Below are 72,089 nucleotides of genomic sequence, written 5' to 3'. Positions count from 1 at the left end.
TGCTTTCAAACTGCTAGGTTGGCAGAAGCTGGGATGAGTAACAGGCGCTCACTCTGTTACACGGCACTCGGGATTCGACCTGCCAAACTGCCGACCATCTGATCGACAAGGTCAGCATCCTAACCCACGGAACCACCGCGTCCCTTAAGGAAGAGTTAGGTCCAGACAAAAAACTGTCTCCTTCTTCCATGGTTATATGGGGACACTGCTCCACCCCAACTGTCATAGTTATTAAAGTGAGATTCCTCCCCCACCCCAGGATCATAACTGTGAAAGAAATTATAAACCTCCAACTTCTGCACTGTAGTCCAAGCAGAGACAGTCTCGCTAACCTCCTCTCCATTTCCATAATGAATGAATAAAAAATAAATCTAAAATGTGAGCTCCACGCTACTTATTCAGTTCAGTATATAATTCGAGGCCACAAAACATGCATGCCCTCAACATGAGGAAACACCTGCTTTGGCTGATCACCTTAAAACTGAAGAGGATTGTGTATCTGGCTCATATTTTAATGAAATTGCCAAAAAGCTTTTGTAAGCTAGATGGGGAAGTAAAATCTACTGTATTTCTCTCTCTGTCCTCCACATCTGTCCATTCCAGAAGAGAGAATTGTTGTGTGAATTTATATCCAATGCAACAATTGTCCAGTTCAGCAAACCTTGCTGTAAATATACGTGACTTGTTAAAGGTTTCTGAGATGACACATGAAATGACTGATTGGACACAGCTGAGTAGACTTACCCTTGCTACTTCTCCTTCCTGTATAAATGTGGATTCACTTGTCAATTTTCAGCACAAGAAGTGCTAAAAGGTAATTGAGCTCTGCCTATGCTCTCTTCAGCTTCAATTACAGGTTATGAAAGCCAAGGGCAGTGATAAGCCACGATATATAATAGAAATAATAGTACCCCAGAGCACTATAGTTTATCATAGGTGTCCAATTTCTATCTGCTTTGTATGCTACAGAATTTTATTTCAGCTGGGGGAGGATTTTTTTTCCCTCCCATCTTTTCTGCTAAATGAACATGTACTTTAATATGTTTGGTCTGGATATTATTTATACAGCAATAAAATAAAAACACCAGGTCCTAGGGATCATTCCCAAAGAAGCAAAACTTATTAAATCAAAGGATGAAAGTTGGCAGACCAGACTCTTGCCAGGAAGTGCAACTAACCCAGGCTCAGATTGTTCATAGATTTTACTATTTAAACTCTGGGCTGACCTCTGTACAAACAGTTCATTGCTTATGACCTGTCTTCTAATGGAATTGACAAATAATTGAGACAGGCAACAGCATCCCTAAAAGAATAGTGGAAACATGGTCCAAATAGTTGACTCCACTACACCAAGGTACCACTGTTATTCCCACGCTGATTATGGCACTTTTTTCCATCTAAATACAAGAAATCAGCTGGCCTATTGGATGGCCATAAAATGGTATGTGAAGGAGAACAAAAAATGGCAGACTATTGAAGATCAAAATAATGAAATGTGGAATAGGCAAAGAAGAAGCTTCCAGGATGTGTGAAAGGGAAAAGGAATAGGCCTGTAAGTGAAGGATTGAAACAGGGTGCCCATAACTATTGCTCAAAGATTGGTTTCAAGTACTGGAAGCTTGGTTAGAATTAATGCCAGCCAGAAGGGAAAACAATGAATTTGAAATTTCTCATTCGTAGGGTAATACTTAACTATCAATGTCACCAACATATAGATCACTTGGGAACATTTGCTAGGATGAAGTACATGGTATTTCCATGCCAATTACAACAGTTCTACACTTGTATATAAATCTTCATTTATTAGCATATGCAAATTCAGGACCTCTTGTAGTAAAGTGTTAACTGTCCATCCATGTTTTAACAGGGAAAGTTAGTTTAAACATTGTGAATATAACTATGTCATGCTTTCTAAGAAACATGAGCTTGGAACAGCAGAGCTGTATTGTAGTAACAATTTTTTTAAAATGCTAAAAACAGACGATGCTTTGTGCAATGAAGTAATATGCTACTTCAGAGATCAACTACTATTGCTACACATGATTAAAGAGAGAAAAATAATTTAGTAGAAGTAAACTCCTCAACTTGTCTTTTGTGAAAGAAATAAATTGTGTATACATTAGAATTTAATCCTATTTGCAAATTCTAATAAGTCAGACAGATGTTTCTTGTTTTCTGTTGTTCAGAAATTTGGAATCTTGGTGCAGTTCAAGGCCTTTTTTCCCCCCCGGGCATTATGTTTACAAAATAACAACTTTATTTCTGGATGTTCTCTGAAAATCACTTTTCCCAGTCTCTGCCTAACAGACTGTCTGTCCAAGAGCACATGTGAAAACACTTCGCCATTTTTTTGCAACAAACTATTTTGTTGGTTCCAAAGATCTGAGAACTTTGGACATTCCATGGTGGGATGGGATTTCTGAAGAAAGTGCATTATGAGTTGGCAGGTATCATTTTATTGTCCAGGTGCAGAGATTGGGACCAGGCAGAAATACCTCAAGATTGTCTAATCACCCCCTCTCCGTATTAACATTTCAGTGGCATCCATAGCTGAGATTTTATCTCTGGAATTCATATTGACCTAGCCATTCTCCCTAATCATTGGTCCTCAGAAACTACTAAGGCTGAAGATTTAAGGAGTTTACTAAGATGTAAAGAGGCACTGGAGAAACTCCAGACTAATAGGGAGCAATCAATGAGAAGTGTATATACTGAGTAGATTAGGGGATTAAACAAAGATATGGAGGTAGGAGGGGGAAAGATTGCACGTGTGTCGTGTGTGAGGTAAATCCAATGAGTAAATGAGGAAAAATGTGTGGCAGGAGGAAAGAGAAAATGTGAACAGATCATTGTTGAATAGAGTGATTGTTCTGAACAGACTACTTTTCTCTTGAGCCCAGCATCTATAACTATGATAGTTACTTCCAGAATCCAATCTCGGAATGAAAATAAATACAGTATTTGTATCTCTGTTTCTACTAGAGGAACAAGGAATGGAGATGTGATGTTCTGTTAGCATTATCTTTTCCCTCTACCCTTCCCTCTAGGGCTTTTCAACCAGTGGTACGGGTACCACCTGTGGTACATTGACACCTGGCAGGTGGTATGCGACCATCCTAGAAAAGTAGTAGCGGGGGACGGGAATGAGCTGAACCGGTGGCAGCACCGCACAAGCCTGAGTGAGAGATGGCTGGAGCTGCAGGGCTGTCAGGGCTCAGCAGAAGCACCAGGATCAGAGCCAGGCTCCAGCTGGAGCTCGGCGCTGATCTTGGTGCTTCTACTGAGTCCAGAAGAAGCGCCAATCAGTTGGAATGTTGCAGCATCTCCAGGGTCTTGTGATTTACATTCAGATGCTTGGCAACTGATTCATATTTATGACGGTCACAGTGTCCCAGGGTCATGTGAAGTGACCAAAACCTGCTGCAACCACCCAGCAGATGGGGGAGGGGAAATAAAAACCAAACACCCCCCATCCCACCCCCACTGCCAATCCTCATGCTCACAACAATGAAAACCTCGGACAGGAGGAAGAGCATTGCCAAGCGGGCAGGCAAGTGTCTTGCTCGGCTGTGGCTTGGGGGGCACTTTTTTCAGTGCCATTTTAACTTTGAACAGTCACTAAGTGAACTGTTGTAATTCAAGGACTACCTATACTTCATCACTTTTTTTCCTTTTTTGGGGGGGTCATTAAGTTTTTGACACCTTGCTAGGCGACTGGTGGTACTCGGATGCTGCCATATCCTAAAAGTGGTACAATGGGTGAAAAGGTTGAAAAGCCCTGCTCTAGCCCCATGCAAACTATAATTCTGGCACTAGAAATATTCTTTATTGGATTTTAATCATAACTTTGATTCTAATTATGATTTTTAAATTCAAAAATGTAGCATAGTGGCTAGAGTGCTAGACTTGTTAAAATTTCCATCTGATGATGGAATTCCCTGGACATGTTCTCCCAGACCAATCCACCTTGAAGGACTGTTATTGTGGGGATAAAATAAAGGGTGATCCTTCATAGGCTGCCTTGAGGAAAGGTATGATGCAAATATAAAAAATATAAAATAAAAATCTTTAATGCTTTTTGGACCAATTCAAAATTAATCCAATTAGGATTAAATCCAAACTGAAATTTATGGACCTGAAATTAGTACAAATGAACTGAAACAATCCAGAAGTATAAAACATCTTCCAGTAAAATAGGTACCTTTATCAAAACGTCTCTAACCACCCAACCCACTGTATCTTAACCAACATAAGCTATGAATAGGACAACACTACCATGCTTCTAAAGCATCTCAGAAACTACAAGATTATGTTAATTTACCCTAGTAGCAATAAAGATCTTTCTACAAATTCAAATGTTTCTTGTTTGGGTTTTTTATTTAGCTAATCTTTATGATGATGATGATAATGATGATGATGATGATGATGATGATGATGATGATGATGATGATGATGATGATGATGAATATTTCAAGGGAGAAAACATACAGTACAAAAACTCCTCCTACCTCCTTTTTTCTCCACAACAACCTTGTAAGGTGAATTGGGCTGAGAGAAAGTTGACTGGCCCAATGTCATCCAGCTGGCTTTTTTGCTTAAGGTGAACCCAGAACTCATGGACAATTGGCTTGTAGGCCAACATCTGCCATGTAGGCAGAGAAGGAAAAGAGAAACCATCTTCCTCATCCCATAAAATCATTCAAGGATCTCTCCAGAGTCTCTCCAGTTTTTATTTTGGCTTAGAGTGCAACAACCAACATTTCTGGGTTTTGTTTTTGCTGAGCGGCCACTGGCCAGTTTAGCAGAATGTGATGATTTGCTTGGGCTTTGAAACAAAGCATTCTTTTCATTTCATGCACAACCCTAGATTAAAATCATATGGGATTTTGACAGTAGAACTAATTGATACCATACATTTTTTTTAAAAAAAGAAAAGATCTTGTGGGTGACCTTTTGCACCAATCCTGCAGCTGTATTCACTGAAGCGGTTGCAGATGAGAAGCACAGAGTCATGTATTCCAGTAGGAATTACTTTGGCATCTCAGTTTTGGGCACATAGGATTTGACCTAATCCAATACATCTTCATGCTATTTACCATGCAGCGATAGGTTTACAATTCTTGTTTTGTTGATCACTGGAGAGGAAACTTTTACTTTGAAATTGGAATGACATTTCTTAGTTTTACTAGTTAATGTTTGCAAGGGAAATTAACCTCTTTCCCCATTCTTTCTCATATTTTCCCATCATTACTGATCCCACGCTCCCACATTCTATAACCTCCCATCCCACTTAATTGTCTTGCAGCCAAGAGACTGGCTGAAAGAGTTGGGCCCCTCTCCCTGGCTATTTTCCAGAATAAACCAAACAGCACCTTCTGAAGATTATGATGGATTCAGCCTTTCTCTAGAGACAACACATTATTTCAAACCACTTCATTTTCTGTCAGTAATTTCCCCCTCAACACCCTCTACAAGAATTTCAAGGTCAACTAAGCAAAGCTATCTCTGGTATACAGCGGCTTCTTTGTACTAGCTGAATACATGGGAAATATTCTTGATTTGGAAGTGCTGAGCCAAGCCATTCTTTCTCGATCTAAAACCTGCCTTTGACAGATGCCAGATTCTGGATTATTTAGGGCTACAGACCTATTATTTTACATTCTCCAATGATATAAGCAGGGCTTTTTTTCTCATAGAACGCTCAGAACGGAGTTCCGGCACCTTTTTTGGATGGAACCTTGTAGGGTAGGCAAGGCAGGTTGTATGACATGTGTGAGTTCCGGCACCTTTTTCTTTTACAAAAAAAGCACTGGATATAAGAAACAAGGTAATAGAACTTATAGCAAGGTGAGCGACTTGTCCTATTACTTAGAATCTTCCACTCATACTGGCAAGAGATTATCCAAAGTTTACTCTTTCTAGGATTGATGCCAAGAACGTAAGGTAACTCTCAGGACAGAATTTCTCCAGCACTTTTCCCTACCAGTTCTAATACCGTTTGATGAAATTTCTTTGGAAAGAAGAGAATTTAAATTAAATTCTTATGGATATGTTTTCTTAATTATGAGGTGGCCATGAAGATTTGGGTATGGTTTTTCAATGAATAATTTTCTATACACAGCAGCCTCATGAAAATGAAAAGCCCTATAACACCTTGGACTCAACCATTCCTCCTTTCCCAACACAAACTAGAACTGGCCATAGAGAAGGAGAACCACTGCGTTACCATGCTCCAGAATGGGAATTCCATGCAGCAAGTCACACAAAGTTATTGGGGTCAATGGTATTGAAATCTGCTGAGAATAAGGACACTCCCCTATCCCGGTTCCTTGAGGTAAGGGCAGCCCAATTGTCTGTTTGTATTATGTCACAGTCAGAAGCATATCTCTAGGGTATTCTCCAGCTGAGGTCCAACCTCTACATCCACAACACTCCCTGAAAAGGAGATGTGGCAGATGAAATCATTGTCCAGGATGGCTGGGTCCAGCAATTACCTCTTAGGGAAGCAGCACAGCATTGACTCCTTCAAGGGTTGTAAAAGTACCTTCTTTCTCAAAGACACCAGGGGCCTGACCAGATATCACCTTCCAAGCAACCTGCACTAGCTACTATAGGAAGGATGATCTAACAAGCAGGTGGCTGGATTAGCTGTCTACTTCAATGGGAGCTGCAGGATGAGCTAACCATGCTTATCTGTGCCACTTTCCTAAGTGAATAATACGGAAACACTGCTTAATTTCTGAGATGGAAGGCAATCAATTAACTCGTCTCAAAAGCATCTACAAATTGGTATGGGAGATCTGCGTTTAGAAAATCTGGTAATGCAAACTTTTTTTGCAGATAAATATCCATGTGTGGACATGAGAGTTGGCTAGCAATTTAATCCTGACTGTAATTCTATGATGCCTTCACAGTGTATTGAAAGGGTTTCACTGTATATTTCATGTTAAATAGATATGGATATGTATTAATCCTAACACATATTCTCCTTCCAAAGCCGTTTTCAGCAAGTTTTCAACTAGTATAAATTCATGCCATTTAGAATAATAAAAGGGAGCTTCCTTACTCTTTTATCACAACTCTTTTGTCTTTTTTTATAATCACTGACTTAACAGGATTATTTTTTTCTGGAATTTATTAGAGAGATCTATCCAGTGGCCTTTGGTAGCTCGGATAAAACATGAAGTTGCTTGCTGAGTTTATTCAAACACTGACTGCATGTATTTCTTTTGCAAAACATCTGTTTAATGAAATTCATCTGGCTATTGGAGATGTACAATGCCCCAATACTGTACAAGAACCATTCTGCCCCCATTACACCTAGGATTGCCTAATGAATTTGATATGCAGAGATGTTACAAATAATCTTCTAAGCCATTAAAACAAATGCAGTGAGTTCTGCTGTGTGCAGTCCAAGTAGCTGCAAAATGCAATTCAAGGGGGAAAACAGCAACTAACAAAAAGAATATCCCTGTGAATTCTGAACCAGTATCATCAGAGAAAGCAAAACGATATACAAGGGAAATGATACTTTGAAGAGAAAGTTAGCTTCAAAGCAGACTTTATATAGATTAGTCACGGTCCTTAAATATCCTTCGAGTTAAAATTAAAAACTCTCCTTCCAGACTCTGCTTGAATTCCATCAAAGCTGGGTCAACCCACCTGCTCACAAAGCAATCTGTTCCACCGAGCAGCTATTATTGTTAAGATTCTCTTAATGTTTTGTGAAACGTTCATCCCTGCCATTTCTGTGCAGCACTTCTATTCCTGCATTCCAGAAGAGAAATCTCCCCTATCTGGGCAACAACACTTTAGATATTTGAAGACATATGTTTTCTCTCCTCCAGGCTAAGCATGCCCAGTCCTTTCAATGGCTCCTGGAAGGATAGTTTAATCTATTTTTATCTCTCCTTTTTGGAATAATGTTTTTCAAGGTGACTCACACAATATTAAACAATACGCTTAATATTTTAACTTTAAAGCAAAAGTTTGGGGCTTGTAGGAACCATCTGAAATGCTAGGAGCAAGCTGTGGGCAAATCAGGAGCTATTAATCTATCTAAACATCATATAAATCCGGTTTTATGGGAGTACTTGACTCACTCAAGCCTAAACTAAATACACAGGCTAGGTTTGTACAATATGCAAAGCTATAATGTGATTGGCTCTTTGTGTTGTGTGGACATAAGCTGGCTTCTGTGTATAATGTACACAAAGTCAAAATGGGTGCCGAGATGTGTGTTCCAGAAGGATAAGATGTTTCCTGTTAAGGGGTGTTTTATGTTATCACCTTGGTGTATTTTCAAGTACATATTATATACCCCCCCCCAAAATGGGTGCAATTCTCTCATCATTTTTATATGCTAAGAATGTTCATGGGATTCAAATTCATTTTTATTAATAAAGATACTAATGTCTGTAGACCTTCCAGATGGATTTATTTAAATTTGCATCATTTATATAATGCTCACTTTAACAAATGGATTTTGGTTTCAAAGACTCTTCAGCCAATATGGTCAAACTGTTAGAATCTTTGAAACTTAAATATAAATATATATTGGCAATCACTTAAGGTAGGAGATCTGAGACTTTTTAGCTTCTGTTATGGTGATGATGATAGTATGGTTGGTCATATAGTCAATGAGATTTTTAGACTGGATTTGGCATTTTTGTCTACTATTCAAGAACCTGGGATAGGCAAATGATGTTTAATAATATTAAGGGTGTCATCATAGAACATAAGTCGTTTCAAGTAAAGCTGCCTTTTGCAATTGACTGATGGTGATTTTGTCAATGTCCGTGGTGTTCAAGTGTGCTCCAACTGTTTTGGGACTGCACCCAGGGTGCCTATTACTATTGATACTAACTTTGCTTTCTTTTGCCACAATTGTTCAACATCTGTTTTCAGGTCTTTATATTTTGTGATTTTTTTTCCAGTTCTTTATCTTCTATTCTGCTATCTCCAGGTACAGCAACATACACTATCCAAACTTTTTTGTCTTTCTAATCAATAACTGTCAAGTCTAGGGTGTTGTATAGCGGATTATTATTATTTACATTCTTTATGTGTACACTACACTGATAGACATAAAACAGCAGATTAGATAAGAGTCTTGGTGGTAAAGTGGTCAGAATGCAATATTGCAGGCTAATTCTGCTGATTACCAATTGCCAGAAGTTTGACAGTTCGATTATCACTGGCTCAAGGTTGACTCATCCTTCCATCCTTCCAAGGTTGGTAAAATGAGGATTCAGATTGTTGGGGGCAATATGCTGACTCCATAAAACTGCTTAGGGGTGTAAACAGGGGTCCCCAATCTGTGGGCTGGAGCCCGGTCATGGGCCGTGCCCTGCTGGCCACTTGTGGAGTGAGAAAACAGGATGCCGTGCTGGAGGGCACAAAAATGGGATGCTGCTGCGCCACTTAGAGAAGGCTGTAAAGCGGTATACAAGTCTAAGTGCTATTGCTATTGCTATTAATGCAGCAATAATCTATCTGGTAGTTTCCCAAAAGTGTTATTTTCTTGCAAACTGCACCTTTGTCTATCTATCTTATTCCTAAAGACTTCAGAATTTCTTTTAAATTTATTTTAAATGTGCTTGTTTTCATTCACTTCAACTAAAGCCATCTTGAACTGCAATTCATACAGTAAAATGAAATACTCATGAAATCCAGGATGGCAGAAACCCCCTTCTCTCAAAGAGAAGCCAATAACACTGCATGGAGCTAACCTTAATAACTCTGGACACTTTATATTATAAATTGTAAAAAAAAATAGAATAAATTATGTGAAATCTAGAAGGAGAGACACCATACAAGATCACATAAAATTTTGCAATGGCTCCCTAATCGCCCTACTCCAAAATCTGAGAAAGTAGCTTTTCACTGTCTTCTGGGACATCATGAGAGTGGGAGTCACAGAGATTCTGGATTCTCACTGATTCGTTCAGAGGCTTCTAATATTATTGTCTTTTTCTGTATTTGTTTTTCTATCATGCAGAAGTCTCCCTGCCTTTTCTCACTTCTTAACCATGAAAGCCAAATCAGAAGACTTCTGTCCTAATGTCCACTCCTGGGTGTAATGTAAACCCAGAAAGTCACAAATTGTTGTGGCTGGAAAAGTGTACAACGAAAGATGTCTATGGAGATTCTCAGTCATCCAGGTCATGGTTGTCCCAAAGGTGCTTTTTCATGAGGCAACTGGCAACTTTTCAAAGAGAAAAAGAAAGTCCAGTTACCTCATGAAAAAGCACCTTTGGGATGTACAACGAAAGGCATTTGCCAGAGCCCTTGGCCACTTCATAACTAAACAAGTTCAGAAACACCACAATCCATACCCAATCTTCCTACAAAAGAATTTCTAAAGCAAATTCTCTTTCCAATGGGAACTTTTTTTTTTAATGCAGAATGGATTCTCTGCCTGGCACTAATTTCCATTCACTTCAGCCGCAGAAATCATATGCTGCAAAACTTGAAAATGAAATACCCGTGAAATCTAAATGAGCTGAATGCATTTTACAAAGCAGAATACATTTCAGGGAGCTTCCAGACGGAAGGCTCTTTGCTCTAACAATCAAAAGACAAGCTACAGCTATTCCATCTTTTCCTCCTTAACGCATTTTCTTAGTAGAAGAAAAATGACAGGAGAAATGGTGAAGAAAAGGTGATGTTGGGATGAACTATCTTTAGAGGCACCAAGACGTATAATCTGCCCAGTCATTCTGACAGCTAAAGAAAAGAAGAAAGAGAGAGAGAGAAAGAGAGAAAGAAAGAGAGACGGAGAGAAGGAGGGAGGGAAGGAAGGAAGGAAGGAAGGAAGGAAGGAAGGAAGGAAGGAAGGAAGGAAGGAAGGAAGGAAGGAAGGAAGGAAGGAAGGAAGGAAGGAAGGAAGAAAGACAAAGTGAGGCAAGATTTAATTTTTAAATTCATCCAGGAACTGGGTCTACAGCTACAGCTACACCCATCGTTTCCAGTTTAGTATACAAAGCCACTGTGGTGTGGTGGTTAAAGTGAGTGAGCATCAATTCTGGTCCTCCCTTAGTCATAGAGTAGAAGCTGGCAAGATGGCATTGAGCCATTTACTTTCTCCCAGGCATAGATTGGGATGTCAGTGATATCTATGAGCCAACACTAGACCAGAGTAGAAAATTATCATCTATTCTATAGTCTTCATAATGTAATGGGTTGATTCAGGTTAATAATATAAGAAATTACCTCTTGGAAACTTTAAATTAACTGGTATTGCGAGATGGTAAAGAGAAAGGAGGTGTTTAACAAAAAGGCAAGATGGCAATGCATGGCATTCATATTCCAGTAAAAGGAAGTTGCAATACTTGCCTTTTCATTCCCCTCCATGGATGTTATTGTTTAATGTCTTTGTAATTTTTTCACTCCAGTTCTATCTCAGCATCTTTCAATTTAGGGTGTGAAAATTTATCATTAACATGATGTTCTCACTGAGAACTTCAACTGTGCTATATTCCAGCGCAAGAATGGGTAAGAACAGCAAGACTTTGAATTCTTATAACCTGAATTTTTGGAATTGAATTGGCTGTATTAAGTTGCAAACCTTTTATATGTCAGGTTATGTTCCAGAATTAGAATGCTCCAAATGCTGATTTTACTCATAAAGGAGCTGATATACCCCCTAAATGCTTTAGTTATTCCTTTTTGACCTTTTTTTCAGAGTGACACCTGGGCGGTCAAGATAAGCTAAGTTAGGTTGGTCTTATTTAAACAACACACATAAATTCCTCAGCAGAAAGAACCAGCCAAAATAAAATATGTTTTCTTTCTTTGATAACTAGGAATGCAGTCCCATGTATCTGACATTCTGTAGATTTAGAAACTGCAAAAGGGCAATTCCTTCAAATATAATGAAGTAGAGGATTTATGATTAATGAAGAGCAGTTTTCTTTTTTTTTATTTTTTTTTGTTCTGCTCCAACCTAGCCTGAAATACCTGTCCATTTATCTTTTCCCAGAAATAGAAAAAATTGTTAAAGTAAGGGTAAGAGAATCAGTGGCGTAGCGTGGGTTGTCAGCACCCGGGGCAATTTGCGCCCCCTAACCCGGTGACGTCATGGCACCGCCGAAAAGACGCGCCCCGCTGCGGCGTAGACTTTCCAAGAAGAGTCGCGCGCATGCGGGATGCTTCCGGGTCCCTCTCGAGGGCGGCTGGGCGGGGCTCCGACCTGCAAGAGCCGCTGCATTCAAGCTCGCACGTGAGCCCCGCTAAATAAAGCCACGCATGCGCACGAAGCTAGGCCAGCCGGCCGGCGGGTCCGTCTTCGCTCGGCCAAGCCTGCCGGGGCGCCTGCGGGGCGCTTGCGGTTGGCCTGAGCCTGGGCGGAGAGTTGGGCGCTTCTATTTATTTTATTCAGTTTATGTGGCCGCCCATCTCACCTGCCGGACTCGTTTCGCTTTGCAAGAAAGAGCAGCTCGAGAGCGGAGCCAAGCCGACTCTGTGCAGCCCTTGGGGCTCCCTGAGCAGCTCAGTGCGAGCGCGCCCCCCCAGATGTTGCGCCCGGTGCGGCCCGCCCCCCCTGCACCCCCCACGCTACGCCACTGAAGAGAATACAAATATCAGCAACAAAACCCGTCATAGCTGACTATTGAGTAATTGACAGAGGGAGGGAGGCAGAAGGTCCCTGGAGGGGGGGAGGGTAAGTAGTTTGCTGTACTTTCTGGGATTCAAGTAAATGAATGAAGATAAACCAGATACATATGCAAATAATTTAGTATATTTTAAATAATGTAAAGGTAAAGGTAAAGGTTCCCCCGCACATGCGTGCTAGTCATTTCCAACTCTAGGGGCTGGTGCTCATCTCCATTTCAAAGCCGAAGAGCCAGCGCTTGTCCGAGGATGTCTCCAGGGTCATGTGGCCGGCATGACTAGATGCTGAAGGCACACGGAACGCTGTTACCTTCCCACCGTAGTGGTCCCTATTTTTCTACTTGCATTTTTACGTGCTTTCGAACTGCTAGGTTGGCAGAAGCTGGGACGAGTAACAGGCGCTCACTCTGTTACGCGGCACTCGGGATTCGACCTGTCAAACTGCTGACCTTCTGATCGACAAGCTCAGTGTCCTAACCCACTGAGCCACCACGTTCCTTGAGTATGTATATGTATATGTATATGTATATGTATATGTATATGTATATGTATATGTATATGTATATGTATATGTATATGTATATGTATATGTATATGTATATGTATATGTATATGTATATGTATATGTATATGTATATGTATATGTATAAAATAGTCCTGAAAATGTGTGTCTTGGGTATATTCATATTTAAAACTAGAAACTAGAAACAAAGATCACCAAGATTAAAAATTTATTAAAACTGAGCTTTTGTCAGCACCTGCTGACATTTATACTTGAACATTGTTTCTTACAAAACTGATGATGCTAGAAATCCAGGAAGTGTTTTAACCTCACAGCTTTTTTCCCCCTATATTGGATTATGCAAATCCTGTTTACAAGTCAGCAAATTCAATTTGGCTGGGTAAATTAGGCATTACTTTTAATCACATTCTACAATTTGTTTTCAGCTGCCCTTTTCACACCCATCATTGCATTAACTTTCCAGAAGTAGCCTGTTTGACTGGAAAGCAAAGTTATCTCAAGACAATGTTGCTGACGACCACCCATCTCTGCGAGATGATTAGTTAATAGGGTTTCTCTAGAAAGGTAATGTGTCTACTGCAAAATTGTGGGTGACCATACTGAGAATATAAATTCTCTTGCTTCTCTGGAGGCCTCAATTACTTGTCTGAATGAATGAATGAAAAGCAGGTGGTACTAATTGATGTCACCTTGTCTCATTGGAAGCAAGTTGAACATATCCAGCAAGATCTCTTTCAACTGGTGAGTAGTCAACCAAATGGCAACCTTTATCAACCCTTTATTATCTTTGTTGCTCTTTTCTGCACACGTTTTGTAACTTGGTGACCAGAACTGTACACAGTATTCCAAGCATGGCGTCACTAGTGCAGTATAAAGCAGTATTATCATTTCTGTTGATAAGAAAAGTAAATTGTATGTATATATATATATATATATATATATATATATATATATATATATATATATATATATATATATATATATATATATATATATATATATATATATATATATATATATATATATATATATATATATATATATATATATTCAATTTTGTGAAATTCTTTATCTTAAAAAAAATCAGCTTGGAAATTGGCAGTGAAGTCAGAGGCAAAACCAGACATCATATTATTTTCTGTAAGACTGTAAAAGCTTAGAAGGAAAAAAAACCCTAATATATTCTAATGCCCTTAGGACTCTGATTGCTGGACTATATGATTGATTTTGAGAGATGTAGAGATTTGATGAAGAGAATTGCTTTCAGTGTTTCAGAGAAATACAGTTTAGGATAGTTTGAAAAGCCCAGTACTTCATGGTAAAAGAAAATCCTTACCAGCCAAGTCATTCTTTTATAGCAAACCAATAATAAATTATTTACCACATGTCACATATTAGACACCCACACTGAAGCGTAAGGCTAAAGTTTCATGAAGTAATAATCTCCATGACAACCTCTTGTGGTCTTTTCCTCAAAAATGAATTGCCAACATTAACTGATTATTGCTATATAGAAAAGCTTACCATGAAAATTGCCATTTCCTCTTTTCTTCAAGGAACAGTGTGTTTTCAATCAACTGTGTTATTTCTTTCTCCTTGAGAAGAGTATACAATATACAATGTTCTAAGGTCTCCTTTTTAATAAGATAACAAAATTATTTGCTCCATTGCTAAAAATAGCAGGTTTCTTTGCTCCATTGCTAAAGTTCACCACCATCTATATCTATATCCACATGAGGCAGTTTTGCAGTCTAGAGGAACTGCAGTTGGACCCACAGTTCTCTCAAAGGATATTCCTAAATGGATTTGCCTTGTCCTGGGATAAAGTATTGAGTGGGATCTCTCAGGGGTATGTCCCCGGTCTAATAGTATTAATAACTTTTAACCAGTGAAACCACTAGCCTCAAGATTTTGTCGGTACTTGATCACTGGAGGTTTTTAAGAAGAGATTGGAGAGCCATTTGTCTGAAATGGCATAGGGCAGTGATGGTGAATCTTTTAGAGACCGAGTGCCCAAAATCCCCCTTCCCCCATGCCCTGCCCCGTGCCCCACCCCCTGTTCCACCTGCCCAAAGGGCCACCCACTGCCTCCACAGCCCTCTGCAGCAGCTCGCCCAGGCGGCCCAGCAGCACCATGGTGGCCATGCCCTCCACCTGCGCCTTGCAGCATCAACTGCCCACAACAGGGCATGAGGCCAGAGTCTTGTCTCCGCTCCCCGGCTGCCATGTCTTTGGCTGCGGTGCTCTGTGCAGGCCGCGCCCAGAGGCAAGTATCCTCTGGGGGGCTGCTGGTGAGGAGGGGGCCATGGGGGAAGGCAGGGCTGGGGCAATGGCACACATGCCCACAGAGAGGGTTCTGAGTGCCACCTCTGGCACACATGCCATAGGTTTGCCACCACTGGGTCTCTTGCTTTAGCAGGGGGGTGGATCTCCAATGTACCTGGCAACTATTATGTATTCTATATCTTTATAAATTCAGTACTGTAGAGAATGGAATGGTAGGAATGCTACTAAATGATCCTGGTAGACTCGAAAATTGGGTCAAAACCAATGTGATGATGGCCACTTATAAGTGACAACTGGCCATCATCACACTGGATTTGTTCCAATTTTCAAATATTTGTGACAAATATAAGACCATTCATTGAGTTCAGAGGTACAGGACTGCAAAGCTTTAGCTTGATAACTTATGTAAGATCTAGAGTTTAGGGACAATGATCTGAACATATTCAAGCAGTGTTTTGATTATATGCCATCAAGTCATGGTCAGCTCTAGTGACATTTTTTTTCCTATCTTTCCCTAACATGGTCTTTCTTCCAATGTGAGCTCCTCACCACTGTCACCGAGTCCATCCATGTTGCTGCTAGTCACCTTCTTTTTCTCTTTCTGACTCTTTCCTTCCACCTTTCCCAGCATTTAAGCCTTCTCTAGAGAGCTGTCTTCACATTATTGCCCAAAGTATGTTAATTTGAGTCTAGTCATTTGTTTCTTGAGTGATGGCTCTAGATTGATTGTTTGCATTTGTTTGTTTTCTTGGCTGTGTTCTGCAGCATATGAAAAAGAGCATTTCCAGATCATAGGATGCAATAAATCCACTGTACTCTGCACTGTTTACCCTGCATTTAGAGTACTGTGTTTAGTTCTGGACACCGTATGTTAAAAGGGATATGAAGAGATTGGACTAGGCTCATTAGAAATCTACCAGATGATACTAGATCTGGAAATTAAGCCTATAGATATGTTTAGCTTGTAAAAGGGAGATTTAAGGAGTGGAAGAATTATCAGGGATACCTAAAAGGTTATGGGAAACACAACTGATTGAAATGAGATTTGGATCAATGTCTTGAATCTAAAAGCCAGGAGATTCAGGCTGAATTAGGAAGCATTTCCTGACCATAGAGACTATTAAGCAATGGAACAGTCTGCCAAGACTCTTCCTTGCTAGTGGATTTCAAACTAGGACTAGATGGTTGCTTGCTAGATAGAACCTATAGTTAGCAGATAACTTGATCTATAAAATACCTTCCAACTCATACATTCTGTGATTGATCATACCTACCTGTAGTACTCACTTGCCCACCTGCCTGCATTCATCCATATCACCATCTGTCTGCCCACACATTCACTTGCATGTACTACCCACTTGCCCACCTCCTGCTCTTGTGCCCACCAGTAGCACCCACTTACACACCCGTCCATAACATCCACCGCCTACCTACACTTGCACCTACTCATAACATCCACCCACCAACACTTGCCTGTAGGGTACACTCACCTTCCTACCAGAACTCACACTTGCATGTAGCACACCATGTTCTCTCTCTCTCTCTCTCTCTCTCACACACACACACACACACACACACACACACAAAATGTACCCTTGCTCACTTTTGCCAGGGAATGATTATCTCCTGGATAACAAAATAAAGAATTTCAAGACCGAGAAACTTTACAGGCAATCTAAGATCTAACATGACCAAACATTATTGCATATCCTCTGTCTTCAAGACATCAGCAGGCATGCAAGAAGCTAGAAAGGCATGCAAAAAGCCAGAAGTGATTTGAAAATATTCAGTGCAGTCAATCAGTATTCAGTGGCTCTACTGGTTCATCATGCGATGACTTCAAAACAAGCTTTTAACACAACTCTTATCTCCTTAGAATTGCAGCCATTACATTTCTCATTACTAGCCAGAACATACCTCTACCATTTCCAAGCACATACACCAAACACAAAACTCTTTGAACTACATAAAAAATTATGTAATGTGACTATATAAGTGTCGCCTGATGTAACCTTGTAGGAATGGTACTTGGTTGTGGCCAAGGGTAGTTTGTACAGAAATGACAGTATATCTGTCAAACAGATAATCACCCATAAAAATAAATAGTTCATTTCCCAGGATCATGTGATCACCTTTTGTGACCTTCTGACAAGCAAAGTCAATGGGAAACCAGATTCACTTAAGAATTGTGTTACTAAATTAAGAATTGTAGTGATTCACTTAACAACTGTGGCAAGAGAGGTCATAAAATGGGACACAATTCAGTTAACAAATGTCTTGCTTAGGAACAGATATTTTGGGCTCAATTGTGGTCGTACATTGAGGACAACCTGCAATGAGAATGAAAATGGAAAGATTTCTGTTTCCACATCCATTGTTAGACTTTGCACCCCAAAAGCCCTCTAAAGTCCCCAAGCTTCCTTTTCGGGAAAGGATCAGATCTGTCCTTTTATATCATTCAGGCTGATTTAAGGATAGAAATGGGAATGAAAATGGGAAGATACCATCCAGAAACGAAACACTTCCATTCCCACCTTTTATACACTGAAAAATTCACTCATTCGTTCACAGACTAGCAAATTTCAACCTCATTCTAGGTAACAGGATGAGACTAGCAGGCTTCCTACTGTCTCCCAGAAAGCCAGGAAACTGATTTAAGACCTTTGCTCCTTTCAATATTGCCCATTCTTATCTCATTATGAGGTACGACATTTGCCACTAAGTGTCACATGCCCTCTATAATAAGACTTTTACCCCTCTGTTCATTTACATCTCTCTCTAAAAGTAGCAAAGGATTGCTAGGTTATGTGTAAGCGTCACTCACAAATGGTTGCTAGTAATCAGTGATGTTAGGGTTTAACTTTCTTTTACAGTAACCAAAACATAGTTTCTGCCTGTCTACATACAGTATCTGTGTAACGAAACACTTAAAAAGTCAGGGTGGATTCTAACCTGTCTTGATTTCTCCTTCACCAACAGACACTTTGGATCAATCAATTTATGTTATAGGTCAGTGGTCTGCTTAATCCGCAACCCAACAAGCCACAATTTTATATAAAGTTCTCTTAGGTTTGATTGAAACAAATATATGAGGCAGGAGAAGGGCAACTGGCCTTTGCAGGGAATTTTTTTAAACCTTAGTAAGAGCAGCCACTCTTTCTTGCAGACCGCTGAGCTCAGAAAAAAAAAAACAGCTTTGCAAGGAGAGCTGCTGCTACCACTGGCTTTGTCTCCGCTTTCATCTGCCAGCGGTCCTAATTCACCCGAGCAAAAGTGGTTCAATGGATGAAAAAGCATACCTCCACCCATGCATGACAAAAGACACAAATCAACGTAGACACAAAGAGTGTGACCGTGTTAATATTTTTGTAATTACTGAAGATTAAATAGAAGCAAAGCTCTTTTGAATTATGTTTCTTGGTATGAACATATTTAGAAATGGGTCTTCTGCTCCAAATCCTTAAGTGTGTGGGTGTGTGTATGTGCATGTGTGAGAGTGTAGGCAATAGAAATAGAAATATTTTTGGGATTCAGATTAAATCTTTTATGCTGTTCAATTAGAAGAACATGAACATTTTTTTAAAAAAATGTACGTTTATTCCAAATGTTCAGCTCTCTTTAAATGACAGTTTTAATATTTTTACACATTTACATTGAGCAATCTAAAGGGCATGATTAACAATACTGGCAATTAGCAACTTAGTCTGAAAGGTAATTTTCTGAAAAACCAAGGCAAGGCTGAATTGTAAATCAAGACATTTCATGGGGGCTATTTTGCTGTTACATTTTGAGTTTAAAATTTAGACACACTGAATCATACTACTTATAAAGAAGTATAGCTTTAGAGATTTGTGCTTTTAATAATTGGTATGTGCAGCAGGAAAGCACGAGTACCTTAAAAACCAATGCAATAATGACAGGTAATCAAGAAAAACTTCTAGTAAAGAGAACATTTTCTGTAAAAGAAAATTCTGTTGAAATGCATAGTTAAAATCCGCATCCAAAATCCAAATTATTGAGAATAGTACACTGCAGAAAAAGGGATTAATACAATGTCAGGCCACCAGCCCATGTAGTTTAGCATTGCATTTCTGAGTATTTGCAACATCTTATACAAAAATCCTTTTGCTTCTTGCTGTTGCCAAAGTTAATGGACATCAAAGATAGATAGATAGATAGATAGATAGATAGATAGATAGATAGATGATAGATAGATAGATAGATAGATAGATGATAGGTAGATAGATATAGAATAGATAGATAGATAGATAGATAGATAGATAGATAGATAGATAGATAGATAGATAGACAGACAGACAGACAGACAGACAGATAGATAGAGCCAGAACTGTAGAAAAAGCATTAGGAAATTTAAGGCTCAGGATATAATTTTAGTCCACAGAAGCAGTTTCCAAATTATAGGAAGCAAAAGCACCACTCTATTTTGCTTTGGTCAGATTCCATCCTGAGCATTGTGTGCTACTCTGGGTACCCCATTTTAAGGATTCAAATATAATGGATAAGATGTTTTGCTTCTCATTCAAGAAGATTCTTCAGTTCTGAAGTTAGTAAAACCACTTATGGAAATACACTTATCATTTTGTTTAATGCACCAAATACATACAGTAGATATAGAATAGGTGTATTTGGCTCAAGAGTAATAACTGTGAGAGGAATCTAGGAGTCCTAGTGGACAACCAGTTAAATATGAGCTAGCTATGTATTGCAGCTGCCAAAAACACCAATGCAGTCCTAGGTTACATCAAGAGAGGCTATTGCTAAGCACATTGATTTGTGCTTCTTACATTGTAAGCCGCCCTGAGTCTTCGGAGAAGGGCGGGATATAAATGGGATTTAAAAAAAATATCACAATCATATGTGTTAGTACCACTTTAAACCGCTTTGATAAGACCACACTTGGAATACTGCATCCAGTTTTAATTACGATAGAAAAAATGTTGAGACTCTGGAAAGGGTACAGAATAGCGCAACAAAGATGATTAGGAGTTGGAGACTAAAACATATGTTGAATGGTTACAGGAACTGGGTATGTCTAGTCTAACAAAGAGGACTAGGTTTTCTTTTTTTTAAAAAATCCCATTTATATCCCGCCCTTCTCCGAAGACTCAGGGTGGCTTACAATCTAAAGCACAAATCAATGTGCTTAGCAATAGCCTTCATTCTATGTATATGCCTGCTTATTAGGGCTTTTGCCCCCCCCCCAGTGGCACTATTACAAAGTTAGCTTGTTGCCCCCAACAATCTGGGTCCTCATTTTACCTACCTCGGAAGGATGGAAGGCTGAGTCAGCCTTGAGCCTGGTGGGACGCGAACCTGCACTAATTGCAGGCAGCTGGTGTTACTTAAGGAGGCATTAGCCCACTGCTCCACCAAGGCTCTTGTATTATGGAAACTTATCAAGGAGAGATCCAATCTAGAACTAGGGAATTTCCTGACAATGAGAACAATTAATCAGTGGAATGGCTTGCCTCCAGAAGTTGTTGAGTGCTCATCACTGGAAGTTTTTAAGAAAAGACTGGACAACTACATGTCCGAAATGGTATAGGGTCTCCTGCTAGAGAAGGGGGTTGGGCTATAACTCCAAGATCCCTTCCCATTGTGTTTATCTGTATTCTCTGAGGGAGAAATTCCAAGGGAGTTGCAATACGCTAAAATACTAGCAAGTATCCTCTTACTAAATAAAAAGGAGATAGCAGAACCTGATGAAAGATACAACAGGATCAGAATAAATATATCCTGTAGACACCCCACTCCTGATGGGTTACATTCCTTATTGGCACCCAATCCCCCCCTCCAATTTTTGCTAAATGTTTTGGCAATTTACGAGATTTAGGCTTTTGAAGGTGATGGCATTTGATGGTAGAAAAGTTCAACTCCTAATATGTTGCTCACCAGGGCCTGAAAATGTCAGAGAAAGTTCATTTACTCTCCAGGATCTCTCCATGGTACTGAAGAACCCTGAAGCTATCTTACAGTCTTCTATTGGTCCATCTTGACTCATATCTTTTTTGGGTCTTTGAGTGCATTTAGAATTTTGAGAATGTATTATGAAGCCTTTAAAAAAAGGATGTCATAGTAAGTGGAATGAATAAAAAAACTTCCATTTAACAGAAGGCAAACTGGTGAGTCCATTCCCCATGTTTAGGTTTTGCCTAAATGCCTCTGGTTTTACATAAGGCCAAGGGACATCTTTGAAAATAAAATAAAAAATATATGGTTGAGAATGGTACTGTGCATCTATTTTTAACTAGAAGAACCTTTAAAAATGATGGATTATTGAGTCTGATAAGCACCTAATTTCAGGAATATAATGGTGTTCAGTGATGCCACACTGGGGGCTTAAGATCTATTCTCACAATGCCTACTCTGACTGATAACTTTTTAAATTCTCAATAACAGATTTTTCATATTTCTTATTCTTTGAATCTTTTTTTGGAGATTGGATGTGGAACCCAGGTCCAGACACACCATGTACTTAAGCCTTGAAAGCAACTAAGATTCTTTTCCTGGTTGACATGTCTAGGGCTCCACTGCAATCCAGGAGACAGGATCATTTCCCAGACTCAGGACATACTTTACACATATACATGAAATTTCAGTTCTGAAAAAGAAATAGTCCAGGAAGTACAGGGTATAAAACTCAAGACAATCATCTACTGTTATAGCTAGGAGGTATATTAAACCGCAGGTTATACAGGAGTTTGTTTTCATTACTCCTTGTCATTATCTGGAAATACAGTACATAACTCAAAAGCTGCTGTGTTTATTTCCTTTCTCACATCCACATTTATTAGACATACCAACCTTGGCAACTCTGTAAGTTATATAGATAGGCTTGCATAAGGTCTAAGTGTTTCCTTTAATATTACAGGACACCATAATAGGTCTTCCCTTGTCATGATAGGCAACTAGAGACCACTTATTCTGGGACAGAAATAGTTAATGTGGCCTTGCACTTTTCTTCTTCCATTCATTTCCATTATATGGTTGGGTAGTACATTTGAATATATAAGATATAAAGGTAATTATTGGGGAAACTGAAGGTCATCACATAATAACTTATCAGCATATTTCTTTGATGAAGAAGTAGACATGCACCCTTACCTTGTATATCTCCTGTATATCTCCTGCAATTATACAGGCCATTCAATGGAGAAAATAGATACATGCCCTGATACATGGAAATATACCAATTCTTTCATTACAGAGAAAGAAGAAACAGCCACTTATACAAGTTAAGTCAAAGAACAGTTAAATCAAATCTGAGAGATATGGGAAAATATTTACAAAGGTATACACAGCAAGAAAAACAATTTTAAAAAGTTTTCCCCCCCCAAGTATTCTCCCTCGCGTCATACATTTCTATACAAATCAGCTGTTGGTAAAATAACAATTTGCAGCCTGTGAAGGCTTTCAAATCCCCCCCCCCGTAAATCCAGCTTCTCTCATCTTGGGGTACAACTCTGTCGTGTTGGCATTTCCTGTCTGGAACAAAAGCTTTCCCAGCAAGCAGGATCTTCTGGTGCAAGAGGAATAGCGGAGGCAACTAAATCATTGAAAGTCAGTATTGTAAATGCAGTTTTATTGGTGGGAATCATCTAAAAGAAGGGCAAAAATGAATTAAGATTTTTTTGGTTGAGAAGCAAGGCTGGGATTATTCCTCTTAGAAATATAATTTTTTTGCATACGTGAAATGAAAGACAAAGCAAATAAATAATTTTCAGGTCAACCAGTACGTTCAAATTCGATACAGATCCTAAAGAATTCAAGATGTAAAAGCTCATTTCAATAGAAATAGTGATCATAGTGCTACCAAGTTTAATTTATAAGTAGACTGGAAATTGCTCAAGAATTCCAAAGCAGTCACATCTGATTTCAATGCTGTAAAAAATCTGTTAAAAAAGAAGTTAAATGGAAAATCAAGAAGTCAAATGTCTCTAGATTACAGATTAGTCATCAACACACTGATCATAATTGAATTAGAATGTGCATCACAGATCAAGAAAGATACTATCCAAGTCCAAGAATTTATTATGAATAATTTTCACTGTCAAGAAAACGATTATAAAAATAGTACTCCTTTAAGGAAATGGAAATATCCTCCATACGGGAAAAATGGATCACAAGCATGCAGAAAATAAATGCCAAGAGGCCAATAAATAGGGCTGGGAACTTTTTTTTAAAAAAATCAGGGGCTGCAATCTATTTTCTGCAGTGGTAAGAAGCTTGCAGATGATGTTGTTTGAAGCTGGTAATAACAGCAAATTGACTATGTTCCATCAAGATGGTACTAATTCTTAATGACCACGAGGATTCCTTCTAGGAGGATCTGTTCCCCCACCTGGTCCTTCAGATTTTCCAATGGTGCATTCATAACTGCTGTAACTAAGTCAATACACTCTGCTGGTGGTCATCCTCTTCTCTTTATTTTCATTTTTTTCAACTTTATGAACTTCGACAGAGAACTAGATTTCCCCCTTATGTGTCTGAAGTGCGATCATTTGAGCCTGGTAATGTGTATCTTGAGTGAGTTCTCTGAGTTGTTGCGTTCAATGATCTATCTGTTTGCTTGGCTATCCATGATATTTTTAAAGTCTTTTCAGATCCCAAGGTTCAAAAGTGTCAATACTCTTTCTATCCTGGTTCTTCAAAATCCAGCTTTTGCTTCTGTAAAGTGCCACAAGGAATACCATGGTTTGCACAATTCTTATCTTTGATCAACAATCTTCACGGCTGCTCTGTTGCGTACTACCCTGTGGCATATATATTACTTTTTTATGGTTGGTGATTCTAAAAGGTAGCAGCTACCTATCCCTTCAATATCTTCGTTGTCAGTTTTAAAGCTGGTTATATCTGTTACTATTGTTTTGATCTTACTTTTAGTCCCAGTTGCTCATTGTGGATCTTGAGCTTGCATGTACTTTGAATTTTGGGGGAATCAGAGTAATATCGTCAGCATAGTGTATTATTGATATTTCTTCTTCCGACTTTTAAATTACATCAATCTTCTTCCATTTCAGTTCCCTCAATATATATGTTGCATGTAATTTGAATAAATAATATTTAAGGGGAGAGTATACAATCCTTTTTCACTCCTTTGCCAACCTAGATACAGTCTTCTCCATTAGTCCACAATATGACTTCCTGTCCTGCATGTAGGTTTTGCATGAGAATAAAGAAATGTTCTGTGCTTCTCATTTTCTAAGCATATTCCTCATAATCAACACAAAGTATTTTCTATAGTCAACAAATCACACACTGTTTTTGTTATTTTGGGCTTTCTCAATTATCCAGAGAAAAATGCCTTGTGTTCTTTGGTCATTTCCATTTTGATAGCATGTGAAATTAAATATATTGTATGATAATTTGCAGCACACTAAAAAGCAGAGACATCACCCTGCCAACAAAAGTGCATATAGTCAAGGCCATGCTCTTCCCAGTTGCAATGTATGGCAGTGAAAGTTGGACCATAAGAAAGGCTGAGCGCCAAAGAATTGAAGCCTTTGAACTATGGTGCTGGAGAAGACTCCTGCGAGTCCCTTGGACTGCAAGGCGATCAAACCGGTCAGTCCTAGAGGAGATCAACCCTGACTGCTCTTTAGAAGGCCAGATCCTGAAGCTAAAACTCAAATACTTTGGCCACCTAATGAGAAGGAAGGACTCACTGGAGAAGAGCCTAATGCTGGGAAAGGTTGAGGGCAAGAGAAGAAGGGGACGACAGAGAATGAGGTGGCTGGATGGAGTCACTGAAGCAGTAGGCGTGACCTTAAATGGACTCCAGAAGATGGTAGAGGACAGGAAGGCCTGGAGGAACATTGTCCATAGGGTCGCGATGGGTCGGACACGACTTCGCAACTAACAACAACAACAACAGCTTTCCTTGATTCATGGATCTTACATTCCAGGTTCCTATGGAGAAAAACTAACAACAACAAATGATAATTTCCATAGCCTGTTATCTTTTCTTTGATACTGGAGTGACCTCTGTGTCATTTTCCAAGTTTGCAGGTATAGAACCTTTACTGATTTTTCTTTTATTGCTTGCCATAGTTCTGTAGCTATTGTATCAATTTCTATAGTTTCCAACTTGATAACTTAAGGACTTATCTAACTTAATTGTCTAGTTCATGTAGGTAGGGATTATCTTCTATGGTACCGTGGAGGTTGATTCTGTATATTTACTGTGTGGATTTTCAACACATTCCTTTCATTTTTCTTTGAATCAGTTATTATCTACCAAAGGGCATTCTTCAGCATACCAGTTTGGGGCTGGAACCTCTTTCTGAGCTTAAAGTCCTTTTGGAAAAGTTTCCTTGTTTTTCTGTGTCTGTTACCAACTTTGATACCTTTGCAGGTTTGTTGTAATACTGCTTCTTGTCTCCTTTGCAGCTCTCTGAAATAATTTGTCAAGTTTGTTCCTGAGATCTTTGTCTTTCTTGTCTTTAGCTTCTCTTCTTGGCAATTTCCACTGTCTACTCTGACATCTAATTTGATTTGTTTTGTTTCTTGGTCTTTGGCACTTTCTTTGTATATTCATCTTTAATCATTTTGATTTCCCTTCCTAGTTCTTCTGGTTCCCTGTCAGGCTTCCAAAACCAAGAAAGACACATTGAATCTCTTCTAAGGAAGTTTCCTTTATTGTTCCTTCCCTATAGACAGAAATCGTGCCATTAAAACAGACTAATTTGCACCATTAAACATATACTCTGGGAAATACGAGGAGGACCATCTTAAGTCTCTCCGACATAAAATATCTAAACTGGGCTGTCTTTTGCTCCTCTGTCATGCATTCCCTCCTTTCTGGGAATCTGGACAATATTCTTTCATAGTATCAGAGCAATTCAGGACTTACTTACTTACTTACTTATTTATTTATTTATTATCTTAAGCTACTCTGGGTAGCTCACACCAACCAAATCCTGATGTACTCCTTGAAACTGCTGTGTAAATGCACAGGATCATATTTTGGAAACTGGTTGGCTTTCTTTTTTTCTCCTTCGCTTAACTTGGAACCTGCACGTAAGTAGATGACGATCTATTCCACAGTTCCCTTTTGTGAGTTCTTCAACCTCTTTCTACCAATAATGTATTCGTTTTGATTTCTGTGTAACTCCATCTGGTGATGTCCCTGTGTATAATATCACTATGGTTGTTCAGAGCAATGACATAACAACAGAAGTAATGGAATAACAATTCAGCCTTTTTCCCCCTTGTTTCCCCCCCCCCTTTGGTAAAGGATAAGAATGGTAATGGGAGCCCTTTATAAGTTCCCATTTCCCTCAAAGCCTCCCAATCCGGTAAAAGCTGTGCTATCAAATTGGCAGTTTTTCCATCTGGTTTGGGGAATTTGGGGGTTTTAAGAGATGTAGTGGAATTTGTTTTCCTCAAAGAGGCTGTTTCCATTTCCACTTTCATATGAAAAACAAGAAAAAACTGCAGTGCTGAAAGCAATTTGCTTCTGAGCTTCAACTGCAGGAACTCCATGTACTGGAGGGGGCTGCAAATAAGGAGCTGTGGGAAGCAGAAGGCCTATAGTTGTCTGCCTCCATATTAAAAATGCAGGTTTTTAAACTAACAAGACCATAAAATGGTATGCACACAAATGTACTCATCATGCTATAACCTTTCCAGATAAGTAACGTTATTCAGGGCACAGAAAAGATGCAAAAAATAAGAAATTCATGGGATTAATAGTAGAAAAGGAAATATAGCCAGAACTGATTTATTGTTGTTTTTAAAAACCCAACATATGAAATTCCTGACAAAATACTTAATTTGTCTGTAAAGTCTAAAGTCCATAGTCACTTTTTTGTGATGGGCCGCCATATATAAATTTGATAAATAAATAAATAAAATTTAGCTCTTTCTCAGTTGATAAAAGCTGCCAATGTAAACTAAGGATTTAGCAACGATTCAGAGAAATATAAATGATGGACACGAGTTTAAAGAACATTTGTAGGAAAACATCATTCAAGATAGAATCCTCAAGTATATGTAAGGACAAATATTGCTGAAGAATTTGGCATGACTTTTAAATGGACATTTTATTTTAATATTACAGATATTTTGAGACAAATTAATCTGTTTACTCTTTAGGGGCTTGTTTAGGCTCTGTCACCTCCGACACTGGTTGACACAAATCCTTTAGGGAATATCCTTAGTTCAACTCACCTTATTAAATAGCTTTCGATTTTCCTAAGAAATCTATTACAATCACATTGAATTGTTAGGAATCGCCAATTGTTAGAAATCTTAATTGCGTCTCTGTGCAGGAGGTTATCATTTTTCTCCAAGTGATCAAATTTCATTTTTTACCCCAGTAAGGTTGCTTAACTGCTAATGATCACCATGTCTTGCAGAATATCTGGTACCGTCTTTATGCTATTGTTTTAGGCATTTCTGTATACTTTTTAATATTTGATATATAGTAGCACTCTTTTTGTTGAAATATTGATTGGTATATAAATAAATAAAGGGAAATATTTCTTCGTTTTGTAGTATGGCAACTTCTTTGTGGAGTAAAACATGCTCAAACACAATATGATCAACAGGTATAGGGTTTCCTGCCTGAGCAGGGGGCTGGACTAGATGACCTCCAAAGATCCCTTCCAACTTTTTATTATTATTGTTGTTCTATTTAGCTGGAGCAAAATTTTAAAATTTCAGCTGATAATGAAAACCAAAATCCCACCACCACAGACAAACACATTCCCTCATGTAGCAGAAAATAACAAATTTCAGCTAGTATTAATTTCAGATACATTATAAAAATTAAGGAAAACTTGCAGAATAATTTACCCCAGAGTGGTACTTTCCAAATTCTCCTGATTTTCCAAGAGCAACCGCAATATGGTGGCAATCATCTAACCGGGTCTCCTGAGTAACAAATAAAACAGAAGTAAGATTTGGCATGACTTATATGCTTCAGGAAGGGCTTTAGGCCAACTCGCTATGGCCAACTCGCCACGGGACAACTCAATGCTGTATAGTCCAGCCTCCTGCTCAAGAAGGAAGACCTATACCATCTTAGACAAGTGACTATCTAGCCTCTTCTTAAAAATCTCCAGTGATGAATTGCCCACAGTTTCTGGAGGCTGTTCCACTGGTTAATTGTCCTCGCTATCAGGAAGTTTCTCCTTAATTCCAGGTTGCTTCTCTCTTTGATCAGTTTCCAACCATTGTTTCTTGTCCTGCCCTCTGGTGCTTTGGAGAATAACGTGACCTCCCTCTTCTTTGTGGCAGCCCCTCAAATACTGCAATACTGTTATCATGTCTCCACATTTCTTCTTTTCTTTAGACTAACCAAACCCAAGTCATGCAGTTGTTCTTTGTATGTTTTAGTCTCCAGGCCTTTGATCATCTTAGTTGCTCTTTTCTGAATTTTTTCCAAAGTCTCAACATCCTTTTTGTGATGTGGTGACCAAAATAGGCTGCAGTATTCCAGGTGTGGTCTTACTAGAGTTTTATAAAGCGGTACCTATACCTTGTGTGATCTTGATTCTATGTCTCTGTTTATAAAAACCAGGATTTTATTAGTTTTGGCTGCTGCTGCACACTGCTAGTTCATGGTTAAGTGATCGTCTACTAGGACTCCAAGGTCCTTCTCACAGTTGCTGTTTTTAAGCCAGGTCTCGCCTGTACTTGTATCTTGTGATTTTTCCTGCCTAAATGTAAAACTTTGCTTTTCTCTACATCGAAACTCATTTTGTTGGACAGGGTCCATTGTTCAAGTTTGTCAGGATCTTTTTGGATTCTGAGTTTGTCTTCTGGGGTGTTGGATACTCCTGCCAGTTTAGTGACATCTGCAATTTTGATGAGTTTGCCTTCAATTCCCTCATCTAAGTCTTAAAAACCTACCTATTCCAGCAAGCCGGCCTGGCCTGATAGATTTTGGGGTTTCATTTGTTTTACTATTGCTTTACTGTATACTTACCTTGCTCTGTACACCGCCCCGAGTCCTTCGGGAGAAGGGCGGTATATAAAACAAACAAACACAAACACACTATTGTAACTCTTGTATTTCTGGATTAGTTTTCTTTATTTTATTATTATTGACCACGGTTCCATCAAAATTAATTTAACTTTTATATTTATTGAATTGCTGCACAGCAGCATGTGGGCCATAGTGACTTGGCCATGGCGAGTTATGCCATTCCATCAGGAAGATTGGTGACATTACTGTCTAAACCAGGAATAGGCAATCTTGGCTCTTTTAGGACTCGTGGACTTCAACTCCCAGAATTCCTGGAAGTTGAAGTCCACGAGTCCTAAAAGAGCCAAGGTTGCCTACCCCTGACCTAAACTAGCCTTTTTCAACTAAATGCTTGTTTGCACTTGCCCTCTTTTCTCATTTAACAAGTAAAACAACAAAACGTGGTGATGCTGACGACTGCGAGGACATGTACTGTACCACCAAAGAACATTATCATCCAAAGAACAGTATGGATGGTAAAGATGCAGTCCCATTTCTTTCTTGACCCTTATTTAAAATACAAGATGACATTTGCTTCATTTTCAAATGTCATGTTTCAAAACAAGAATTGAATTCAATAACCTAGGAGTTAAAAGGGCATTTTTCTGTGACTTCCATATTACTTCATTTTTTTAAAAAAAAATCTAATGAATCTGAAGCTATTGTCATAACCTCATGTAGATTACAAACATTAGAAGTTTAAAATTGGAGATGAGTAATAAGAATTGTGGCAGTTATTTATTTTTATTTGTCTTGGGAAAATGTTACATTTCATTAGGAAAGCTCATTCTTCAACCCAATCATTACATCAGCGTGCCAAAAGTCAGATGGTAACTTCATACTTCAGGTTCAGTCATTTATATCTGATGCCAAAAATATGTTGCTGCTAAAGTTATAAGATAAAGTGACAGAGGAGGAAAGATTTTAGCTGATCAGGAGGTAGATGCTAATAATGCTAGAGACAGTATTTATATCAATGCAAACCTATTATGTTTCAATTCAATATGTATGATGGATCTAAGGAATAGCCTGTAAATTAAAATCATACCTCAAATGTCCACTGCTTTTCTTCTTCACCATCCAAGAGTATAATAGTTTCATTATATGTTTTTCCTACTTCCAGTTCCACTGGCGACACATTAAACTCTATCCTTTGAAGGTCAAATCCTATTCCAACACCAATGGCTTTTATGAAGCTCTCTTTTAATGCCTAAAGTTTGACGTTCAAACACAAGAGGTCATTGTGTGTATAAGTATAGGTTAGTAAATCTTTCTGAATCATTTCTAGGCATTAATTACCCCACTAAACCAGTCGTGCTAGACACTATTCCTTCTCTTTACACATTTATTTAGTAATTATATACATATTTTTGAAATTAGCAGAAGGACAACTTTAATTATGAAATTGGAACTACTACTACTACTACTACTACTACTCCTGACACTTTCTATTTGTGAATCTATAGAAGCTATCTTAAACTTGACAGTTTTTTAATATGCTGGACTATAATTTCATAGTCTTTTCAAGTTTTGACTTAGATTTCATTTTTAACCAATCCTTTTCACACTTTTTCTATTCCTTCTATTTCTACCTTCTTTGTATTCTTTCAGGATGCTGCTAGCTTCTATTATAAATTAGGCCAATGGAAGCTTTGAAGAAGCTTAGTTCCTGTGAGCATGGGCAACATTCTAAGAATGGGCAGCAGTAGGAATGAAAGGGCTGTGCCCTTCTTCCCTCCAAAGCTGTCACTGCTCAACTGTCCTCCCCAGTCACAATACAACTTTTTAAATACTTCAACGGCATCAAAGGAGTGGCCTTTCTTTAAAAAAAATGCAGACAGAAATGCCTAATGTGTTCTAAGCATTGTGCAGGTACTGAAAGGTAAGATAATTCCTGTGAAGAGATTCACAGTCTAATAGAAAAGAGATAAAAGAAAAAAAAATAGGATGGAAAAGGAAAGGAAGATCTGAACAGCTATTATTTTTTTATCAATAGAAGGGTTCATTTACTCTTTGCAAATATATTTTTCGTAAGAGGTAGACGATACAGTCTAATTTATCTTCATTTGAGTTGGCCAAAGTAGTTCTCAAATAGCTGCCGAAGAATTACCAATATGTCCTGGAAATTCAGGTCCAGTGGCATAATGAAGAAACTAATAATAAAATATAATATACTATGTATTCCTAGGTACTGGGTGTTAAGATTTTGTTGGTTTCATGGATCAAAAATTTGTAAGACATGGATTAAATCTGATATCATTGGGTGAATCACTCTTCTACAACCTAAATTGTCAAACAAGTTTGTTGGAATAATCAAATAGAAAATAATCTTTTAATATACCTACCCCTAAACTATTTGAAGAAAGGCCAAGATACAATTGGGACAGCCAGAATTACGTTTGTTGAAAAAAATGATTAATTCCAGTTTTCTGGATTGTCCAGAAAGTTTTCAAAATAGACATTCTACATTCTAAGAAGTGATCTCAAAAAAAAAGGAATGCTTACATGCTTGAACATGGATTATATTGACTATAAACAATAAATTTTATTACCCAGTGCCTATGAAACATATCCAACTGAAGCCATTCATTCTTCATGGACTTGATAACTTGCCACTCATCTTCTGTGAACTGCCGTTTCATAAGCTGAAAGAAATCGGGAATTGAACCACTTCCTGAAATTCAAAAAAAACCCAACAAAAACAGTAAAATAGGGAAATGGTAAGAGACCACTGAAATTAACACTAGCTGAAATCATTTGCTGCATTGTCAGGTCTACATAAAGCCTTTTAGTATAACGTATGAACTTAATATGCTGAGATTTTTAATCCTTACTTCATGGCATAACTTGCTGTGTTAATCTTGATAGTTGTAGTTTATTCCATAAACCAAGGCAAAAAATAAATAAATCTATAGCTTAGCATGTTTTGTAATCCAAGCCACTGAATTGTATCTAGTTGTTTACCTTCAACAGTACAAATAGAGTGTGAGTCTTTAGGGTTTCAGATAAAGTTCTTTCTCAGGTACACAAGCCCATGACAATTATATTGATGGAAACTGGGATATTTACATTTAGAAAACACACTCGCCTACTGATAAAAGTCTTTTTTTGTACTTCAAGTCAGTAGTTAAGTTCACAATGGGATAACTGGGTGATCTAATTTTAAAAATTAGAAAATAACACTATCTGAGTTTTGGATTAATGGCTTAACAGTTATTTTCTTTTCACTCTGATTAATTTGCCAACTTAAACATAATCACTTTCAATTAAAACCTTTCTTTTTGAGGGTTGGTTTTGAATAATTTCTGGTTAAAGTTAGGCTCAATGAATTCTTAATTATATTCAGCAGGGAGAAAAATTTTTTTTTGCACAATACATAAATTAATTTCTGAAAATCATTTCTATAAGACCTCACCACAGCTAGAACTAGATTTAAATGATAATTAGATAAAATCTATTAAAATAAACTATAAACACTTTTAAGTCAAATTGACAACTGGCAATATATATGGGCCACTAACAGAAATATACTGTATGTTTTTGTTTTCCCAATGTTGAGTTTCTTGAAGACACTGGAGCATTCAACATGTAAGCAGAGGGCAAAACTAGATGGACTGATGTTCTGATCCAAGAAGATCCAAAGAACTTCTTTCTTTTTATCATTAAGGGAGAGAAAACAGGGCAAGGAAAACACAGAATTTTCTTTACCGAACAGAGGCAGCTTACATTTTTAAGGCTTGCTGTTACTTTTATCAATCTTAGTAAGGAGTCAGTGTTATATCTGAATTATCCCTGTCTAGAAGTCTAAAATCCTTAATAGGAATAGCTATTAAAATGGCCTTTTATGGGTACCATTCACATCTGTTGCCAAAAATCAGAGTTTCATTAGATATTCTACTTGTTTGTGTGTGTTTTTTTACAAGATTGAATGATTTTTACAAATCATTAAATTTAAGATAAATTTAAGAATTTTTGAAGAAAGAAAAGTGTTCTGGACCCATCAGTTTTTTGGACTTTCTTTCCAGCAGGCCACAAAAAGGGGAAATGAAGATCTCCAGAAGCAAGAAATGTCCAAATGAGAGATCATCACTGTCAAAGAGAATGAGGATTTTTAAAAAAAAAGAAGTAAAGAAAAATCATGAAATGGGCCTGTATAAATTATACTTTTTATTTTTACAAATTAAAAATAAAGATATGTAACTGGTGTTGTAATTTGGGATAATACCTATAAAAACAGAATTAGTTTCGTGTGTGTGTGTGTGTGTGTGTGTGTGTGTGTGTGTGTATGATTCTCTTGTAGCCAGGAGGGGAGAAAAGGATTTTGAAGACAAAGGTTTAAAATAAAGTACATCAGAGAATTCTCAGTGTAAACAGCAGAATCAATTTAAAGCAACATAAAGTTTTCACAGTTGAGGCAAGTGGCAAAAGTTGATGGTTTTGTTGGGGCAGGAAAGAATTAAATGAAAACAGATTATCAGTTCACTGGATAAATCACCAAAATACATCAGGTTAATCCTTATGAATTTCAAATTGGAATTTATAAGGATGAAAATATAGTGAAATTAACAGCAGACTTATTGTCCAAAAAACTATCTTGAAAACCCTCTGGTTGTTTATTTTGTTGTTATTCTGACACCAAATCATTATAATTAAAATGATGGGGAACACGGCAATTTCTAATGAAACATATATATTTTTTGCTTTCAGAAAGTTAACATTTCAGTTGTTTAGTGAGTTGCATGTTTGCTACAACTACATTTCTCTTTCTTCTCTTTTTTTTGTTGGCAAAGAAAACCAGGTACAGTTTTTCCTAATTCTGTATGTCCCAGGGATTTCTGAGAGTTGCAGTGTCAATTCAACTGCAGAGTGCCAAATTAGCATTTGTGGATTAATGGGGAAAATACTTGTATTCATTCTACTCAGGGATTTATGTAATAACTCCCCAAAATTATTTCCTTCCTCTATTGCTAGCTAGCCTTTCTGCCCATAGGACAGTCAAGGCTGATATCTTTTTTTAGTATATTTAAACTATTTTAAACCATATTTAAATTAAGTTTAAACAGAAAAAATCATTACCGCTTTGACTCTAGATTAGTTGAAGCAAATATACAGAAAGACAAAGGTGCTGATTACTCCAATCAATTGCAGGGTAGAGTTTAGAGAATGTCATGATTCTTTCTCTATTTATACCACTTCTATCTGGCCCCTGCCCCAAACCTGCTATAAACAAAGTGGCAAAATCAGTGATTTCCAGAAAGAAGATTTAGAATGAAAGGACATTTAGTCTTGGAGCATTTGAAGAAGACTACACAAAGTTAAGCTGAGAACAATAACGTATTACTAAACAGAGCATAATATTCATATTTTAATTTCTTAACTTTTAAAACCTAAGAGATACCTTTGGATTAAGAAAATAAGAGTTGTGATGCTCCTATTAATAAAATAGCATTTGGAAACATTGCCTTTTATTTTCTCAGTGTTCATGTTGTGAAACTTCTTATTAGCAACTTAAAATCCATTAATTATATTGCCCCATTTGAAATAGTTTTTCAAATAAAAAAACCTGCTGGGTCATAAAACCTAAACTTGTTCTTGAATGTGACAATTTATAATTCTTCCTCAAGGAAAACTGGAGTTCTAGATACTTTCTAGAAATAAATGTAAGAAACCAAAAATTCAGATATTGTGTTCTTTTTTAAGCACCTAAAAAGCATTTAATTTTGCATCTTTCTATCTTTTAAAGCATCAATGTAAACCCATGCTTCCCATAAGGCACAGGATTTCCAATTAATACATAGTCTGATGGTGCTCTGACATAATTTGTTATCACTGGAATTCTCCTCTGCAATATTATTATTTACAAATCAAGTCAGAACTCAAGACCTTCTTTCTTGAACTTTGTTTCCATTCTAAATAAAACTATCTCAGTTAATCTTTGATCCATGCTTCTGAAAATGTATTATTCCATGGGCAAGAAAGCTCACAACTACTTCACATGTGAAAACCGTGCCAATAACAATTCTGTTTATTATTAAGGTTATCCATCCAATGAAATAATGGTTAGAGGGCTACGTATTTAGGAATTAGAGCTCTAATCCCACTGGCCGAATGACCTTTGGATCAAGGATGTGAAAAATGAAGGTGTTTATTTTGTACATGAGTAACACCTGGAAATCACAGTGGTGTAAACTGTTTTCTGAATGTTTTTGAAATTGGGTTAAGATTGCCCATTCTACAATCTCATAGTTTTACAAGTAATCTCACAGCAATAATTTAGGTAAGAAAATTAACATCACATGCAGTATGATCTTCACTGTATTCTCCAAGAGCCAAAAGCACAGTACCATATCTCAAAACCATTACTTTGACTTTGTTGTGATAAGAGTTCATCATTTTTAAGTTACAATGGCAGACATAAAATATGGAGCACAATTCAGTGCTATCAGAAAATTGAGCACTAGTTCAAAGCCTTCAATCATGTTATACTTCACAGTGCCAAAAATATAATTTTGTATGCACTCCCACTCATGGAAAATAATTCAAATGCAATAATTGCCCTAAACCAATATAACGAAGCTTCCCCTCCTTCACTAGACACAAGGGTTCACTGCAGCTAGAAAAATACTGCAAGAGGAAATTTTAAAAAAGGAAACAAAAAAATCTGAAATAGATAGAACAATTCACTCTTAGTAACATATTTTAATGCGATACAAAAGCTATGAGTGGCACAAAGAGCCATACAAAGATACATGCTCGGCATTACAAGACAGGATGGAAAGAACTGCACATGGATTAGAACAGGGTCCCCAACCCCTGGTCCGTGGACCGGTACTGGGCCATGGCATGCCAGCAACTGGTCCACACAAACAAGCAAAGCCCCATCTGTGAATTGCAGTCAGCACACAAAATCACGCACTCTCCAGTCTGCAGAAAAACCTTTCTCCATGAAACCGGTCCCTGATGCCCAAAAGGTTGGGGACCTCTGGATTAGAGAACAAACAAAAGTATACAATATCATCAAGAGAGTAAAAGAATTGAAATGAAAATGGGCTGTCACATAGCAAGAAGAACTGATGGCAGGTAGACCAAGGAAGTCATAGAATAGCTATAATACTTAGACTTATATACTGCTTCACAGTGCTTTACAGCCTTTTCTAATTGGTTTACTGAGTCAGCATATTGCCCCCAACAATCTGGATCCTCATTTTACCAACCTTGGAAGGATGGAAGGCTGAGTCAACCTTGAGCCGGTCAGAATCGAACTGCCAAACTGCTGGCAGCTGGCAGTCAGCAGTAGCAGCCTGCAGTACTGCATTCTAACCATTGCGCCACCATGGCTCATGGATTCCACTTGATAAAAAGTGTCCATGAAAGAGACCTAAAACAAGATGGATGAACAACATCAGCAAGTATTGCGGGCCCAATTGGCAACAGAAAGCTCAGGACTGTATAGGCTGGAAACATGCGGAAGAGGCCTTCGTCCTGCAGGGGCTAGATAATGGCTAAAATGATGATGATGACAACTTTAATTCTATCAATTTGGGACAAAGCAAACTCTTCAGTCAATGATAAGAAAAGAGACCAGTCTGAAAATAATAAAGCTATACTGATTCCTCCTTGATACAGAAAGATTTCCCATGTTATCAGTTTTCCACAGACATCACTTTACAGCTTGTTAATCAGGACAGCAATATATTATTATGCAGATGCTGATGCAAATAAGTCTTCTTTAATAATTATTATTTAAGCATCTCAAGTATTGGAAAGCTTAAAGTGATACTGAAAATCAGACATCCCACCTCATCTCCCCTATACTTTAAATTCTGAATGTGCAAAAGAATCTACCCTTAAAATGGACTGTTCCAAGTATTTGATTCCATTCCAAGGTCTCATTAGTTCCAAAATGGGCCCATTCTGAACTCAGACAATTTCTGGGTCACTCAGAATGGTCCAAATTCAAAAGAGGCTGCTTTTCACATTCCTACTTTAACTCTTACAGATATCGTCAGACACAAAGGGGCAAGGCATAAGTATAATTTTCATGAAATGGAGACTTAAATAATATTTAATAATTGCTCAATCAGCAATTGGGCAAACAAGGCCCAATGGGCGTGCATAGTATTGAAGGAAATCTAGTCGAAATCTGGGGGGGGGGGCATTGGATTATCTGCTTCCACTTGGGACTAGTTCACACAGGATTCTGAGAAATGAGTTATTTACGGTAACTATAACTGGAAAGGACAAATGTTTGGTGTGCTTTCCAGAGTCAGCTCATGGACCACCATAGAAAGCAGTTTGTTGAATTAAAAATGTGTTTGCTATTACTGAATATGACTATTCTTGTGGCTTTTAAAGCACTAAACTGTCTCAGATCAGATACTCCAAATCGTCCCATATGAAACTCTTTGTTTAGATGAGAAAGGGCCATTGCACCAGGCCACCTTAAATTAAGAAGACCTTTTTCTTTTCGATCCATTTCTATGTATGCTGCATCTTTTACATTTTAAGCCTTAGGACAAGATCTTTCTCAGTATGGAAAGCCATCAATTTCTCTTGAATTCTTACTGGGATAAAAAAGAAAGCCGTTTAAGCACTGAAATAGATTGGTTTCCAGATGTAGCCACTGTGAAAAGCAAGCAAGTAGGAAGATTTTGCATTGTGGCATCCAGATTCTAAAACCAGGTGAAATTGGGATCCCATTGAGAAATGAAGGTATTCCATTTAGGGTGCAGTTAAAGTGGGGTTGGGTGATGCTTCCTCCTGCATTAATCTGCATTCACAAATGGATGACTAAACAATGTTTTGTTTGTGTTTAAAATTTGGGTTTACATTGTTACTGATGTCTTATACATAAATTAGCTTTTAACTAATGGAAGCTTTGCAGTACGGAAAACATTTTGGCAGAATTCATAACTCATTTTGCAGATCTCACCCTACATATGCAGCCCTCCTGTCTTCTATCCAAAAAGAATGCATTTAGTGGGAATGTACAACATATTATACTGGAGACTGCTGACAAAAAGCATGGTTTTGCAAAAAAAAAAAGGTAAATAAAAAGAAACTGTTGATACCATGATTAGACAGAATTACTAGAAAACTAATTCAAAAGGGCAAGTAATCAAGTGGCTTGATTTCTAAAGAAAAACTACACAATGTACATATCAATCATACTATTCTATACTATAGAACAGATTATATATTCCATAGAGAGAGACAGAATCAGTCTCTTGAGAATCTGGAAACCGCAGTTTTTTCATCTGAATCTCTGAAAATTGTGCTTTAAAGATTGCTACTCATTCCTCCTTATAGAACAAAAATTAAGGAGTCTGGTACTAAAATGACAATGTGCAGATAGATATGCAGTAGAATTTTGAAATCTTATTCTCTTCACCAGATCCGAAGTGTTTGGTAGAACAAGTACACCACCATGTGGTTTTCCTTGTGATGACACCTATTATCACACATACTGTTATTATAAGGCAGGCTTTTGTTCTCCAGATGTGTCAACTATGTTTTTCAACACCTGACATGATGACTGAAGCAATGGAAGCTATACTCTCAAGTTATTTGGAAACAATGTTGTAAAATTTCTGTCTTGCCAATGCACAAATTCATCTATTATTTTTTCTTCAAAAAGTACCCTCTGCATTTCTCCCTTTCAACATAAGAACAACAGTCCTGCAAGAAACTCAGTAGGTTTCATGGCTGTGGAAGAATTCTAATACAAATGATCTTGCACTTTTGTATTTGTACTTTCAATTATATACTGGGTTTGTTTACATATTTTCCGGGAACCATTTGCCCACTCTAATCCTAAGATTTAAGTAGTTCTAATGATGTGCAATCGAGTGAAAAGAGAATCCATAACTATCATTTTAAAAATTGGAATGTTGTGATTTAAATAGTATTAAGTAGGCAGAAGCCCTTCTCATTCCCATCCTAGGATAGGACATAGATGTGTCATGTCACATTACCTGGCATTGTAGTCTTCATGATATCAATGCCAACCTGACAATCAGGTTCCGCTGCAAGTACAGTGTAATTTCCTTGATGAGAAATATTAAAGCTGAAATTGGATTGGATGCTGCTGCTTAATGCATTTACAAGGACAGGTTTGCCTTGTGAAGTCCTTTGTAACTGTATTTTGTTCCAAGGAATCTTCAGCTTTTCCGCAATCAATTTTCTTATCATCAGGCGGCCAGCCTGCGAAATAAAATGAACAAAACCATCCACAACATGTAAATTGTTCCATCTGAGTAAAAATGTCCTAAAATATTATTTGCTTGAAAAACATTTGGACTACACCTTATGAAGTAAACGATAATTCAGTTACCTTTTTTTAAAAAAAGCAAAATGAATGGATTCAGTATTGCAACTACAATATTTTAGTAAAACCTCTGTGCTTCTTTCAAGAACTTAAAAAGAAACTGTTCTACTCTTATTGACAAAATCATCTTATGAAGTAAGCTAGGCTGAGAGAACAAGAGAAAGTTTCAAAGTAGAGACTTGATCTTCACTTTTTAAGCAATACTCGAGACTTAAAGATATAGTTTTTAATTTTGAAATATATGAATCAATTATATGTACTAGCTCCTTATATTAAATATTTTGATGAGCTTTTTTCACATTTCCCATGTTATATATCCATTGACATATTTATATTTATAAAATTGACAAATATGCTTATCTGCAGATAATTCTAATTTTTCCTGACTCCTGATTATGTCATTTTTCCCAGTAATGCAATACTCCATCCCCTTACCTGTAAACAGTCTAAATTTTCTCATCCAAATTTTTCAAAAACTGCATGACAAGTTGCCATCATAAAATCACATGCCAACAATTTTTGTTTTAATGTCTCATTTGATGGAACAAAAATGTTTTCTGATGTTCACTGTTGAGTTCTAATTTCTAGAACACTAAATCAACTTGTTTCCTCATTTTATGACATAAGTGAAAATGAATCTGAATTCCCTCCAATAATCTGAAGAGATTGTTTTACTAATATGGGACAATCTGACTAGGATACTATACTATTTAGAATGATTTCCCATGATAGCTCTTTTATTTGTGATGAAGCAGATTTATAAAGAATTTGTAGTCTCAGTTTGCATCCTGTCCCATTCTTAAATATATTCCTAAATCTGCTTTTTTCATATTTCCTATTGGTATTCAAGCTACTCATTTCAATATTGAATAATATTTTATAAATTATTGAAACTAAACCCATTTTGGATTCTTATAATGAAGCAATGGCCTGTCAATTTCAATTTCTAATTTCTTTTTTAAGAAGGGTTCAGTTTTTAAGATTACAAATACATGTAATCTTCATTTAGAAATGGACTCACTTAACAATCGTTCATTCATTCATTCATTCATTCATTCATTTATTTATTTATTTATTTGGTTTATTTGGTTTATATACCGCCCTACTCCCAAAGGACCCAGGGCGGTTTACAAGGCAAAATTTAAAAACAATACAATATAAAATTAAAATAAAATAAAATTAAGTCTAGCCGCAAAAAAATTAAAATCACAATTTAAAAACATTAAACCCCTCAGTCCAGACCAGATAGCTCAAAGAGCCAGGTTTTTAGGTCCCGGCGAAATGAACGAAGGTCGGGGGCAGTCCGGAGTTCCGTTGGCAGTTGATTCCATAGGGCAGGCGCGCCCACAGAGAACGCCCTCCCCCTGGGGATCGCCAGTTATGATGGCAATGAAAAATTAACTTTATCATCAATCTATATATTCATGATTTTTACAGGCTTATAAAGCAAAAGAAAACTGAAGTACGATCATAAGCATAGATGTGGTTTCACTTAGCGACCACTTTACTTAATGAAGTCTCAAGAGGATGACCTATAGTGATAAATAACAGATGAGTACTATATTTTAAGAAAAATAAAGGTCTATCTTTTAAAGGAAATTGATAATGTGTATACAGATACTCTAGTTTAGTTATAAGACACAATGTGAATTTTTCTATTTATCTTTCATTTCAAATTCAGTGTGGAGACAAACTGTGAGGCACAGAAAACAAGTTTAATCCTCTAGTACAGTGATGGCGAACCTTTTAGAGACCGAGTTCCCAAACTGCAACCCAAAACCCACTTATGTATCGTCGTGTGCCGGGTGGGCATGCTCCATTGGGTGGGTGTGGCCAATTGGGTGGGCATAGCCCATTGGGTAGGCATGGCTGTGGTGGTAACAGCAGATTGGGTTGGACTAAAAAGTTCAATCAATCAATTCCAACTTTGCGACATCTTTTTTTTCCTGCAAGAAGTTGAAATTGATTGATTGATTGAACCTTCTTTTTTTTTTTTGCACACGGCGGCAGAGGCCTAAAGCGAAAAGGTTTTATAAAACCCAGCTTAAAGGCCTAGGACTGGGATGACAGTGCGCGTGCCCACAGAGAGGGCTCTGCGTGCCACAGGTTCGCCACCACGGCTCTAGTAGATTGTTTTTAGAGATTAAAAACACTAACAGAGAAAAGATTGTCCCTGCAAGAAATCACTGTTTTTAGGAATTAGATACTATCAGAACACTACTTTTACAAAATAAAATAGTAGAAGCATCAATGGAATTTTAAGCATTTGGCTTTTCTTCAGTTTAACTGACTAAAGTCAACTTATGTTCATAATGATTACATTTATGGAAGCAAGAGAAATATGAAATGCTTATTTTGTCATGAAACGGGTGACTTGTTATACTGAAAAAAAATCTAATTATGGTATGTGCCCAGACACATATTTCTCTATAAACATCCAAAATGAATTTTAAAATTAGATTTATTTATGTATTGAATGATTGGATTCTACATTTCCTATTATTGAATAAAATATATTCATACATAATGCATTTGTGTATTATCTCCAGAACTTCAGCGCCATCTGTAGAGTATAATTTCAGCCTTTTATAAACTCAGCTTGTTACTAAACTATGAGATGTTACTAAAACTCTAGAAGAATGCTACACTATTTTTAAAAACAATACCACCAAAACCTCTCCTACTGTGTGCCTCAGCCTACATGAAATTTTCAGCCAAAATTTGTTATGTAATGGCCAGAGGAAAGGTGGAGAAAGGTACCAGATGTACCAGATGTTTGATGATCTCATACAAGAGGTCATGTAAAATTTCCAGTTGCCCCTCTCATGCAGCAAGATCAACACTACTGATATTTGGCTTGGTATTCAGTGTAGCCCTGAATGATAAGCATTAAATCATACAGGTTTAATGCACTTGTCTCTTCTAAAATTTCCAAAGCAAACAGTATGTTTCAAAGGGTGAATAAGAGTGTACCATAGCAGCTTTGGCATCCCGACCAAAAACAAACTGTTCAATGCGCTTTTTCTCTTCAGGCTGCACAAGGCGCATGGCCAACAACCATTCCTCACAGCAAGGGGCCCAGGGGCGGTATGAAAATGCCCAACGTATACTTTCCATGGTGAGGCGCTCCAAGGACACCCTAAAAAGTGATGCTGTCAAGCATACATATTCCAATCATCTGGAAAAGAGAAGCAAAGTTGACAAACTTTTGAAATTTCTGGCTCTGGTTTGAAACACTTAAATTTGGAGAGCATAGCTATCATTGCTTTATTCTACCCTCCCTCATAGGGTTATCACAAATGCAAACCTGTGGTTACAACAATAAATTTATCTAGTTATTCACTAGACCTCAAAGTGTTTTAGAAGTTTAAAAGAAGTTTAAAGGCAAACAAATTATTATTGTATGAACTTTTAAAGTGTCAGAAGAGTACAATTGCAATAAAAGAGTATATGGCTAGAGTGACTACATTTGCTTGGAAAAAATAATGGGAAAATCAGAAAAAGATTCATAAAAATAAAAAATCACTTTTTTCATAAAAAGGGAACATTCAAGAGCAAAACTAAGAAAATAAATCTAAGGGAGCTTTCTGAAATAAAGGACTGCGCTTCGTAACAAATGACCTATGGTCACTGTACATGGAGGAAGAGAAACACACATTGGTAAAGCAAAAGTCTCCCAAGCTGGCAATTTTAAGACTTGTAGACTTCAACTCCCAGAATTCCCCAGCATGGCTGGCTAAGCAATTCTGGGAGTTGAAGTCCACAAGTTGTCAAGTTTTGAGACCCCTGGCATAAAGAAACAGTCAAATAGATAACGCTAAGCGGGAAACGTGCCTACAAAAGTTGGCCCTTCGCGGACAAGATGTCATTTGCTCCTAGCGTCATTTAGAAAAATGACTCGGCTTGGCAGGCACAAAGATGATTTGATTCCGAAAGTAGGGAGAGGATCACAGGTCTTCTAACACCTGAGCAGGTAATGGAGTTTTCCTCCAAGACCAGTAAGCCAGCCAATCGTTGGGCTGCTCAGAGTGAGTCAGAGGAGATTCCCACCCCCCAATCACAACCAGGCTTACTTGGAAGGCAACGAAAGGGGGAGGGGGCGCAAAGGACAGAGCAGAAGTATCACGCGCCGGCGCTGCTTACCGCGAGCCTCTTCTTCTCTAAGCGATGTCGAACCTGAAGCCGGAGAGGGCGGAAACGCGAAATGCGACGGCCAATCGAAGCTTAGAGTACCGCCGCCAGAAGAAAAAAATCTAGCCAGTCAGCGCTGACTGCAAGCTTCTGCAGGGTGCATAGAGTTAGAAATTGAAAGAGAACTGCTCTCGGAGCGGATTTCTGTTTTGCATTTGACCACCGTTCAATAAGGAAATGTAACCTTTGGCAATAAGACCCAAAATTTATTTATTTATTTAGCGTGTGGCTGGTCACACACAGAATTAAGAGCCCTTCATAAGACCCAAAAGAGTTAATGGGGTTCCACTAAGGCAGGGGTCGGCAACCTCGGCTCTTTTATGACTCGTGGACTTCAACTCCCAGAATTCCTGAGCCAGCTGGCTCAGGAATTCTGGGAGTTGAAGTCCACGAGTCATAAAAGAGCCGAGGTTGCCGACCCCTGCACTAAGGGGTAAATTCGCGCTCAACGGCACTGCGCTCATTTGCGGATTGGGAAGAGGCGGGCTTAAAGAATGGACATATGCCCATATACGAATAACAAGGTAGCAGTTGTTTGACTGACAGGAGAGAAGCCTATAGGCGAACTACGGTGGGTTTTAATGCAGCCGATGTAGCAGATGATTCCTACAGCTGCTGGGGAGGATGCAGGTAGGCAAAAGTGACGCGATACAACCAAAATAATAATAATAATTTTTAAAAAAACGGGATGGGAGATGGGCTTCTCTGATTATGTAGTGAATTCATTCTCCCAAAAGATGCTAGACCTGTGGCACTGGTATGAAGCCCCTTCTCTTTCCGAAATTTATTTATTTATTTATTAATGGGATTTATATCCCGCCCTATCTCCCGAGGGACTCAGGGCGGCTAACAACAACAGAACTTAAAGGTCTCTGTACAGTAAATTAAAAATAAAAATTTGAAATGCGGTCGATTTGAGAAAAGAACGGCCCTTTTGCTAAAGCTTCAGAGGCCATCACGAGCATGCGCGCGTACTTGTCCACGCGCAAAAAACAACTAAGTCGCTGCCTCTGGTGGGCGTGGCGTGGAAAGTGGAAGCCGTTAAAGGAAAAAAACAACACACACACAACCACCACCGCCACCGCAGCGCGGTCGGGGAGAAGATGCGGGGGATGCATTTTTAGGGTGCGATTGCAATGTGGAAGAATTCATTCATTCATTCATTCGTTGGGCCTGCTTCGCGGGTGATGCTTGGTCCAGTTTTAAAATTAGAAAAAGGAAGCGTGGCGCGAACCCGACATCATTAGCCAGCCACACGTGCTAGGTTAGAAATCGGGAGAGGCGAGTTCTCTTCCCCGCTTACGCACGAAGCCAGCTTGGGTGACTTGGTGCCAGTCGCTCTCTTTAACCCTGGGAAGGAGGCAATGGCGAATCACTCTGAAAATCTTGCCAAGAAAACTACATAGCACAGAGAGGGAAGCGGGGAGGGGGGGGCGCCAATCAACTCGCACTTGTATTTGTGAGTTGGTGTAAAGCTACCGTCATTTCCAGAGGAATTAGACTGGAAATCAAAAGCTCAGCAGCTTCCCTCCCCCCCCCCCAAAAAAATCTGTGGCCTTCCAGAACTGCTGGAATTGCACTTTTTAGAAGCTCGAGACCGCAGAGGATGCTTGTTGAGTTTTAGTCCAGAGGATTCTGAAGGTGACAGATTTAGGAAAAATCGCTCTAGAAGTCGAAATACTTCCCCATGAGCTTTGACGGGCTGTTCTTTTCAGACACGAGGAATATTGTTCAGACAGGTGTACAGTATATTCATTTCGGTTATAGGAAGCGACTGAAGGGGGCATATTTGAGTCAAACAGAAAAGGACTGCAAACTCAAAAGGTATTAACAGTTACAATTTCAGTGCAGTAAATTGTTACCGAATAATGTGGTAGAGCTCACTCCCAAGGAAAATGCCTGGATAGTATTGAAGAGTATTTGATATTATTGCTAAAACTGCTACATTTTTATTACGTTTATTTTAATGATCATTTATGTCCTCTGAGAATTAGAAGAAAACTTGCCATCCCTGCAAAACTGCTGAGTTCATGTGATTCATCCAAATGGTGGATGTACAAAGATTTGAAAGTTGCTTATTCTAGCCAAGTTCTCAAATGAGACTACTAAATTAAATTTTCACTGTATTTCTTTGGTTATGAAAATGGATAGTAGAAATCTTCATTTAGTTTTGTGTGCTTATGTTGTACCCAAGTAATTCTGAAATGCAAAATGTGCATTTCTTATACTTATCAATCCTAATATGTATTATTTAAGTGTCAGGTTTTATGAATTTAGAGCTTAGGATATTAACAGAATTTTGTGACTGGAAATAAGTAATCAATGGGGCTCTTTTTGAAAGAAGCTTTTAGTCCTATGGTATTTTGTTTTAGCAGACGAGAGTTCTTTACTGCAATAACTACAGTAGGAGTCATCAACGGAGAAGGTATAGTTTTTATTAATTTAGCTGCATGTCCCAGTAAGAAGCCCAGAAAATAATATGGCCTGCTAGATTCTGGCACATTTCTATGGCTTCCATAGCTAACTAATAGCCAAGATTTTGCTTGATAAACAAGATTTAAAAATATTTTGCTTTCATTAAATACATTATTATATATATTTACTACGCAAACATGATGCAATCATAGACCTAGTGCAAAGAGAAAAACTACAGTGAAGTGAAATATTCAATGATTACTTCTACTGTATTATTTACTGAGTAGGGCCACCACATCTTTGTCTCCATTTAGTTATTCCTATGAATTGGTACATCTAAGCTACCAGGAATATAAAGCTTAATATATGTGGTTTTTTGCTTAATGATCCAGAATAGAAGATCAGAGATTTATAATTTATAATTGCTTTATTAATTTATAATTGCTGTCTTATTTAAGAGTGATCACTACTGTAGTTTAAATGAGAAGCCAAATTTTACTGACATTAGTCAAATGAGAAAATATTTAACATAAATACCAAGTCATAATTCTCTAAATTTCTAACATGATTTTATGACCATGTGGCCATTACTTTTATGTATGAGCCTGCTGTTTTTTTAAGTGTCTATGTCCTATTTTTGTTTTCAGCTTACTGCAAAACTACAGGACCAGTGCAGTTCCATTTTTCTATTTCTTGTTTTTTCATCTTGTAATTATTCCTCTATCAGAGAAGGTTTTGTTTCCTACAGACTCACAGTGTAGGAGATTCAGATATAGATAACTTATTATCTAATTGTCACAGACTGGAGAAAATCACCAGCAACTATCTCTGAATGTGGACACAAAAGAATATAGATGTATAGATGTTAAATAAGTTAATGTTATTTAATACTAAATAAATGACAGATATTTGTTTAATTTCAGGATGGGCTAAATCTGGCAACATACAGAAGCCATGTATGTTAATACAACAGTTCAGAATTCTGGTTTAATACTGCCCTAAACCATTACACTGAGATAGTCATTCTTGGCTTAGATTTGGACAGGGCTTGAATACTGTCACAAAGAGGTGGGAAAAGAACATAAACATCTAATATTTAGAACTCAATATTCTGAAAGTATATCGGAAGTAGTTAAAATCAGATCATAGAGATGATTTTCATAATTAGCTATTTGCAGAGAAACAATAAAATTGCATTACTATTTATATTAACCTAACAGGGAGCCCCACTGAATTCAGTGGAGTTTATTTCTTAATAATAGTAAATAGGATTATGTTGTTAGTTAATTGTTCTTCCAGCAAAATGCTTCTGGACTGGAATGTGTTAAGTCATAAAGCAATACAGATATTTCAGTATCAGTGAGCTACAGTGTAATTCTCCATGGCATTCGAGTCTTATAAAAGCATTCTAATTTCAGTACTGAACCCCTTCTTTGTTTGTTATTTTATCCCTGGATTAGCAATATAGGCAAAACCTAGGTACCAGTGAAATTAGAATTTCCATATTTTAATTTGATTATTTAAAATATAAATACATTACCGTGATTTATATGGAGGGTACTCCTCAATACGTCAGGTTTATTCACAGTAATTTGTTATGAAAATAATTATGTTTTTAACGTGTATATTATGTCCCTTCACTAGTAAAAGATCAAGGAAGCCATGGACAACCAACATAATCCCAATAACACCCCAACCTGCAATGGAATTTCAGCTCATGACAAGAAAATCAGTTTTTTGGTAGCTGAAGATCATGGTCAGAGAATCTTAACTGTACTGCAAAGCTTCAGAGCTCAAAACATATTTTTTGATTTTAAAATACTTGTAAAAGATGAAGCAATTCCCTGCCATCGTTGTGTACTAGCAGCGTGTAGTGACTTTTTCAGGTAAATCTATTTCTAACTTGGCTCCTTTACTACTGTAGTTAAAACTGACTAAAAACTAAACAAGTCAGCCCATGCAATTTTTTTTTTTTTATTTTTTTTATTTTAATTCCATTTATATCCCGCCCTTCTCCGAAGACTCAGGGCGGCTTACAAGCTTAGCAGTAGCCTTCATTCTATGTATATGCCTGCTTATTAGGGCTTTCACACACACCCCAAGCGGCATTAATACAAAGTCAGCTTAATTGCCCCCAACAATCTGGGTCCTCATTTTACCTACCTCGGAAGGATGGAAGGCTGAGTCAACCTTGAGCCTGGTGGGATGCGAACCTGCACTAATTGCAGGCAGCTGGTGTTACTTAAGGAGGCATTAGCCCACTGCTCCACCAAGGCTCCACCAATTCAAACTGTAGAATTCTTTGATACTGACTTATACAAATTACATAAAGTTGCATATATTAAAAAAATCAATAATTCAGTTACTTGAAAAATTGCAAGGATTTTAAAAGTATTTGTTCATTTTCTGCGGTCTTATTCCAGGCTATTTAGAAGCCCCATTGAATTCAAAGGGACTTCCCATATATGCCTGTAGATCAGGGGTGTCAAACTCAATTTCATCGAGGGCCGCATCAGCATTGCAGTTGCCCTCAGGGGGCCAGGTGGGTATGGCCAGGGTGGGCGTGGCCTACTGGGTGGGCGTGGGTAGAGTGTGTATGGCCTACTGGGTGGGTGTGGCAAGCTCTACATCGTTTGCATCAAGGGTGCCTATGGGGGCCTGGGCAGGAGTGGGCCAGATCTGAGGGTCTCTGGCAGAAGGAGGGTCTCTGGGCCAGGACCAAGTCAGTGGGGGCCGTTCCCTCAATGTTTCCAGGATGGCTTCGCGGGCCACATGAAACCACTTTGTGGGCCGGATCCGGCCCCCAGGCCTTGTGTTTGACAGGTCTGCTGTAGATGATTGTGCCTTTGTTGTTAAGATAACATGATGCTTATACTACATAAAATCAGCAAGTATGTATACTGAGAACGATACTGATTTATCTCATTTGAGTTCTGGGATTTTTTTTTCCTGATTGAAATTGTATGAATATTGGTAATGGATGACAAAACATGTTAATTTTCTATATTTTAATTACAGGGCTATGTTTGAAGTTAACATGAAAGAAAGAGATGATGGGAGTGTTATGATAAGTAATTTAACACCCAAGGCAGTGAAGGCTTTTCTAGATTATGCTTATACTGGAAAAACTGAGATAACAAATGATAATGTGGAAATGTTCTTTCAGCTGTCCTCCTTCCTTCAAATTTCACTTCTTTCAAAAGCTTGCAGTGACTTTCTAATTAAGAACATCGATCTTGTTAACTGTTTGCAACTGTTATCCATTTCTGAAAGTTATGGCTCCACCAAGCTATTTGAGCATACACTTAAGTATGCCCAGCTGCATTTCTCCTTGCTTCTCCAATCAAATGATTTATTGGAAATGAATTTTGAGATACTGCAAAAATGTATAGAGGCTGATGAGTTGAATGTACCAGATGAAGAATCTGTGTTGAAAGCTGCCTTTTGGTGGACAAAACATGACTTAGAAACAAGGCATAAATATCTTCTCCATTTGATGAAGAAAATCAGATTACATCAGTTACCTGAAAAAACATTGCAGGATATTTTGCTCTCAGAGGAACAGTTCCTTAAAGCTACTAATTGCTTAGTAATAATCAAGGAAGCAATTCAAAATGTACAGAGTTTCAGTGGGCTCTTCCCAGATCCTCGCCCATCAACTACAGAAAAATACATACTGGTTCATAAAACTGAAGAAAACAAAATGAATCAACATACATTTTGCTATAATATTAAAACTGATCAGTGGAAAGAACTGATGAACATAAATATATTTGATCTACCTGGATCAAGTTTATCTAGTTATGGTGAAAAAATATTTATAACTGGTGGATGTAAAGGTAACTGTTTCCGGACTATTAGACTTCATATTGCTGAAACGTTTCATGATGCCACAGATCAAACTTGGTGTTACTGCCCAGCAAATGATAGCTTTTCATTAGTATCTGCCATGAAGAAGCCAAGGACAATGCATACGTCTGTTGTGACTTTAAATCGTTTATATGTAATAGGAGGGAAGACAAGGGCATCTCAGGATATCAAAAGCCTTTTGGATGTTGAGGCATATAATCCCGTGTCTAGAGAGTGGAAATCTGTGAGTCCATTACCAAGGGGCATCTACTACCCAGAAGCCAGTGCCTGTCACAGTGTAATATATGTGCTTGGTTCTGAAGTTGAAATTACAGATGCCTTTAATCCATCTCTTGATTGCTTCTTTAAATATAATGCTGCAACAGATCAGTGGTCTCAGTTAGTAGCAGAATTTGGGCAATTCTTTCATGCAACTTTAATCAAAGCTATTCCAGTGAACTGCACTTTATACATTTGTGATCTTTCTACTTACAAAGTTTATAGCTTTTGTCCAGAGACCTGTGTCTGGAAAGGAGAAGGCTCTTTTGAGTGTGCTGGTTTTAATGCAGGGGCAGTTGGAATAGAAGATAAAATATACATTCTGGGTGGAGATTATGCTCCTGATGAAATAACTGATGAAGTGCAGGTCTACCATAGCAGTAGATCTGAATGGGAAGAAGTTGCGCCTATGCCAAAGGCCCTTACTGAGTTTCATTGTCAGGTGATTCAGTTTAATAAATTCAGGGATCCATGGTTGCAAAAACAATGTGATACAAACAATTATACGTGAGTACCTAATTTCTCATGTATTTTCTCTTTATTATTTATTTATTAAACTTGTTTGCTGCCCATCTTAGCCACGATGTGATTTTAAGGTAACCAAATATTAGGGTTCAGTCTACCAAACCATATTTTCTCTTAAGACACATCTTTTGAATTTGGATGATCTGTGTTTTAATTATTATTATTTATTAAATTATTAAATTATTAATTAAATTATTGAATTTATATGCTAATTGAATCTCAGTGATTGAGTTCCTTCCTTCTCTAGATAAGGTCTGCCTAATGGTTACCTACTTTTAATATTAAGAACGTTTTCCAAAAAAAATTGGGGGGCCAAGAACTGATTTAAAAATTGCACTAGATAACTTGTCTTCCAACTTCTACAGATTTATTTAAAATGTCATCCACAAGCTGAATACATTTCAGATTACTAATTTCAGGAATAAAAAGATTAGTATTATAGTATAAATGTGCACATGTATCTGTTTGTATATGAATGATTCATACTTTAAATAGTGGGAGAAAACATTACAACCCATAAATAGTGGGAGAAAACATTACAACCCATAACATGCAAATTCAAGAGTTGTGCTCCATGCATTACATAATTGGCTGTTGCTGTTACGTTTATTTTTCCTTTCTTTCTTTGAAGTTATAAAACTGCATTTTTTTCCAAATAAAGTCACAATATATTTCATAACCTGTTTTTCTACTTTGTTTACATTAATAACTTCTGCAGCAATTTCCTATTGAGGCAACAGTGTATACATAGAATGAAGGCTATTGCTAAGTACATTTGATTTGTGCTTAGATTGTAAGCCGCCCTGAGTCTTCGGAGAAGGGCGGGATATAAATGGGATTAAAAAATAAAAAATAATAATTTGAACCCCCCCCCATCCTGGAATTTATTCTTAAAATAAGTATGCTCTTCATTTGAAGGATTTTTCATCTTAAATCTAAAGAAGAAAATTGGTGCAATAGAAAAACTAATTTATTACAAATTATTTTATATACCACTAAGTTGTCTTTTCAATATAATCAAGACAGAAGGGAATATTTCATAATTGTAATTACTGAATTTCAACATATTTTCTCTTTCATTGCTATCAAATACTATTAAAGTTCCTCTAAATCATTGTCATTTATTTTAAATGTATTAGTATAAATTACAGTTCAATTTCTTTTGAGGAAAGTGATTGAATCAGTAAAATTTATCCTAAAGGCTAGTCTATTCTTCCTCAAATTATATAGTCATTGTAATATAGACCATGAATTGTCAATTCTCCATGCTGCTCATATACTGCACATTCCATGTGCTGAAAATAAGTAGGATTATACCATACATTGTATAAAAGAGAAATATAATTTGTTCTTGGAATCTTATTCTTAAATATGGTCTTGAGTAAGCGCCGCTGACCCCAGTTGGACATACTCCTGAGAAAACATTTCAAGGAATCAAGTACAACAAAATAATTTAGGAATCAAGATAGAAACCATTAGAATGTGATAATGAGTCTTACATTAGATAAGTCCCAAGAATTTGGACGTGTTATATAGGTTGGTTGTTCTTTTTCCATGACATCAAAAAACACTTCAGAAAATTTCATCACATTTAAAGCAGTAGCCATACAGCGGTGGAATTATAGCTCAGAAAAGAAAAACAAGGTCACATATTGTGCACAAGCAATTCGTCTTGATGGCTATAGTGTATGTTAATGAACTGCATGTGAATATCTTATTTGCACTAAGAACATATAACCGTATTTCAATTATACAATTATTGTATGATCAATAAAGATATGGCATGATGTAATGAATGTTACTGTAATGTATATAGCTTGCCATCTTGAGCTTCTTCAGTTATCTACTACCAGTATCAGTATTCAAATGTAAAATGTTATTTTCAGTGATTTTTTTGTAAAAAATAAAAGTGCCGGAACTCATACACGTCATACAACCCGCCTCGCCTACCCTATAAGGTTCCATCCAAAAAAGGTGCTGAAACTCCATTCTGGGCGTTCTATGACAAAAAAAGCCCTGGTTATTTTACTTTATTACTTTATACCAGCAGCCCCCAACCTTTTGGGCACCAGGGACCAATTCTGTGGAGAGAGGTTTTTCTGCAGACAGGAAGGGTGTGTGTGTTTTCACTGCTTCCTGCATCCCGTGGATGGGTCTTGTCTTGTTTGCATGGCCCAGTTTCTGGCATGCCACAGACTGCTGCCGGTCCACAGACTGGAAGTATCCTACAAAGCAAAATGACAAAATGGATTTTACTTTTTTTAAAATCCTGAATAACTGATATTTGGAAAAGCAAATATCTATTGTTGGATATGACATAACCATTTTTGAACAGAAAAATGGTTAATAGTTATAATCTCCATCGAAGTATGCTGACAAATGCACTATATTTTAATGATTTCCCAAAAGATATAATTTATAATTAAACTATAAATCAATTTTCACTGATGGGACATTGATGGCGCTAAACTTAATTTACTTCTGTGGTGAGTACTAAATGACAATGTAAAAACAAAATTTGGGGATGTTAAAAGATTTTCTTTTTGAAGTTGTTAAGAAAGGCAAAAATGAAATCATTGCAAAGATAAATTCAAAACTCCTGTGAAACTGACCAAAATTTTTATCAGGATAATTTTGAAAAATATTATTAAAAAGATTATATGTTTATGTCACAAGTTTTTGGTAGTTGCATTGTGTACCTTTCTTAAAACAATTAAAATTAAAACAGCATAATTGATATTTTAGTTCAATATGTTGGGGTTTTGTGAGATTTAACATTAATCTGGATGTTAGTGATAAGAGTATTGGAATATTCATTCATTTGTATAATAAAAGCATTAACCACCTGATCCGATATGTTGTACTGAGTTTACACTTGTGTGATGAGAAATTACATCCATATACCTTACAGGAGGAGGAGTGACTTGGTGGCGGCAACTGCCGCGACGCATGTTGTGACTCCCAAGTCTTCCTCTCCTTCCACCTCCTCGATCAGGAGGATGAAGACGGTGAAGAAAATCCTGGGACTGGAGAGGAAGAAGAATGAGCAACAATCTCCGTCGCGGAGCCGCGTCGTGGCTTGTGCCTCCGCCCCAGGCGCTCTCCCAGTGAGGCCGGTCACGTGTCCAAAACATGTCCACGTGGAGGATTGTATGAATGTCAGTTTAAAAGCTACAAGAAAAAGTGAAAATAAAAGGCGGAATTCTAAACAGAAGGTCAGTCAACAACTTTCTAATAATCTACATCAGCCACAAGATGAGAGCAGTCTGAGTGAAGCATCTCTTGAAGAAAGATATCCAGCCAAATCTGTGAGTGGAAAAAATAAGCTTTATAGAACATTGAGTATTACTAATGATCTGGATGATTTAACTCCATCTTCAGAGTCAACTGCAGAGGATATTGAGTCACTTTCTTCCATTTACAAGGAAGCTATAGTGCTGATAGAAGAACTTAGTTTAGATTGTAAAGATTCTGTAAGTCTCTTGAAAGTTCAAAATATATTTCATGGATATCAACGACCAGGCTCAAGGTTGACTCAGCCTTCCATCCTTCCGAGGTAGGTAAAATGAGGACCCACATTGTTGGGGGCAATTAAGCTGACTTTGTAATAATGCCGCTTGGGGGTGTATGAAAGCCCTAATAAGCAGGCATATACATAGAATGAAGGCTACTGATAAGCTTGTAAGCCGCCTTGAGTCTTCGGAGAAGGGCGGGATATAAATGGAATTAAAATAAAATAAAAATTAAAAAAATTAATAGGGACACGATCAGAAGGTCAGCAGTTTGGCAGATCAAATTTTATTTTATTTTAATTTTAATCCCATTTATATCCCGCCCTTCTCCAAAGACTCAGGGCGGCTTACAATTTAAGCACAAACCAATGTGCTTAGCAATATCCCGAGTGCTGCGTAGCAGTGAGCGCCTGTTACTCGTCCCAGCTTCTGCCAACCTAGCAGTTCGAAAGCACATAAAAATACAAGTAGAAAAATAGGGACCACTACGGTGGGAAGGTAACAGCGTTCCGTGCGCCTTTGGCGTCTAGTCATGCCGGCCACATGACCATGGAGACGTCCTCGGACAAGCGCTGGCTCTTCGGTTTTGAAACGGAGATGAGCACCGGCCCCTAGTCGGAAACGACTAGCACATGTGTGCGGGGAAACCTTTACCTTACATTAACATTGCAAAGTACATTTGTACAAGTGGTCCTCGCTTAGCAGACACAGATGGAATTGTCAGCTCCATCACTAAGCAACACAAATAGTGATCAAAAGGTGACTGTTGGATGCTGCAACTGTCACACGTGTGAGACAGTTACCAAGCCCCAGATCAGGACCAAGGGGATGCTGCAATGGCCCAGAATATCAAGGACTGGTTGTAAATTACCACTTGTTCACAGTGGTCACAACTTCATTGTCGTTGAACCAAGTAGTCAAATGCTGGGAACCTGCTGCTTGTGCAGCCGGGTTGAGATGCTGGGAACCTGCTGCTTGAGAACAGCCGGGTTGAGAAATTAGCTGCTGATGCTGCTGGGCAGAGGCTGCTCCTGCCCAGGGTTGGCACCCATGAAAGAAGGACACAGAGATCTCTCGGGGGAAGGGCCCCACTGCTCCTGGGATGCACACTGAATACTGGACCCTGAACTCTGAACCACGAGGAGCAGTGGACCTTGTTTGTTTATAGCAAAAGCAACCAATCACATTTTATTATTATTCAAATAGACCAATCATGGTTACACATGTGTTCTTCTAAACTATCCTAAATAGACATAGGTGTTAGAGGTAGATTCAAATACAGTAATGACCAATCATTTGCAGGAGGCGTCAGAATTTGCCTTAAATGGAATAGCCAATGGTGTGAAGGAATACTGTGATTATGCCCTTATCTGGCTGTAGCCAAATGGCCTCTCCTAGGTTTCTTTGTTTTCTGGGTTTATGGCTTACTTCCTTACACATGGTTCACTGAAGACTTTCCATGGTAGAAAAGTACTAGCCAGAAAAGTACTAGCCAGCTACATGTATAGGAACAGAGATCATGGTTATTCCAACATCTCCTCCGTTTTTGTTTTAAATGCAGAATTTGTATGTTCCACTTCAAAGTTGAGGAGGGATGGGCTCTTTAGAGACGCACCTTCGGGAGAGTCAAGAGGCGAACAAGCCCAAAAGGCATTTTTATTTTCCTCTTTTAGGAGACAAAGGAGTCTCTAGTTCAAATTGAGCATTAGGCTCTTCTGAATCCTGGGGAAGGGATTGATACTTACTGTACCATAAAGAATTAATTTGTTTAACAGCTCTCTGTTCAGCTATCAAAGAAATACTGTTAGTAATACTTTTGATAAAGATAGGATACTGTCAGTAATACTTTTGATAAAGATAGGATACTGTTAGTAATACTTTTGATAAAGATAGGCAAGACACAAGGTAAAATAATACATCCTAATACAATCATACCAATTAAAGCTACAATAGCTTGTAAACCAGGTAATTTGGGAAACCAGGAGCCAAATAATTCCTGAAAGTTGAAACCATTCCAAGTTTGGACAGGAACATGAGCTACAGAGTTCACATTGTCCCTCAGTCTGAGTATAGTGGCGACGTGGATGATGATGGTAGAACAATAGGTTGTTCCTTCTGGGTCCATGCGATGGGGCAAAAACAGTGTGAAAAGAGTCATTTTTGACGAAGCAATGTCAAAGGTGTGAGTCATTGTAAAGAACGGGATGGGATAGCTGGTGAAGTGGAGTTGACGTCTGGGGTAAGCTTTCAGATGGAATTGTGTTTTAGTGGCATCAGTCAGTGGTGTTAGAACAAAGCTGAAAAAAGTCACAAACCATGCTGTCATCTTTAATGGGTTCTGCAGTTGTGTTTGTTGAGGCATGATATGGACGAACGTGGCGACCTGGGATCCACAGCACTTTGTCTGGCAGTTGAACTGCAGCGTAGCCTCTGCCCCAGGTGAGAAGGTCTGCAGGGCCTTTCCAAGTTAGGTCTGGAACTTGGCGATACCACACTTTGGGTTTAGGCTGATCTGCAACTGGAGATGAAAAATGCCGCTCTGCGGCTGTGGTTAAGGGATGGCCAGTCAAGTTTGAAAAGTTCAGAGTGTAGAGGCAAAGGTTAAGAGTTTCTTGCACTGCTGGGAGGTTGGGGTTTCGTTTTCCCCGTTCTGATTTTTATAACGATCTAATGCATGTTTCAAGGTTTGGTTAGCCCTTTCCACCAAGGCTTGGCCTTGGCTATTATATGGAATTCCAAATTTGTGTGTTATTTGCCAATGATGACAAAATTCTGCCATGGCTTGACTGCTATAGGCAGGGCCATTATCTGTTTTGAGTTCTTTTGGACATCCCAGCACTGCAAAGGTCCGAATACAATGATTAATGACATGTTTGGTGGCTTCTCCCCTTAGGGGGGGGGCAAGATGAATCCTGAAAAGGTATAAATTGAAATTAATTTCAACCTCCTCTGAGGCAACTATGCAAATCGGGGGAGAATGAAAAAGAGAATCAGTGAAAAGTTCAGAGGGGTTGAACCTGCTGCTTGTGCAGCCGGGTTGAGATGCTGGGAACCTGCTGCTTGAGAACAGCCGGGTTGAGAAATTAGCTGCTGATGCTGCTGGGCAGAGGCTGCTCCTGCCCAGGGTTGGCACCCATGAAAGAAGGACACAGAGATCTCTCGGGGGAAGGGCCCCGCTGCTCCTGGGATGCACACTGAATACTGGACCCTGAACTCTGAACCACGAGGAGCAGTGGACCTTGTTTGTTTATAGCAAAAGCAACCAATCACATTTTATTATTATTCAAATAGACCAATCATGGTTACACATGTGTTCTTCTAAACTATCCTAAATAGACATAGGTGTTAGAGGTAGATTCAAATACAGTAATGACCAATCATTTGCAGGAGGCGTCAGAATTTGCCTTAAATGGAATAGCCAATGGTGTGAAGGAATACTGTGATTATGCCCTTATCTGGCTGTAGCCAAATGGCCTCTCCTAGGTTTCTTTGTTTTCTGGGTTTATGGCTTACTTCCTTACACATGGTTCACTGAAGACTTTCCATGGTAGAAAAGTACTAGCCAGAAAAGTACTAGCCAGCTACATGTATAGGAACAGAGATCATGGTTATTCCAACAGTCAAAGAGTAGGCAACGACTACCTGTAATGGAGAACATGAAAGTGAAGTCACAAGTCAGCAAATGAGCTGGGTTAACTTGAAGCATGGTGCACCAAGCACCATGTCTTTTGACTCTAATTGCTGCCTGCAATTAGTGCAGGTTCGAGTCCCACCAGGCTCAAGGTTGACTCAGCCTTCCATCCTTCCGAGGTAGGTAAAATGAGGACCCAGATTGTTGGGGGCAATAAGCTGACTTTGTAATAATGCCGCTTGGGGTTTGTGTGAAAGCCCTAATAAGCAGGCATATACATAGAATGAAGGCTACTGCTAAGCTTGTAAGCCGCCCTGAGTCTTCGGAGAAGGGCGGGATATAAATGGAATTAAATAAAATAAAAATAAATAAATAAACCATATGGTTTGTTTGGGCTTAGCTCTTGGGGTTTACGAATCACTGTTTGGAGACTAGCTTGCAGGAATTCAGCGTGCAAGTACGCGAAAAAGCGGTTTCCTCAGGAGAAGAGCTCTAAAACTTCTTCCAAAGGCGAAACACCGGATCGGCGCCGGCGATTAAAACGCAAACGACGACCGGCTTCTGTCTTTTTTTTTTTCTTTCCCCCCCCTCCGCTTCCCCCGCGAGCCAATGAAAGTGGCCACTCTGGATGACACGCAGTTCTCGCGCCCAATAAGCAAGGGCCTGAGGAGGCGTAGGGGCAGGGGAAGGAGGCGGAGAAAGCGCCGAGCAAAGTTGCGTGAGTTGAGGAAAGAGGCGGGCCGGAGGGAGGCGGTTGGGGATGCAAGGGAGCGCGCGAGCTGACGCGCGCGGGGCTCGGCCCAATCGATGCGTCGCTTGGGCCGGTGAGTGACGGGTGAGCTCGTCAGCGGCGGGGAGGGGGGTGGGTGGGTCAAAAGGCCGGCGTTCGAAGGGGGAGCGTTGCGCGCAGGTGAGGAGCTTTTGCGCTACTGAGGGAGGGTAGAAAGGAAGGAAGGGGAGGAGCCGCGTCTGCCTGTGGGGAGCAGGGGAGCTGTTGGCTTGGTGTTTCAAGTGGCGCCTTCCCCCTTCCTCGCCTGTGTCTGCTCGCCGCTGTTTTTCCAGTGGGCTCCCCATCCCTTCCGACCCCGGGTTAGCAGCCCCCGACGTTCCCGTTAGGGGGTCGCTCGTTCGTCCGCTCGCCCGCCGGATGGAGGGAGGCCGGTGCGCGCCCCTGTCCCTGATCAGCGCCGTGCAGGATAATGCTCCCTTCTCTCCCATTCTAAAGTGCGGCCACCCGCTCTACTTCAAGAGGGAGGGTGGACGCCTTCCCTCTCTCTTTGCCTTTCCCTCAGATTGCTTTAAAGGCGGGAACAACGGGCACAATTCTGAGGCGGTAGACTGGACTGTGCCATTGAAGGTGGGGGATGCTGGGCAAATGTATTTCTGCCCAGGTTTATTCTGCTATATTAGGTATTTATATAAAAAAATAGAGTGGCCAGGGGCTATTAAGACGGTTTGAGAAGGAGCTCAGGTGTTCTTCGCTATTAAAGTAGCAAACGGGCTGAACCAGAAGCTGCTCGACCTTTTTGATCTTCCTAAGCCATGGCTTCTCAAAATAAGCTGCCCACGTTGCCATCCGTTTTAAATTATGGCTTGTGAGTTTTAATAGCTCGTTTAAGCCAAAATTAAATAGTAGACCAACCTATACTCCATGCGGTATGCAACCAGTCTTTAGGTTTGCTGGGTTCACTTTCTTAATCGCTCTGTTTCAAATTGTAAGCCTAGAATCTTGGACCCAGTTGTTTAGAATGGGCTGAACGTGACTTAGCATTTTATGATTTGAGTAAATTGCTAGTATATGGCCAGTTGAGTATGTATGAGTCCTTTGAACAAGACAGTTTCTCTTAAAAATCATTTACTGTTCTCTTCATTTTCTAGCATAAAATAGTTGTGTTATTCATTAGTAAGAGATTTTTCCCCACAGCAGTGGTGTTCGCTTATCTTTGCAGTTATAAGGAATAATATTTGCAAAAAGGTAAAGCTACACTACCACTCCCCCTTCAAAAAAATTAAATCTACTTAGAATTTTATTGTAGGTTTTAATTTCTTGAACATTCTCAAATAGCCTAAACCCCCTCAAATCTAGATTTGTCCTGTAGGCATTTAGATCAATTTCAGAAACGATCAAGGCAATCTGGGACTGAATTCAAGATTGATCTAGAAAACATTTTCCCCAAATCATAAGTTCCTCAAGAGATTTATAGTTTTTATTTAGCTCTGTTTTCATAGCTGTATTGAAGACAGAAGAAAAATTGTTAGCATTTTAACAGTGCTCAAGAGCGTTAATAGATTTAAATACCGGTAACCTGGAGGTTATGATTGGATTGTGCAGTAGAAGAAAAATAGCAAACAACAATGGTAGATAATATTCACTAATGTAAAAATGTGTTCCAGAAAAGGAACTTTGAATATATTTACAGAATATTAAATTCAGAATTAGCTGTTGTGCAAGAAATTCTGTAGATAGTGAGTTTGTGGCTAGCTATTAATCATAGATGCCCATATCAAAGGGGAAGATAAAATAAGGAGTCCTTAAAGATTAGCTGTAGCAACAGTTTTTATTCATTTTGATAATGTTGGAATGCATTATCAAAAGTAGCAATCTGCAGATATTTTGCAATAATAGGATGAAGCCAAAGTATGTAGAGTTCATTTTCATCTTGACTGGATACATAAAATCCATCAACTAAAGCAGTGTAAGCTCTGCATTTGGAATTAAAATTTTAGGAATTTAGGAATTTATATAGACCAAAACTAAACATTACTACTTTTCTATATTAAAATCTGTTCTTTCGTTCCAGTCTTTTTCATGTTAAGTTAGATATTTTTGGCTAAAGAAGAAAATTGGGTTTAAGCAAGAAACATTGCTTTTAAGTAACTGACCTTTATTTGCTAATCTACAGACCATCCCGAGTTCTAGAAGATAATCCAGTTCTACCTTTTATCTACTCTTAATTGAAAAACAACACACGCATTAAAAATGCTATTGAAATTAATGTAATTTTGTTTGTATCCCACCTTTTATTGTTTTTACAAATAACTCAAGGTGGCAAACATCCAACATACCTTCCTCCTATTTTTCCACAACAAGCCTGTGAAATGAGTTGCGCTGAGAGTGACTGACCCAAAGACATCCAGCCAGCTTTCATGGCTAAGGCAGGACTAGAATTCACAGTTTTCCACACTGTAGCTTGATGCAATAACCAGCAAATAAACAAGTAGATCAAACAACTAATGCTTCAAAGAACATATGATGAAATGTAGGTACTGTGGCACACATCCATAGGAAGTCTTTACACAGAATCACATGTCTTGAAGATACTTTCCTGTCATGCCACATTGATCTTTTCTTCAGTACTCTGATGGTAAATGACAGAATACACTGGTGAAGTGGGGAGCAGCAAATTTACAAAAGAGGCTAAATTTTCCTTTGGTCTCTGATTTGTTTCTGCTTTTTAAAACTGCTCTGATTTCACCATAATGGACTGGCTGAAGAAAGACTTGCTCATATCATCCCAGATACAGTTGTGAGATGAAAAATAGAAAAAACTAATTAATTACAAGTGAATTGCCTAGAGCAAGTTTTTGTTTTGTTTTTTCAGACTAATTTTGAGAATAAAAAAGCGAAGGCTTCATTTTTGTTGGCTGTAACACAGGTACTGTGTTATAGAATAAAACTCAGTAGATTTTAAAGTTTAATTGTATTAATATACCAAGTATAATTTTTTCAAAAAGGAAATAATTATGTTCTATAAAATATAGGACAGAACATCCATTGTTACCTTGCTGTAGTTTATACATCCTTAGATTAGAAAAAGATATAAGTTCAGTGTTGTGTAGAAAGAATTGAAATTTAATTTTTCAGATTTTAACCATAAGCCTATATTATAAATAATATAATGCCGTCAGAATAGTGTTTCTATAAGTCTTGTTGGCATAATATTTTGATTGCTTTGATTCTTACAATCAGTATTGTATGATGAAAAGCAAAACAAATAACTTTTTTGGGGGGAGGTTCTCAAAAATTCCAATAGATGTGAAAATGTTTTATTTCCTTATTTAAAAAAGTAGTAACTTTTACTAATATCTTTTATATATAAAAATCATCAGGTTGGAAAGTAAAAGGAGAAAATGGGTGTATGTCTAGTTCTCTTTTTTCCTCCAAGTGCTTCCAGAATGGGTATGCACTTAGCCCATTGGATATGTTTCCACCCAAATGGGATTTTTACCATCTATATTTTAGCTACATATTTTAGGTAAGTCTATTGCCACATATGCTATTTTGAAGTGGATTGAAAGAATTTCAGAAATAGTTTCAGAATCAAGCCAACAAACTATCTGGTATACATTGCTTTAGGTCTAAGTGGTTCTTTTTTCTTTTAGCTTCCTGGATCACTATGATCAGACTTTGGCTAAAAATTGACAAGGGAGTTTTCCATTTTAGACAAAAGTACTTTAGCAAATTTAGAAGAAAAGAGAAATCCCATGTGTATAATATGGCTTGCTCCCTTTGTATTAATCCATCTTCTACACAGTGTAACATTTGGGGAACCAAAAGTTTCTGACAATGATCTTTTCCTGAGTAATGTTCAGTATAATGGTTCTTAGAAGCCCAGAATGAAAGCAGTTGTTTTCTTTCCAACTTAAACTATATACCGTATATACTTGAGTATAAGCCGAATTTTTCAGCCCACTTTTTGGGCTGAAAAATTCCACTTCGGCTTATACTCCAGTCAACAAAAAAAACTTACCGAGGACTTGTGCGCGGCCGAGGCTTTGGTGCTTCCGGGATCGCCCGCACCTCTCCCAAGCCACCGCCGTCCGAGACCTGCCGAAGTTTGGGGAGGTTTGGGGAGGTGCGCGCGCACCTCCCCAAACTCCGCGCCTTGCCTGCCTGCTTCTTTCCGCAGCGGAAAGAAGCAGGCAGGCAGGGCGCGGAGGAACGGAGACTTGCCGACGTTTGGGGAGGTTTGGGCGCCTCCCCAAACCTCGGCAGGTCTCCGTTCCTCCGCGCAGACCTGCCGACGTTTGGGGAGGTTTGGGCGCCTCCCCAAACCTCCCCAAACGTCGGCAGGTCTCCGTTCCTCCTGCCGACCTTTGGGGAGGTTTGGGCGCCTCCCCAAACCTCCCCAAACCTCGGCAGGTCTCCGTTCCTCCTGCCGACCTTTGGGGAGGTTTGGGCGCCTCCCCAAACCTCGGCAGGTCTCCGTTCCTCCTGCCGACCTTTGGGGAGGTTTGGGCGCCTCCCCAAACCTCGGCAGGTCTCCGTTCCTCCTGCCGACCTTTGGGGAGGTTTGGGCGCCTCCCCAAACCTCGGCAGGTCTCCGTTCCTCCTGCCGACCTTTGGGGAGGTTTGGGCGCCTCCCCAAACCTCCCCAGGTCTCCGTTCCTCCTGCCGACCTTTGGGGAGGTTTGGGCGCCTCCCCAAACCTCGGCAGGTCTCCGTTCCTCCTGCCGACCTTTGGGGAGGTTTGGGCGCCTCCCCAAACCTCGGCAGGTCTCCGTTCCTGTTTGGGGAGGTTTGGGCGCCTCCCCAAACCTCCCCAAACCTCGGCAGGTCTCCGTTCCTCCGCGCAGACCTGCCGACCTTTGGGGAGGTTTGGGCGCCTCCCCAAACGTCCCCAAACCTCGGCAGGTCTCCGTTCCTGTTTGGGGAGGTTTGGGCGCCTCCCCAAACCTCCCCAAACCTCGGCAGGTCTCCGTTCCTCCGCGCAGACCTGCCGACCTTTGGGGAGGTTTGGGCGCCTCCCCAAACGTCCCCAAACCTCGGCAGGTCTCCGTTCCTGTTTGTGGAGGTTTGGGCGCCTCCCCAAACCTCCCCAAACCTCGGCAGGTCTCCGTTCCTCCGCGCAGACCTGCCGACCTTTGGGGAGGTTTGGGCGCCTCCCCAAACCTCGGCAGGTCTCCGTTCCTGTTTGGGGAGGTTTGGGCGCCTCCCCAAACCTCGGCAGGTCTCCGTTCCTCCGCGCAGACCTGCCGACCTTTGGGGAGGTTTGGGCGCCTCCCCAAACGTCCCCAAACCTCGGCAGGTCTCCGTTCCTGTTTGGGGAGGTTTGGGCGCCTCCCCAAACCTCCCCAAACCTCGGCAGGTCTCCGTTCCTCCGCGCAGACCTTTGGGGAGGTTTGGGCGCCTCCCCAAACCTCGGCAGGTCTCCGTTCCTCCTGCCGACCTTTGGGGAGGTTTGGGCGCCTCCCCAAACCTCGGCAGGTCTCCGTTCCTCCTGCCGACCTTTGGGGAGGTTTGGGCGCCTCCCCAAACCTCCCCAGGTCTCCGTTCCTCCTGCCGACCTTTGGGGAGGTTTGGGCGCCTCCCCAAACCTCGGCAGGTCTCCGTTCCTCCTGCCGACCTTTGGGGAGGTTTGGGCGCCTCCCCAAACCTCCCCAGGTCTCCGTTCCTCCTGCCGACCTTTGGGGAGGTTTGGGCGCCTCCCCAAACCTCGGCAGGTCTCCGTTCCTCCTGCCGACCTTTGGGGAGGTTTGGGCGCCTCCCCAAACCTCGGCAGGTCTCCGTTCCTGTTTGGGGAGGTTTGGGCGCCTCCCCAAACCTCCCCAAACCTCGGCAGGTCTCCGTTCCTCCGCGCAGACCTGCCGACCTTTGGGGAGGTTTGGGCGCCTCCCCAAACGTCCCCAAACCTCGGCAGGTCTCCGTTCCTGTTTGGGGAGGTTTGGGCGCCTCCCCAAACCTCCCCAAACCTCGGCAGGTCTCCGTTCCTCCGCGCAGACCTGCCGACCTTTGGGGAGGTTTGGGCGCCTCCCCAAACGTCCCCAAACCTCGGCAGGTCTCCGTTCCTGTTTGTGGAGGTTTGGGCGCCTCCCCAAACCTCCCCAAACCTCGGCAGGTCTCCGTTCCTCCGCGCAGACCTGCCGACCTTTGGGGAGGTTTGGGCGCCTCCCCAAACCTCGGCAGGTCTCCGTTCCTGTTTGGGGAGGTTTGGGCGCCTCCCCAAACCTCGGCAGGTCTCCGTTCCTCCGCGCAGACCTGCCGACCTTTGGGGAGGTTTGGGCGCCTCCCCAAACGTCCCCAAACCTCGGCAGGTCTCCGTTCCTGTTTGGGGAGGTTTGGGCGCCTCCCCAAACCTCCCCAAACCTCGGCAGGTCTCCGTTCCTCCGCGCAGACCTGCCGACCTTTGGGGAGGTTTGGGCGCCTCCCCAAACGTCCCCAAACCTCGGCAGGTCTCCGTTCCTGTTTGGGGAGGTTTGGGCGCCTCCCCAAACCTCCCCAAACCTCGGCAGGTCTCCGTTCCTCCGCGCAGACCTGCCGACCTTTGGGGAGGTTTGGGCGCCTCCCCAAACGTCCCCAAACCTCGGCAGGTCTCCGTTCCTGTTTGGGGAGGTTTGGGCGCCTCCCCAAACGTCCCCAAACCTCGGCAGGTCTCCGTTCCTCCGCGCAGACCTGCCGACCTTTGGGGAGGTTTGGGCGCCTCCCCAAACCTCCCCAAACCTCGGCAGGTCTCCGTTCCTGTTTGGGGAGGTTTGGGCGCCTCCCCAAACCTCCCCAAACCTCGGCAGGTCTCCGTTCCTCCGCGCAGACCTGCCGACCTTTGGGGAGGTTTGGGCGCCTCCCCAAACGTCCCCAAACCTCGGCAGGTCTCCGTTCCTGTTTGGGGAGGTTTGGGCGCCTCCCCAAACCTCCCCAAACCTCGGCAGGTCTCCGTTCCTCCGCGCAGACCTGCCGACCTTTGGGGAGGTTTGGGCGCCTCCCCAAACGTCCCCAAACCTCGGCAGGTCTCCGTTCCTGTTTGGGGAGGTTTGGGCGCCTCCCCAAACGTCCCCAAACCTCGGCAGGTCTCCGTTCCTCCGCGCAGACCTGCCGACCTTTGGGGAGGTTTGGGCGCCTCCCCAAACCTCCCCAAACCTCGGCAGGTCTCCGTTCTTCCTGCCGACCTTTGGGGAGGTTTGGGCGCCTCCCCAAACCTCCCCAAACGTCGGCAGGTCTGCGCGGAGGAACGGAGACCTGCCGAGGTTTGGGGAGGTTTGGGGAGGCGCCCAAACCTCCCCAAACAGGAACGGAGACCTGCCGAGGTTTGGGGAGGCGCCCAAACCTCCCCAAAGGTCGGCAGGTCTGCGCGGAGGAACGGAGACCTGCCGAGGTTTGGGGAGGTTTGGGGAGGCGCCCAAACCTCCCCAAACAGGAACGGAGACCTGCCGAGGTTTGGGGACGTTTGGGGAGGCGCCCAAACCTCCCCAAAGGTCGGCAGGTCTGCGCGGAGGAACGGAGACCTGCCGAGGTTTGGGGAGGTTTGGGGAGGCGCCCAAACCTCCCCAAACAGGAACGGAGACCTGCCGAGGTTTGGGGAGGTTTGGGGAGGCGCCCAAGCCTCCCCAAACGTCGGCAGGTCTGCGCGGAGGAACGGAGACCTGCCGAGGTTTGGGGAGGTTTGGGGAGGCGCCCAAACCTCCCCAAACAGGAACGGAGACCTGCCGAGGTTTGGGGACGTTTGGGGAGGCGCCCAAACCTCCCCAAAGGTCGGCAGGTCTGCGCGGAGGAACGGAGACCTGCCGAGGTTTGGGGAGGCGCCCAAACCTCCCCAAAGGTCGGCAGGAGGAACGGAGACTTGCCGAGGTTTGGGGAGGTTTGGGGAGGCGCCCAAACCTCCCCAAAGGTCGGCAGGAGGAACGGAGACCTGCCGAGGTTTGGGGAGGTTTGGGGAGGCGCCCAAACCTCCCCAAAGGTCGGCAGGAGGAACGGAGACCTGCCGACGTTTGGGGAGGTTTGGGGAGGCGCCCAAACCTCCCCAAAGGTCGGCAGGAGGAACGGAGACCTGCCGACGAGCCGCGGCCACACAGGGTATTCCTGTGTATTCAGGCTTGCAGAACGGCGGATCGGCTTATACTCGAGTCAATAACTTTTTCCAGTTTTGGGGGGTGAAATTGGGGGTCTCGGCTTATACTCGAGTCGGCTTATACTCAAGTATATACGGTATATAACAATGTTTATAATCCCTTTTTTCAAATTAAATCAAAGGGCATCAGTTATATGTAAGAAAATAATGCAGGTTATATTTACAGATGTCATTTAAAAAAACATTCTAATTTGCAGTTAGAAGTGGTGCCCATTTGTGCCTATTTTTTTCTGCTTTGCTTACGCATTTGTGTTCAATCCTGAAATGTGTGTAACCTGTTCATATACTACCCAATTTATTACTATATTTTTGTTCTTTGGCTAAGAAAATTGAAATTTTAAAACATATCAGTTAAATTTAAAATGTGCAGTCTTTATTGTTAAAAATGAAGCTGCTAACACAGTGTCAAGACTAGAGATAATATGCTAACATAAAACAATTGTTGGTCAAAGCTATTGAAAGAGTAACTAAATATCTACTATCTTGGAATGATAAGGAAAAAGTGTAGTATTTAAACTCCAGAGCATAGTTCTATAAATAGGCATTGTTTTCTGCATGCTGAGAGCATATGGGTTCATTCTGGTTTACATAAAGAGATAGTTCTACCCAAGCTGTGTCTGAGAGTCTTCTGCCAAGTAAACTGATTTCTAAATAAGGTGGTTAAGTGTCAAGAGAGCTTAAATGTATTACCAAATGTGGTGTTAAACCTGAAAATTGATCTTTCAGGCTAAGGTTATGATGCTGAAATTTATCAGAACTAAATAATGAAACCTAGTGAAGCTTTTCTATATGCTTTGTAAGAAAAAAAATATAGTTTATTCAGCCTTGGATAGTCAGCATTCTTATATATTGGAAAACATTCTCAAATCCAAAGCAGGATGACCAGCACTTTATTGGCCCAGAAGGTTAAATAAATTTAGTCTGTGGATTGAAAAGGTTGATTGCCCCTGATTTAAAAAAGGATTTTCTTTTCAGGATAGAAAAAATAATATAAAATATAGAATAGAATAGAGCTGGAAGGGACTTGGAGGTCTTCTAGTCCAGCCACCTGCTCAAGCAGGAGAACCTATACCATCTCAGACAAGTGACTGTCTAGTCCAGGGGTCAGCAACCTGAAACAGTGAAAGAGCCACTCGGAACCGGTTCCCTCACAAAAGGAAAAACTGGGAGCCGCAAAAAATGTGTGCGCATGTGCAGAACAGGGTTTGACTGAAGAGTGGAGCCAAGGCGAGATATGCACCTACCCTGCATATTTGAATTGATTGAACTTTTTAGTCCCACTTTTTTGGGGGGGGGGACTGCACATGGCAGAGGACTTGGAGCCGCAGGAGATGGCTGAAAGAGCCGCATGCGGCAGACCTGTGGTCTAGTCTCTTCTTAAAAATCTCCAGTGATGGAGCGCCCACAATTTCTGGAGGCAAGCTGTCCTCACTGTTGGGAAGCTTCTCCTTAATTCCAGGTTGCTTCTCTGATCAGTTTCCAACCATTGTTTCTCATCCTTCCCTCTGGTGCTTTGGTGAATGTGACCCCCTCTTCTTTGTGGCAGCCCCTCAGATACTGGAATACTGCTATATCATATCTCCCCTATTTCTTCTTTTCTTTAGACTAGCCAAACCCAAGTCCCGCAGCCGTTTTTTGCATTTTTTAATTTTTTAATTTTAATCCCATTTATATCCCGCCCTTCTCCGAAGACTCAGGGCGGCTTACAATCTAAAGCACAAATCAATGTGCTTAGCAATAGCCTTCATTCTATGTATATGCCTGCTTATTAGGGCTTTCGCCCCCCCCCCAGCGGCATTATTACAAAGTCAGCTTATTGCCCCCAACAATCTGGGTCCTCATGTTTTAGTCTCCAGGCCTGTTCTTCTCTAAATTTTTTCCAAACTCTCCAAATCTTTTTTGTGATATGGTGACCAAAACTGGTTGCAATATTCCAGGTCTGGTCTTACTAGGGTTTTATAAAGCGGTATTAATACTTCGCGTGATCTTGATTTTATGCCTCTGTTTATACAACCCAGGATTGTATTACCTTTTTTGGGTTGCTACTGCACACTATTGTCTCATAGTCAAGTGATCGTCCACTAGGACTCCACAGTTCCTCTTACAGTTACTGTTTTTGAGCCAGGTCTCGCCCAATCTGAAGTTGTACCTTTGATTTTTTTCTGCCTAAATGTAAAACTTTTCTTGAAACTCATTTTGTTGGATAAGGCCCATTATTCAAGTTTGTCAAGATCTTTTTGGATCCTGAGTTTGTCTTCTGGGGTGTTGGTTACTTCTGTCAGTTTGGTCTCATCTGCAGATTTGATGAGTTCCCCTTCTATTCCCGCATCTAAGTCATTTATAAAGATATTGAAGAGTACTGGGCCTAAGACAGAGCCTTGTGGTACCCCGCTACTTACTTCTCTCCATGTGGAAGTGGTGCTGTTGAGGACTACTCGTTGAGTACAGTTTGCCAGGCCAGCTACAGATCCATCTGGTGGCGATGTTGTCTATTCCACCTTTTTCTAGCTTACCAAGGAGTGGATTGTGGTCTACCTTATCAAATGGCTTACTGAAGTCTAAGTATACTACGTCCACAGTATTTCGCTGGTCTATTAGTTTAGTCACTTTATTGAAGAATGAATTAAGATTGGTTTGGCATGATCTGTTTTTGACAAACCCGTGCTGGCTACTGGTTATAACTTTGTTTGCTTCTAGTTGTTTGCAGGTCTGTTTTTTATTATCTTTTCCAGGATCTTCCCAGGTATTGATGTTAAACTGATTGGTCTATAGTTTTCTGGGTCTGTTTTTTTTCTTTCTTTCTTGAAGATGGGAACCACATCAGCCCTTTTCCAATCCTCAGGTATTTCCCCAGTGCTCTAGGATTTTTGAAAGGTACGGTGCAATGGTTTGGAGATAACATCTGCCAGCTCCTTCAGAACTCTGGGATGTAATCTGTCAGGTCCTGGTTGGATGTTCTTTCACCATTTTCTTGCTTATTTTAATTTTTGTTTCTAGTTTGTATTTGCAGTGGTGGTTTTTTTTTGTATGTTGGGCTATGGTTTCTTTTTGTGTGAAGACTGATGCAAAATATGAGTTAAGCAGTTCTGCTTTGTTGGTTGCCTGTTATTTCCTTGCCATCTTTTCTCATTAGTGCAGAGGTCCCAACCTTTTTGAGCAGCAGGAACCAGTACCATGGAGAGAGGTTTTTCCGTGGACTGGAGGGGGCGTGGTTTTGTGTGCTGTCTGCATCCCGTGGATGGGGAGCTTTTTTGCACAGACCGGTTTCTGGCATGCCGCGGACCGATGCCAGTCCACGGACTGGGGTCGGGTACCCCTGCTTTAGTGGGCCTACAGTTTCCTCGACTTTTTTCTTCTTGTTAATATATTGAAAGAAACTTTTTTTTATTGTCCTTCATTTGTGTTGCAAGTCTCTCTTCATTTTGAGCCTTTGCTTTCCTGACATCATCTTTGCATGTTCTGCCTGTCTGCTGATAATCAGTCTTAGTTATGTGCCCCTCTTTCCATTTTTTGAATTTGTCCTTTTTGTCTTTCAGTTTGTTAGAGATTTTTCTGCAGCCATGCTGGTTTCTTCTTGAATTTCTTGTTTTTCTTTTTCAGTGGTATTGTGCTGATATGGGCTTTTATGATCACATTTTGTTACTTCAAAAGTATAGTTGGACTTATTTGGTGATTGAAGTATTTCCTGACGTGGATTTGATTTCTTATGGTTATAATATTCTATGATTACTTAGGTGATCTTGAAAAACTAAATTATTGAAGTCATATTAGCATATAGAGTAAGCAGTAACATCTGCTCCAATAAATTTGCCTCCAAAAATTAATGACAGATCGTTTCCAGAATTTTGTGAATTCAGTTTTATTGCAGCTGTTCTGGAGATAGTAATACGTTGTTCAGTTTTTAAAAATTGTCAGTATTAAATTACAAAATTAGAATGTTCAATTCTTAATTATGTTTGCCAATAAAGTTTAAGGAAGCATCTGATATCGCCTATAATTTTGTTTTGAAGTTTGCTGGCTTTGATAATATGTGCTTGATAACAAGCACAATACTTTTAAAAATGTTTTTGTTTTTGTCTTCCAGGGAAAGTATGCCATATAAAATTAATTATTGGCATCATATACTCTTTTTAAAAATGCATTTTTCCAATAAATTAAGGAGCTCTTGATTCATGACAATTGTTTAATGGTTTGATTTTAGAATCAAATTTCTTTTGAGTAAATGTAGTACCCTGTATACTTCAGCATTTAAATTGATTCCTGCTAGTCATATTTAAAGGGAGAAAATTAAAAAGTTGAAAGAAAGACTTATTACTATGCATAAGCAAATGGAATTCCAGGATGATTAAGTATTAATCCCTTTACTGCAGAAAGAATTACATTGAAATCTGGAAAAGATGAAACAACTAAAAAGGAAAAGGAAAAGCAATTTCAGTGTTCAGGAGACTCAAACATTGCTTAAAGAAATCCGAAAAAGAAGAGAGGTGCTTTTTTCCAAACAGCTAAATACAACTATTAACGAGATGAAGCGGAAGGCTTGGGAAGAAATTGCAGAATGTGTGAACGCTGTAGGTGAAGGAGAACAAAGGACCGGGACAGAAGTCAAAAGGCGATACCTTGACTGGAGAGCCCTTATGAAACGAAAGCGACTGAATACTAACATAAAGTTGGTTGGAGCTGGCTTTCATCTCCCTTCCTCTGATCTGGATGATTCTCTCAATGAAGATATTGATGAGAAAATAAGTTTTCCAAATGAATCTAATTTTGAATGGCAAAATATCACAGACTTCAGAGAAGCAGGGGGGTCGTTAACTGAAGTGAAAGTAGAAGAAGAAGAGGAAGATCCACAAAGTTTTGAAGTAAGTAATTCTATAATACATAAAAACCTGGCATTTTAATAACGGTGTGTAGATTTTTATATCCACTGTAAGTACAATTATCTGCGGTTTAATGAGAAAGCTGTCTTAAGTATTCTGTTTGTGTACTAAGTTTGACAGAATGTATAAAAATATATTATACAGTTACCTTTTTTATTCACAAACTCATCAAAGCCCATGAACATTTGGCTAAAAGCAAAATAAAACATCTGGGGGGTGGGGG

At 39.7% G+C, this 72,089-nt stretch overlaps 3 protein-coding genes across 3 annotated transcripts in view; 2 read left to right on the top strand and 1 right to left on the bottom strand.

The window, feature by feature from the left end:
- Positions 1 to 20,824: 20,824 nt before the first annotated feature.
- AASDHPPT (aminoadipate-semialdehyde dehydrogenase-phosphopantetheinyl transferase) lies at positions 20,825 to 43,904 on the bottom strand. Its single transcript, XM_081326682.1, has 7 exons — positions 43,818 to 43,904; positions 42,718 to 42,922; positions 39,392 to 39,620; positions 31,970 to 32,091; positions 30,466 to 30,627; positions 28,244 to 28,321; positions 20,825 to 23,043 (listed from the first exon to the last, which is right to left on the bottom strand). Exons 2-7 carry the CDS (start codon positions 42,859 to 42,861, stop codon positions 22,891 to 22,893), a joined length of 888 nt encoding a protein of 295 aa, XP_081182808.1. The 5' UTR covers positions 42,862 to 42,922; positions 43,818 to 43,904; the 3' UTR covers positions 20,825 to 22,890.
- A 4,103-nt stretch (positions 43,905 to 48,007) lies between these two features.
- On the top strand, positions 48,008 to 51,801 carry KBTBD3 (kelch repeat and BTB domain containing 3). The gene is made up of 2 exons (XM_081326679.1): positions 48,008 to 48,236; positions 49,369 to 51,801. Exons 1-2 carry the CDS (start codon positions 48,013 to 48,015, stop codon positions 50,987 to 50,989), a joined length of 1,845 nt encoding a protein of 614 aa, XP_081182805.1. The 5' UTR covers positions 48,008 to 48,012; the 3' UTR covers positions 50,990 to 51,801.
- Positions 51,802 to 59,038: 7,237 nt separating this feature from the next.
- MSANTD4 (Myb/SANT DNA binding domain containing 4 with coiled-coils) overlaps positions 59,039 to 72,089 on the top strand; it is a 16,569-nt gene continuing 3,518 nt past the window's right edge. The window contains exons 1-2 of the mRNA XM_081326681.1: positions 59,039 to 59,056; positions 71,360 to 71,848. Coding sequence (XP_081182807.1) covers positions 71,387 to 71,848 — 462 coding nt within the window. The 5' untranslated portion in view covers positions 59,039 to 59,056; positions 71,360 to 71,386. The remainder of the gene's footprint in view (positions 59,057 to 71,359; positions 71,849 to 72,089) is intronic.

This window comes from Vipera berus, assembly GCF_964194415.1.
Source record: "Vipera berus genome assembly, chromosome: 4".
Taxonomy (NCBI): Eukaryota; Metazoa; Chordata; class Lepidosauria; order Squamata; family Viperidae; genus Vipera; species Vipera berus.
The sequence above is the reverse complement of the archived record's forward strand: the minus strand, read 5'-3'. Positions and strand labels throughout refer to the sequence as shown.

Bases quoted from the DNA above. Each gene is read 5' to 3' on its own strand.
- AASDHPPT (XM_081326682.1), bottom strand. From the start codon at position 42,861: ATGGAAAGTATACGTTGGGCATTTTCATACCGCCCCTGGGCCCCTTGC. The intron at 30,628-31,969 runs GTAATAAAATTT...GTCAAACTTTAG, and splicing joins ATATGTTTCATAGGCACTGG to GCATTAAAAGAGAGCTTCAT. The intron at 23,044-28,243 runs GTAAATTATTCT...CCCTTCTTTTAG, and splicing joins TTGGAAAGTACCACTCTGGG to ATGATTCCCACCAATAAAAC.
- KBTBD3 (XM_081326679.1), top strand. From the start codon at position 48,013: ATGGACAACCAACATAATCCCAATAACACCCCAACCTGCAATGGAATT. The intron at 48,237-49,368 runs GTAAATCTATTT...TTTTAATTACAG, and splicing joins GCGTGTAGTGACTTTTTCAG to GGCTATGTTTGAAGTTAACA.